Consider the following 72089-nt stretch of genomic DNA (forward strand, 5'->3'; position numbering starts at 1 on the left):
CTGTAGAGGCTGCTGCTTGCATCGTTTTATCCAAAAATGAATCTTACCTTATGTCTACCTTTGGTGGAAAGGTTTCCTTGTTTAACATGATAACATTCGAGGTAAGTTAATGCACCTATCCAAATTCAAACTCTGTATTTGATATAGGATCAACAAGTTATGCTTGATAAGATAATGCTTTTGCAATATATTGAGATTCCGCATGACTAAATGAGATTGCTTACTGTGTCTCAAGTCATGAGAATGTTCATGCCCCTACTCCCAGCAACTACCTTTTTGGCGTTCCATCCTCAAGATAATATTATTGCCGTTGGGATGGAGGATTCTACGATTCACATAGACAATGTTAGAGTTAGGGTGAAGTTTCTTACTTGATTTGTCATCCTCAAGATAATCTAGTCAATAGCTTTCTTGATTATCTAAAGCTTATTGCATGATATATAATGTTGAAGCATAATTAATGTTGAATGTTGGTGGCAGGTTATAACCAAACTCAAGGGTCACCAAAATCAAATCACGAGACTTGTATTTTCCTAAACTTTAAAGGCACTGATGTTTTCATGGGTTCATGCACAGATGAGAGTCTAACTAATATAAAATTCAATATTTTAATGTTTATCGCTATTAGTTATTTCTTTTATTTATTTTGGATGCTGTAAGTTTTTGTCAAGAGTAAGAAAACTAGCACATTTGAACATCAAGGGCTCGGTTTATGGACTGTTTGCTTATCTGGGGAGTAAAATACTTTCTTTGCAACCCTGTTAGATAGCATGAAAGCTGTAATTTGAGATTGATCTTAATCTATTGAGGGTAAAACTGGATGCATACTACGAGCTTTATTTTTTCGGTTAAATATTCATATGTAGTTGAATTGCCATGTATATATAGTCTTCTTGTATGTTTCCTTCTCAGTAATAGGTGTTGATAAGTGCCCAAGTATAAGTTGTTGTTGTCTGAATAGGTGAAGTTGAATTATGAAATCGGGTTGAGGAAACTTCTAATGCAAAGATCTTTCAATGAAAGTGTTTTTTTTGAATTATTCTTTTACATAAATCTGGTTATCTTGGTTGGTGTCATAGATTAAATGTCAGTATTGGGTTTGCTCTTGTCAGTTGAAATTTTTTAAATGGCTTCTAGATCACGATGTTATTTAACAGAATATTGTGCCAAGTGAACCAAGTGTTTTGAGTTCAAACCCCTTAGCTGTAATGTTAAATCAAAATAAGTTGTGGGGGACGAAACTAAACTTAAGTTATATCAGTTTTACTAGTGAAATTAAGAAAAGGAAAGTATTATATATCCAGGAAAGCTAGTCACTTACAAATGAAAAGTGAATCTATTTTACCGCAAGTTTTAATTCATCCCCCAGTTAATTCTAAATGCTATTTAATTTCAGTCAAGGTCCCAAAAATTAAGTTGAAGATTAATCTTTATTGCTATCTCTACCTTTTTTCACTTCTGTTTTTTATATTCAATTAATTTGATGCAGCTATGTATGTGGAACATTGATACATGGGAGAAGCTGAAATCAAGGTTCATACAAGCGCCAGTTGGCCGTCAATCCCCTTTGGTTGGAGAAACTAAAGTCCAGTTCTATAATTTTCAAACACATCTATTGGTGGTTCATGATAGTCAAATTTCCATTTATGACAGCAAGCTCAAATGTTCAGATTCAGTAAGTTTTGCTCCCATCTGATCTAGTTGTAGTGTGTCATCAGTTCACACTCTCTCTTTTAATAAACTTTCCTTATGATAATTCTATTAAAGTGCGTGGAAACATAGCATCTCAATTATATAGGTTAGTGAGCATAAAAGATTATGTAGCTTATTATCATCATTGTACTTATTTCCACCTTAATCAGCTAGAGTAAAACTTACTAGAATGCATTTCTATGGGTAGTATGCTAGAAACCTTGTCCTAGTGCATGGCTTATTGCACTTTGATGGAAGTTTTATTGCTAGTGCTGCAACATGTATGGCAAATCTTACTATGCTCTTATGCTATGATTTTATAACTTGTGGTGGTCTCCAAAAGATACACTACCTGCTCCCATTTCAAGTGCAATATATTCATGGGATTGTTTACTGGTGTATGCTGGTTTTTGTGATGGTTCTGTTGGAGTCTTTGATGCGGACAATTTAAGGCTGCGATATAGAATAACACCTTCTGCCTATACCCCTTCCTTCACTGGGTAAGTGCATTATTCTAAATAAAAACCAGTTCAAAGGTTTCAAAACATTTTCATTTATTTCCTTGTATCAAAATCTCAAAGCAATAGAATCCATCCCTCATTGACTATATATTCTGCAGCAGCAACACTACCACCTATACTTTTGTTATAATGGCTCATCCACCTGAACCTAATCAAATTGCTCACGGCATGAGTAATGGAGCAGTGCACGTAGTTGAGCTTCTTGATATCCAATTGAAGAAATTGACATTAAGTGGAAGAGATATCATGTTAATTTGACAAGAAAAATTGAAAAAGAACTTTAACAAAGTAGAAATTCTTAAATTAATTAAGGATGAATATGCACATATTTCAATTCATATCCTTCAAAAATTTATCAATGTTAAAAAACTCATTAAGTGTGAGTTCATACAAAGAAATATTCTCATGTGGAGAAGGTGAGAAGTAAGTTGGAGCACTTGTAAAATTAAAAGTTTTAAAATTGAAGGAACTTTTTAATTTAAAGTGCATTTGGAAAAAATCAATTCTTCAAAATCTTCATTCTTTAAATGTAAAATATTATCACCATTTGATTATTCTATTGTGTGTCACTATCATCATCTTTTGAAAATCTAACCACTTTGGAGTATTGTGCTACAATGTAGTGCGAAATTTAATGACAATCACAAAAACCAAAGTTTGGTGTGACTAAAAAATTTGTCAATAAGACGATGTGAAATAATAATAGAAGTATTAGAAAATGAAAGAGATATAGAGAAAGACAAAATTGTCTTTGAGAAATTGGAGTTGTCCTTGTTTGATTTAAAAAGTCTCACATGCTTTTATTATGGAAATTACACCTTAAAATTTCCATTCTTCGAATTACTATATGTAAGTGAATGAATAATTCTATATGTACCCAAAATTAATACCCAAAATGATACCCACTGATGTGGCAGCCAACGTGGCATATGCCATTTCATCTGCCCATGTTGACAACTTACCACATCAGCGGAAAAAAGAATAACAAAAAAATTAATGGAATTTCTTATTTTTATAAAATAAACCACTTTCTCCGTGTTCAGGGCACAAAAGCAGCCAACCACCATGAAAGTAGCAGCCAACCACCATCAACCCAAACTCATGTTTAACCGTAATCCACTATCATTCGTCGGGACCACCGTTGGTCATCGCTTGTTGGAACCATCGTTGATTGTTGTTCTTCGGAAACTGCTTCTCCAAAAGTTGGATTTGTTGCAAAGTGTGACTTCACCGGAGCCTTTATCAGAGCAACTAAGGTTGGGTTTTTTGTTATTCTTTTTTATAATTAGAAAAAAGTTATCTCTGATTGATTAATTAATTGAAAAGAGAAACTTGTCTAGCAGTGGGTATTGTGAAGAGAGAGTGGCTATCTGAAACAGAGAAAATTGTGAATTTCAAACCATTAAGTGGCCGTTTGGAGTAAGACTTGGATTGGATTAATTTTTCATTACAGGATTAGACTATTTGTTTTTTTTTCAGTTCAGGAATAGGTTGGATCGAACTAAATTAGATTATTAGATTTATTATACAATTTTCCCTTTACAGTTAATTACCTTTAGAATTTTCTTTTCTTAAGAAATTATCTTTAAGAAATTCTCTGTGTTTAACCCTTAATTGAAAAGAGAAAGTTGAAGAAGGCAGCACTTTGTTGGGTGTAAAATCAGCCGATGTAATGTTGTGACTTTAGACTTTCATTTTTCAAGGCAGTGTAGGTATCCAATTTAGGTTTTTTAAGTTAATTGGATGTGGGATTCTTCAAACCAAAACCAAACCTTTCAAGGCAGTGCATGTGTCCAATTTAGGCGGTGTGGGTTTCATTTTTGTCATCAAATTATTATTTTTTTGTTGTTCTTTATATTCTTAGGTGGTTGATTGTTGATTATTATTGATGTTATTATACTATGGTAAAATTGTTGAATGCCCTGAACACGGAGAAAATATTAAAGGTTATTTTAGCTAAAGAGAATTTGGCCATGGATGTTGATTCAGAAGATGAATACTTTGGTCTTGATATAAAGGCATAGGGTTTCCCTCTCTCATTTTTTTAAAGTTTTCTGTATATATTCTTTATCTAAAAATGAAACTTTTACTTATAAGTAAAATAGATTTGATGTTAATTATTATTTTTATTTTTAAACTTTGTGTGTGTTACTGTGGATAATAAATTTTTAGTTGGTTGTAAGTTTACATGATTTCTACAAGCATGACAAACACCAGTTGGTTTGTCATATTGATTTTGTTAATGTCAATTGCATAGGTATCGACACAGTTAAAGAAATAGTCCTTGGAAAATAGAAATCAACCTAGGGCATTTGAAATCTGATAATTGCTTCTTCCCTCAGTCCTATGGTGGTGCATTATGACCTCTCATGTCTGAAATTGAAGAATGTAATATGCCTTTTGTAACTTGTCTTCATCCAGTATACTTCGCTTAAATTCATATATGTGTGCTTCAAGTTGCACTATATTTAACTAAAATTGATAATTTGTGCTAATGGTTTCAGGAATTGAAGAATGTATATCCAGGAATTGCCCCCACCATATATATCCAGGAATTGGCACGGGTTGTATATCCCGGAGTGGCTTCCTATAGATCAAATTTCAAATGCCTTTGGTTGCACAAAATATCAAATTTTGTGGTTAAGAAATCTGTATAAGAATTTATGAATCTTACCCCTTAATATTCAATTCATTATTTTGCCCTCTTAGTCAAGAACTTTACCATTATTCAATTCATTATGAGAATTGGCATAGAATTGAATATGTGTATCCAGGATTTGTGATTAAGGAATTCTTAAGCTACCTAGTGCATTTGAAATTTGATATTTTGTAACCAGTCCAAGAGCCCTGGTAATGCAAAAATGCAGGTTCATGGATACTCAGTCTGCCCAGTCTTACTCCATTAATTCAGGTCCCTACAGGGGTAAAATTAAATTTGTCGATGCCCATTCTAACCAAAGTTCAAACTGCCCAGATTTTTTCCAGAATTGTGCTATGACAGTTACCCAACTTCTGCAAATCTCAGTCTTCACTATACAGCTTCAGTCAGCAGATTTCTAGAATTTCTAACACTGCCCAAATACATTCCAAGAAGATTTTGCTGGAAGAAAAAGGCCCAGATTCTACAGTTCTAGTGCCGAGATGCTGTCTCCAAAACCAGCTTTAGCCATACTCCTATACAGCTTGAAAATTCTTTATATAATATTATGATCTATGTTACTTCCTCTAGAAACAGAAGCAAAATGCAACTTGGAGGCATCGGGCTGACTTGGCTGCAGTAACTTTGGTTGGACATCTAGAGATGATAATATGTTTCAAATGTAATATAGAAACATAATGCAAGAAATGTACTTTTTATTGATTTCATGTAATGAGAACCAGTTTATGGATTATATTCAATACAAGCTTTCTTCATTGCTACATATTATAAACTTGTTCACATTACACAGTCCATCAAAACACATCCAGACAAACCATAACCTGCAACTCCCTTTCAGATTCTTCAAATTCTTCAGCTAAAGAGACTTTTGCCCTTCTACTCCCTTTTTATTTGCCTTTTGTTCCATCACAGCTTTAGACTCCTCTTGTTTGCTATCTACTGCTTCTGTTTGTGGTGGACCAGGGGGTTAAGAAACTCTCACTTGCTTGTTTCTTAGGCTGTCATGTGTTTGGTTAGGATAATTTATTCCTTTGATTTTTCTTCACATAAATATGAGTCTAACACAATGCAATAACAAAATGCAAAAGAGATAACTGCTTAGATTAACAAAAATAAACTAAAAACTTATAATTACTGAAAATAAAATTACAAATCAAATTTATATAATGTTACTCTAAATATCAATCATATGTTAAAATCTGTCACATCATCAACTATAAAATCAACAAACTGACTATAAAACATCCCCACTTTTATTATAATATCTGCAAAAGTTTCACAGTTAGTGTTATCTCTATCATAAAGTTATCTTCCATCAATAACATGTTTATATAAAACTAAAAAACTGAGACTTAATTACACATGCACTTGGTAGATCACACCTCAAAAGAACTCTCCTGCAAAATTAAATAAAAGTAATTTGTTATTTATCATGAAACATATGAAAAAAAAAAACAAAACAAAATACTCAATTAGATTAAAATACTAAACTTTTACCTTAATCCTTTTTAATTAATTTTTTGTATACGCAATTTCTTCTCTTTTACTTTGCGGATAATTTGATCAACTTTTGATTGTTTTCTTTTGAATGGAGGACGACCCTTGCTACGAACAGCCTGTGGAGTAAGAATTTTATTGTCGCCCTCATTGGAAGTTCCATCACCAACTTTAGGATTTGTCATACTATTTGACATGTTTAAACTTTTACAATTCCTATCAACATTTTCACTTGAGATTAACTTGTTCTTCATATCAGTTATAATTGCTATCACCATATTACAATCGTTATCATTATTTGATGTCAAATCTGCAACAACACTGAAGTAATTAAACAATTTATCAAACCTTTGCCCTTCAAGATTAGAGTTCCAACTATTATAACTTATTTTGACCTTGGTATGACACCTGTTTATGTTTTTCCTCCATCGCCTTAAAATGAACTTATCTGGTACATGAGAAATTTGCTTCTCAATTAGCACAACAATTGCATGTCGACATAATATTCCTCTAAACTCAAACATTCGACAATTGCAATGAATATCATAAGTTGATTCATCAAAGCGAACTACAAAAGTAACACGACGATGAGTCTCTCCAACCACAACATCTTCTTGTACTATAAATTCCATATAAGAATCAACCTTTTTAAAAGAAGACAACCCACAATAGATCTTAGCAGCAAGTTCTTGTTGAAATTCTTTGAATTTTGCAATGGTATATGCATCTTGAAATTGTTTCTCCATTGGATAAGTGCTTATGCAAGGGATCCATGATTTGAAAGATTTAAAATCAGCCTCCCTTTCTTTTTCCACTTTATCACGCAATGCATTTTCATATTGTTCCACAAACTGTTTTAAAGTGGTTTTTGAATTGACATAACCATCAAAGAATGAATGCATACTTTCACTGCGCTGCGTGGTAGACATACCTGCCCAAAAAGTATCCTTTAGAAAAGCGGGCACCCAACGTCGTCTTTCATTATATAATCCAAGTAGCCATGCATTGTTGAGAAGGTTGTATTTATCAATGAACTTATTCCAGCGTTCTTCAAACTCATCACTTGTTAACGAATCATACACAATATTTTGCAAAGAAAACTTAATATGTTCATATTCACAATAACCTCTCAATTTTTCAGGCAACTTCTTCATTATATGCCACAAACACCATCTATGTCGTGTATTGGGGAACACAATCTCAATTGCATTTTGCATTGCCTTGTCTTGATCAGTAATTATTGCCTTAGGAGCACAATTGGACATACACGCAAGCCAAGATTTAAAAAGCCATACAAATGTCTCTGTGTCCTCATTAGAGATTAACCCACAACCAAATAATATTGAATGACCATGATGATCCACTCCAACGAAAGCACCAAACGGCATATCATATTTGTTGGTCAAATATGTGGTGTCAAATGTCACAACATCACCGAATTCTTTAAAAGCGGCCCTACTTCTCGCATCCACCCATAAAACATTTTTAAGACGACCCTCTTCATCTAAATCCATTGTGTTGAAGAAATTTGAATTCTCACTTTGCATTTTAAGAAAATATTTCTGAATTGCAGAAGCATCTCCAACACCAAGTCGTAGCCTCCTTACCTTTTCAATATAATTCCTACAATCTTTCTGTAAGAATGGCAAATTTTCAGCACCGCCTGCTTCAACTATTAAGGTATTGAAATTTTTATTTGGTCTAATGCCAGCCCTATCATTCACTTCAAGTTTCCTTTTCACAGATGGATGTATTATTCGATTGCTCTTAAAGTATCTAGTCTTGGCAGGACTACTGAGTTCATGGTTATGATCTAATATAACTGAAGATATTGTCCATTTACCATCGAAACGTATGCTTGCACGAATTCGCGCCTTGCAATCTGTTTTTGTCATTGGATGCATTTTAAAAGCATTCCTACAATTACTTCTAGCCTTCCCATGACAAGAACAAGCCAACGCCACATATTTTACATCTCCATCATCTCCTTTTGTTGTAGATCGTATAATAGCTTCAAAACCCTTCTTATTTTCATAGCTTTTATAGTCTTGAACAAGATTCTCTAACAAATCATAAACCATTCCAGGCTTAGGCTCCCATTCCTCTTCTAAACTTCTTGTATAATCAGTTTCTTCAAAATGATTATCCTAATTCATTGATATTTAATTAGTTAGAATTAGAATAAAATAATCCTATGAAAAATGTAAAAACAAAACCTAAAAAATAAAATAAAATCATATTGATGAATAAAAAAATGATTATAAAGAAATAGAAGTACCCCAATAACATTGAAATGAGAAGAAGTGTTCTTGGAATTTGTTTGACTGCACTCCTCCATTTTTGAAATTCTGATGCAATATCAATACCAAGTTTAAATTACTGAATAAAGAGTAACTAATTTTAGCAATTATTGAACCATACTAACATTCTGAACTGCTAACATTCTGAACTAACATTCTGAACTAAAAAAAAAAAGTCATAATGCCTACTAACATTCTGAACTAATAAGTAGATTTAAAAGGTTGGTATACGATTTTGACATCGATTTAACCATTTCGAATTATTGAACCATAGCATCTTTGAATCCTAAACTAAACATAAAATTGGTTTCTTCGGAAAATGATTATAATTTCAAAAGATCGTACTTAAAAAATAAATATGATCATTATTAACTCACCAATCACAAATCACATAAAAACATAACTATATTATATTAAAATTGAAATATTAACAATCATATATATCACTAAAAAAAATTCTGACTAATCAATATACAATTAAAAGGCCTTCAGGAAGCTTAACCGAAAATGAAAAACTTACCTTGACCCAACTTTGAAGAACCAAATTGAAGCTTTATATGGTAAGAGATTGGGCACAAAATTTTAAAAAATCCCCAAAAAAAAATATATTTATCAATATCAATTAAGGGTTATACAGAGATAATTTCTTGAAGATATATAATTTCCTGAAGGTAATTTCTCAAGAAAAGAAAATTCTAAAGGTAATTAACTGTAAAGGGAAAATTGTATATTAAATTTAACAATCCAATTCTATTCGATACAGTATATTCTTGAACTGAAAAAAAAAAAAAAAAGAACAAGTCTAATCCTATACTAAAAAATTAATCCAATCCAATGTCTTACTCCATAGGGCCACTTAATGATTTGGCATTCACAATTTTCTCTATTTCCGATAGCTACTCTATGTCTTCATAATACCCACTGCTAGACAATTTTCTCTTTTCAATTAATTAATCAATCAGAGATATCTTTTTCTAATTATAAAAAAGAATAACAAAAAACCCAACCTTAGTTGCTCTGATGAAGGCTCCGGTGAAGTCACACTTTGCAACAAATCCAACTTTGAAGAAGAAGTTAAATCCTCTGACATCTCCAGCAAATGAAGTCCGATGATGGTTTCAAAGAGCTGACAATCGATGGCGGTTCCAAAAAGTGATGGATGATGCTGGTTATGGTTAAACACGAGTTTGGGTTGATGGTGGTTGGCTGTTGTTTACGTGATTGCTGTTTGAGAAAGTGGGTTTGTTTTAGAAAGATATGGCACAATCAATTACATTTTTTGAAGAAATTTTATCCTCTGATGTGGCAAATTGCCAATGTGGCAGATGAGATGTCATATGCCATGTTGGCTGCCACATCAGTGGGTATTATTTTGTGTACCAAGCTTGGGTACATGTAGCTTTGCTCGTAAGTGAATACTCCAAGATGAAGACTTTCTCTGGAGAAAACTTTAAAATGTCAAAGTTACAAAAGGTGAACTAGAAAGATTATACAACAATTACAAAATAGTATATATCCATTTATTTAACAATATATATATATATTTGTAGAATTTTTCTTCTCATTTATTGAATATATACTAGTCAATCATCAATATTCTTTATTATTGATTTTTTTTCTTTAATTAAAATACTCTAAGTGCATATACAGTTTATGTGTGTTTTAGAAGTATTGAGGTGGTTGTTGAGGAAATTCTTAGTCTTCTTTTTATTGAATATTATGATCATTTTAGAGTTTGAAAGTAGCATTAATTCTTTGTAGTTTTTGTTTTTCAATTAAATTTATGTATTTTTTTAATACGATTACAGATTGTTCAAAGTTATGGGAAAGATTTCCACCAATACTACTATAGCAAACTACAAAACTATAAGGTAAGCACTTGTATAATTTTCACTGTAAAATCATATGGTAACAAGCTACCAACACAGGAGCCAACCCTACTTCAATGTCTCCCATAGACACGTCATACGAATTCAAAGCTTAGCCCTATAAGGCCCAATCTGATATTGTAACATATCGAGCCTAGTTCATGGGCCTTTTAGGCCAAGTTATGAGCTTTAATATTAAGTTTATGGATCTACTTGACCCCACCATTACTATTAAAAAAAAGAGCAATACTATGTATACTCATTTTTTGTACACAATTAATATATACATTGATGTGTCATCATATAATTAGGTGATTTTAAAACATGTGTCATCATATGATAAAAAAATATTCAATCACATGATAACAGATCATCTGTGTACACAAATTGTGTATCAAAAATGGATACACATAGTTTTATTGTAAAAAAATATATGGCAAAAGGGCTCGAAGCAAAAGCCCCTTTGTGGCAAAAGCCTTTAAGCTTTTTTTTTTTTTTAATTTTTTAATTCATTTATTTTTCTCTATATAAACCAATCCAACTCTTCATCAATTTCAATTTCTCTCAGTCTCAATTTTTTTATTATATTCTCAATCTCATTTTCTTTTATCAACTCTCTTTCAAAAATTATCTAAATTCACAAATAATAATTCTTTATATTTATAATTTCATTTTTATTTCAATTTTATCGTTACAAAATATTACAAATAGATCCAATGTCAAAAGGATTCAGAGATTTAGATATTAAAAATGAGTAGATAAATGGTATAGTATATATATTTTATTAATGTTTGTAATTTATACAGTATATAAATTAATTTATTTGTACTATATTATAAATTTATAATTTGTTATCATATAACCACAATATTTATTTGCTAGAAATGAAAGATTATAAATAAAATATTTGAGATATTATTCTCTATTTTAATAATTGAAAAGTAATTCGTATTTAAAAATTTTAAAAACTTTGTTTAAATAGGAGGATCCATTTAAGGCCGATCCGATCCGAAAGTTCATTACTGTATGAGTCTACCCCTGCCCATAAGCCCAATGGACCAAGCCAGGGCCGACCTAGCCCGGCCTATTGCCATATCTCCCATGTTCGAATTCTCAAATATGGAAATTTCTTTTCATTTACTAATTTCGCAGTTGTATAATTTTCATTTTCTCTGTCATTTTTCAAAAAAATAATAATTAAAAACAATTTCTCAAATGGATACCGCTTCCCTAAATGCAACAACCACTGAAGGCTGAAGCCCTGCTTTTCATCCCGCCATCACATCCAATGGCCCGAATTCTCTAATATGGCAATTTCCTTTCATTTAATATTCATTCTTTCGACACTAACAGAAGTTCAATGTCACTGTGGAAGATTCTTCAGACTTTTGTCATCTTCAGAACTCTATCAATACCCTATGTTGATCTATGATCATGCTTGTTATTAAATTTTGTCGTTGTAGATGTAAAAGGTGATCAAGGAGCGAGTGGAATGAAGGATTTGGACATAAACCAAGTGTTGTCAGGAGGAGGAGAAGAGGACTGGAACATGACGGCGAGAATGGAAGAAAGCATCAATGGATGTCCTCTATCCTGTGAGTGACTTATGTTGATGACTCTATCCTGACTCTAGTAAGTCTGCTCTAGTATCCAGCTTCATGCTTCAGTTTACTGTCATTTTCAAACAACCCATAAAGACTGCACGGGTCCTCTCCCTTCTGTTCTCTGTAACCCTTACAAAACCGTTGACAGTTTGTCTGCTTAAATGCCAGAAATTCAGCTTATTTTTGTCGTCTCAAATATATAGCAAAGATCCAATTTTTGTTATAATTTGATTTTACATTTGATTTCTTATCTGGTTCATGTAATTAAGCGAAGGTAACTTTGCGACTATTTCACGTATGGATTTAAATGTCTAGTAATTCTATTCCCCTTTGGATATGGGTTTCTGTAGTGCTTCTGTTTTGTTCAATAGTTGAATTTGCAGTGCTTCTGTTTTCGTCAACAGTTGACAGGGGAAGTTCTGATTTAATTGGTAAGAAGGTACTCTTTTGTTTTGATTTGATTGTTAAGGTCCTTAAAATGCTGCACATTGAATGGGAGCTTTACATGTTCTCAAGTAAGCCATGAAATAACTCTGCCAACAGACCTTATATGCCCAATTGATCAATCATGGAGTTCATTAGTTGATATCTCCTTGGACACCATCTTTCCATTTTTCTCGTTTCTACTGTTCAACTAAATCGCAAAATTATTTATCAAACACAATCTTAGTCATAATCTCATATTAATTTTATGTGATTTTATTTTGTACTGTCTGTTTTTGTTTAATTTCAGCACTGTAGTTTTGTTTTACAATTACTTTTCAGATATCAACACAACGATCATTTTCTATAGCTTCTGCTGTTATTTCATTGTTTTATTCTCTATGATTAGAAATTGGATTCTGTAAAAAATTCCAGTTGGCCTAACTACACAACCTTCAAAATGAAGACTCTTTACAGTTTGTGTCTTTGCCAATGCTGTTGTTGAAAGATTGGTTTTTTATGGTGGTCTTATTAAGTCTCAGCTCAAACATCTAGTTTAGGAAATGTGGTTCACTTGAAGAGAACGTGCTTAATTGTAGTACTGTTGTAAATGTTCTGGGTTCTGAGCAAGCTTGTAACTTTAGTTGTTTTGCTTACTGAAAGCTCAATTCTTTTTATCTTATTGTGATTTCATAAGTTTGTGCTCACCATTGAACACATGTACTTCACTTTTGGAAGAAATCTACTTGATTGAAGTATTTATAAGCTAATTGAAGTACCTGTGTTGTAATTATTTTGGCTTGCAAGAAAATTTGTAACTTTACTAATGCTCAGTTTTTGATATATTGAGTCATTGGTTTGCCTCTAGATATTTAAACTCAGCATTTAGTTGAGCAAATGTACGTCACTTTAACAAGTCTAATTAATTGAAGTACTCATAAGTTAGTATCAATTTGCTTTTTCATATTAGTTTTAATTTATTTTTCAATGCTAAGATCGATAATGCTATATGTTTTCTGTTTCTAAGTGTGAATAGAGTTGTATGTAGTAGTTGTTTGCCTTGTGTTTAACTGTTAAAGGTTTATCTTTGTAGAGTTGGCATGGTGTTGCCAACTGTAGAGGTGAGATATAAGAATTTGAGATTGGAAGCTGACTGTGAGATTGTTCACAGAAAGCCCCTCCCAACTCTATGGAATTCTCTTATAGATTCACTTTTGCTCATTTTCTGTTGAGCCATAAATTGAATTCATATAGGTGCTATTTTGGCTGTAAATGATGTTTTAAATTTTATTACTGAGAGCTTTAAATATATGGTCGTTGCTTTAGATTTGTCATTGTCGAAAATTCTTTCAGATGCAGCTTACTTGATGTTTTGAATGATTATTTTATTGGTTAGTTGATATTGAAACCATGTTTCATAAGTCCTCCCAGAGCTTACAGGTTCAAAGTCAAATCAAGTTCAGATAACCATCATTAATGATATTAGTGGCATCATTGAGCCTGGAAGGTAATATGGGAATATTTATTGTTAGTAAAATTAACTCCATTTATGAATTGACATAATCTGTTTTGGGTCAACCATAATGAATGTCCATTATATATGTAGTTGAATTGTCATTGTGGAATTCCAATGGTTTATTGTAAATTGATATTACCTTTCACTTATAAAGAATACATTGACCTTTCTAATTTTATCTTCTGCTTCTTGACTTCCAGTATTAGTCATACGAATAAATCTATAACTAAATATCTAACTTGCTTAAACGGAACAGAATCATAAAAGAAAAGCTCGAGACATCACAAGTACACGTCTTTGATAGGTTTCCTGTACTGTTGACTTCGAGTATTAGTTATATGAATAAATCTATAATTAAATATCTAACTTGCTTAAACTAAATAGAATCATAAAAGAAAAGCTTGAGAGATCACAATTTTGTAGTATTTGTTTATACCTCTTCTACAGTACTGTTGTATTCTGCTGCACAAAACCAAAGTTTCTCTCCTTTATCTTACAGAGAGTATTTAGCTTATATTTTTCGATTACCCTGTAGCTTTTTCCAAAAGGATCAAGTCTATTTGTAGTCATATGTTTATTTACTTCTAGCTTGATGCAAGATAAAACATTTTCAGTTATCTTAGTTTGATTTCCTAATTTATTCAGTTTTGCTTCTATTTTTTTCAGCTAATTTACTTCTCTATGGTGTGTTATCATAGTTTGATTTCCTGATGTACCCAGTTTTGCTTCTGCTTTCTGCAAATGTAACAGGGGAAAAGTTTTCTTCAGTGGTTACTGGTTGGATGAGTTTGTTCCCAGAAAATGTCTGCTTATATATGCCAAGAAAATCTGCATTTTGCACAAATGACTAGGGGAAACATTTGATTTTTCTACCTGATATCTTTGTGTTGGAAACCGAGGAAGTAGGCTTCTCTAAATTCAATTCAATAAAGTTTTGGTCATAGCTACCTCAACAATTCCCATGAGTAGTTGATAGGTACAGAGTTGTTTTTCTTTTCTGCCTGTGCAGATTTGATGATGGAAGTCAATAAAAGAGAGGCGTCAGCAATTGTTCCGGAAGTAGACATAGATACTTTCATGAAGGTATCTTCATTATATTTAATGTCATGTTTATACTAGATGTTTTGTGCTATATGATGTTGCTACATGGGTCAAATATTCATGGCAATGGTAGTTATTACGTGCAATTTCTACCAAAGGGAAAAAAACAACCCTTCAAACAGATCATGCTTTAACTGTCTTCAGACTTCCCAGGTCCTTGGACTCGATATTTTCGCTGACATAATGGTGAGAGTTGAGATGAGAAGAGGCATCTCTGGAGGTCAAAATAGGACACTGAGAACTGGTAATTTTTTATAAATGCATCTGCTCCACTTTGTAGTATTGTTTAATGGTATAGATGATTCAAAGGATTAGATGCCTTATTCCCACAAAAACTTATTTATGGGTGAAATATGAAATGGTTTAGATAGTTCAACTGCATATCAGATTGTTGCTTGTCTGCAGCAGCTGGTGCATATCTGTTACATATCTGTTACGAATCCAGCCACATTTTCACCAAAATCAGCCAACAACCAACAGATAAACAAAATAGAAAACATTTTATTCTTATTAGTTGTATTTAATGGATAAACCAAACAATTCAAAGAGTTGGGGTCTCCCATTTCTGGCCATTTGAGATGTTAAAGACCGCCCATAATCAACCCTAAAGCTGCCCACAACCCTAGTGTTGAGCCTGGAAAGTAATATAAAAGATTTATTGTTGGTAAAATTAACTCCATTTATGACTTGACATAATCCATTTTATGTCAACCATACTGATTTTCCATTATATATGTAGCTGAATTGTCATTGTGGAATTGTAATGGTTTGTTCCCGTCTCTCCAAAGAACAATCTTGTCTTCTCAAAGAAAGTTTCAGGCAAAACCATGCATTAAACATCCTCTTAACTTCACCCTTTCTCTCCTTTTCTTTCTTTCTTTAACTGATAAAACACCCTGTTGACAATAAATGTTCTGCTTTTAATGTCTTGATTTCCTAATTTACTTAGTTTTGCTTCTGTTATCTTCAACTATGTTACGTCTCTATTTGTGTGCTATCTTAGTTTGATTTCCTAATGTACTCAGTTTTGTCTATGCTTTCTTCAAAGGTAACCAGGGAAAAGTGTCCTGCAATGGTTACTTGTTGGATGAGTTTGTCAGGCAGAAATCGTCAGCTTATATAAGCCAAGCAGATCTGCATCTTGCTGTAATGACTGAGGGAAACACTTGAATTTTCTGCCTGATGTCTTGGTGTTGGAAACTAAGGAAGTAGGCTTCCTTCAATTTAATTCAATGAAGTTTTAATCATAGCCACCTTATGAATACCCATGAGTAGTGGATAGGTACAGAGCTATTCTTTTTTCTGCCTGTGCAGATATGATGATGGAAGTCAGTAAAAGAGAGGAGGCTGGAATTGTTCCAGATCCAGATGTAGATACTTGCATGAAAGTATATTCAGCATATTATTCTTGTTTATCTAATTTTATCTCATTTATCGATTCGTTATGTTTCAACAACTATTTTTTGATCAGTCAGTGCACCAATATCCAAAGTTTATCATCAAGTATTCTACAAAATGACAGTATACTGAATTCTTAGGATTACCTTTGTAAATTTTTTGTAGCAAAGAAAATGATTACATACTCAGGATATAAATTCCTAAACAATATGTTTAAATTCACTTTTTAAATCAGTTAAATGCGGTGGCTGCAGAAAGCTTCTCACTTTCTGGTGGCTGAGGTTCTGATATTTAACTGATTGTTATGGTCTAGGTTCTTCCATCAGCTAACTCTACTTTTCGCTGTGCAACTTACCTCTATATCCATGTTTCGGTTTTTGGCACCAGTCTGCCAGACTCTGGCTCCTGCTATGACAGCTGGTGTTTTTGCTGTACAGTAGTCCTAGTTTTCTTTGGTTTCATTATCACACATGGATAGGCTATTTGGACATTTTCCAATTTGATCCAGAATTATCATCAAACAGGATAAACTTTTGTTGTGTTATTGGTTGCAACCTCCATGTCAAGGTGGTTGAAGTGGGGTTTCTGGATTTCCCCTCTTTCATATGGAGAGATAGGCCTTTTAGTAAAAGAATTTCTTGCTCCTTGGTGGCAAAAGGTGAGCTCTTATAGAAACACTTTTTGGTTTCTCTAATCAAGAAAACTATGCAACAATCTTGTCAGCTAATGAAATTATTTTTTATATATATAGTCAGACGGTAGTTTTATCTATGATAGTGTTTGTGCTATCCACAAACACTACCATAAGGTACTTGAAAGCCGTGGATTAAACTTTGATGAATATTATTTCTGGCTAGCACTGAGCACCTTGTTTGGCTTTGCTTTACTTTTCAACATTGGTTTTATCTTGACCTTAAGTTTCTTGAAGCATAACTTCATCTTGTTATCATATATTAACTTAAGAAGAGTCAATGCCACTCAAGTTTGTTCACCCAATCTAATTCAAATGCAGCTTTCTGAAGAAAAGTTGGCCAAGATTCAAGGAAGTTAAGATTTCAGTGATAGTAAACTTGTGGAATAGAAGTCTAGGAATTCTCCTACAAAAGGTGATTTTAATTTCTTACTTTCAGTTTCAGATTTTTAACCATTCTTGTTCTGATTGTCTTTATTTCACTTTAATTTTTTACATTATTTTCTTTCTTGTCTTATCTTAATTAAAAGGCGGGATGGTCTTACCTTTTGATTATCAATAATATTTCAGTATATGAACTATTATGTTTGACATTCCTGCGGTAGCCATTCTGCATTCAAGAACAATTATTTCCATTGCATGATATTCAAAGGCATCATATCTCATTCACTCATTTTGAGAAGAAGAAACTCCAAACTGCTTTCTCATATTTCTGTTGGATTAAGGCCTGGTGTGCTTTCAGCATTGATGGGTGTTAGTGAAGCTGGAAAATCCACTCTTCTGGATTTTGGCCAAAGGATGTTGTGTTGATAACAAACTTGTGCTTCTTGCTTTAATCTCTTATGAATCAATCAGTAAGGGTTTGTTAGTACTGAAAGCTCTGAGCTCATTCTTCTGGAAAACCTAACTGAGGTAATCCAATTGTCATGAATTGAGTAATCTGTGTTTGTTTGATTGATTTTCAAAGGCTTAGATTTGGACTGACCGGGATTACCAACCTGGACACTCAGAAAATGTTTATAAACTAATGAAAGCTCTGTTTTTCACTCAATGAATCCTCAACATTTTCATCACACAAATAAAGTTGAGTAATTCATTAATAAAATAGTTATGTGTTAGGCCTCCAATTATGCACATATACAGAAGGAAAGCAAAATAATTAAACGCAAGAAGATCTCAGGCACATAATCAGGAGAAAACAACAAACAATGAGCAGGCAATTCAGAAGACAGCAAAGAGACAAAATCAAGGAAGATAATGGAAGCTGAAATCAAGGCATTAGGGCAGATAACAGCAGCTGGAATCAAGGCCAAAAAACAAGACCAAGATCGAGAGAACAAAGCCAAAACAGACTAGAAAAAGAGAAGATGGGATGAAGAAGAGGCAAGCAAGAATTCAATAATTCTTTAACGGGGATTTACAGCCAAAAGAGGGAGGGCGTTGGCACCTCTACTTTCAATATATTTCTTATAGTTTTTATTACTATTTTTCGTAAGAGAATAAACACATTTCTATGTTCACAGTTAAAATTCAATTGTTAAGAGAGGAATATTGTGAGATGAAAAAGATCACTGGTCTATCAAATTGCTCTTGGCATTGTTGTCATGCCTTTCTGTTTATGTACTCAAATGAGCCTTTTCTTCTATTTATTTTGAGTTATTCTATTGTAAAGATGTTTAATTTATACTTGCACTTCTCTTCCTACAGGCATTATGATTCTGTGCAGTAGAAATTATATTCAAGTTCATATTTTAGGGAAATTAATAGGGTGAATTTATGTGTTGATCGATTGAGTTTTGATTAAGTATAAAATTTAAAAATATTTTAGATATTTTATATTTTGAGATATATAATAAAAAAATAATTTTATATGCATAAGAGAGAAAAAAAATAGATAATTATAATTAATATCCCAAATCCCAATTTTCAGTTGATTGCATATTTTTGTCTGCAGCAATAATTCATGTAATACAGGAAACGGATGTTTGGTTCGGGACTTTAAAAATTATTTTAATAATTTATTTTTTATTATTTATATTACTTTATTTAATTTATTAATAATAAAACATTATAATAATCTTTTATTATTAATTATAATATGATAAATAATATAAATAATAATCTAATTATTATATTAAAATATTATCAAAATAAATCTTAATTTTATTATAATTATATTATTATTTATTAATTTTTAAAATAAAAATAAATTTATTTTTAATTAATATAATAAATTATTTAAAAAATATATATATCCAAAGTATTTGAGTGTTTAAGTAGTGACTGATCTCTTTTGTAATGTAATGGAAACCAGCTCATACTGGCCTGACCTAAATTGCTCAGAGTCATACTGACCTCTTTTATAATATTTGTGTGTACGTAGCAGTAGGGCAGGAGACCAGCTCACTTGCTTTTGCAAGAGCACTATATTTTAATTTCCCACCACAAAAAATAAATGAAGTCATGGTCAATACAATCCTCTTTTTCTTACTTCGGTAAATATTACTTGACCTGCAAAGTTACAATAAATTCATCATTTTACAGTAAGTTACAATTTTCTTCTCTTTCAAAAAAGATTTGGATTATAAAAAAAAAAACACAATTTATTATGATTGAGAATGAGTTTTATATATTTTATATAAAATAACATCATTCCATACATTATAAAATAAAATTATTTTATTTTTTATCTAAAAAATAAAAAAATGACAACTTATAATATTGGTTTAATATAATAAATATATAAAATAACGGTAAAATATAGTTCTCTTCTCTCTAAAAAGGGATTTCGATTTTAAAAGAAAAAACATAATTTATTATGATTGGGAATGAGTTTTATATATTTTATATAAAATAACATTATTCTATACATTGTAAAATGAAATTATTTTATTTTTTCTCAAAAAAATTAAGAAAATATGACAACTTATAATATTGGTTTAGTATGATAAATATATAAAATAACAGTAAGCTACAGTTTCTTCTCTCTCAAAAGGGATTTCGATTTTAAAAAAAACACAATTTATTATGATTGGGAATGAGTTTTATATATTTTATATAAAATAACATATTCTATACATTATAAAATGAAATTATTTTATTTTTTATCAAAAGAATTAAAAAAATATGACAACTTATAATATTGGTTTAGTATGATAAGTATATAAAATACAAGTTTTATACATTTTAGGGTTTAAAGATATAATTAAAGATGTTTAAAAAGATAAAATATGATAAGCATGCGTAATATGCGAATTTACTTACTAAAGATGATAAAGGAATATTTTTACTATTATAATCTATTTACGTATTAAAAGATTATCAAAACACTTTTGATTTTATTATTATTTTATTCTAATTTATTAATTTTTAGGAATAAAAATGCTTCTATTTTCAATTAATATATCAAATAATATGAATGATATTTTAAAATAATTGAATATTTAAGTAAAATTATATTTTAGGATAATTAAACATAATAATAATTGATAGGTAATCTACTTTTTGTAATATTTTATTTTTAATAATAAAAAATAATCAAAACCAAACCCACCCTAAATAAACAAAAAGAGAATGGTAATGTAGTTTTGGTGAATATATTATTTTGTAATCCTTTTGCACTTTCTTGTGAAATGAGTTGTTCTGAAAAAATGTTGTTATGTCAAAATATACATATATATTTACATATGGGTATTGCCGGAAGAGGATCCCATCATGGCTGATATTGATTGGTCATAGTAATTCAACTAGAAGAAAGCGAAGGGTTCCATGGCAGGATACCATTATCCACCAGTTTTCTCTTGATTGCACTTTTTTTCTGCAGCAATCATTCTTGTAACGTAGTCATAGTAATAATTGAGTTTCTCCAATTGTTAAGAGGCCAAAAAACTAAGTCCCACCCAATGAATTGTAAAACCTAAAGTCGTAATTTTTAATTTTTAAAAATTTAAATACTTATTTACAAGATAATTTTTATTAAAAAACTTAATTAAAATTAAAGGTAAAGTTATCATTTACTAAAAAAATTAAAGTTTTAACACATTTTTCTCCTCAAATTTAAAATCCTCATAATTTTTTTTACCTAAAATTTGAAAAATGATAATTTTTCTTTTAAGGTTTTTTTCTTTTCTTTCAAACAATCTTTAAAGATGTCTTTGTTTTTGTTGGATTACTTTTCATTTTTCATAACAAATAAATAAAGTGAGTAGTCATTTCGAGTGTTAAATCAATTAAATTTAGTGAAACTTTCATTTTATTTCATGTTGTAAATGAATTGAGATGATAATTCATCATTTACGGTATACTTAAAAGTAATTGATTCACATTCATTGTAAATATAATTTTTTTGATTTTTTTTAGTATTTGTTTAGATTTCATCATGATGCCTCATAAGCCTTCTCATGAGGCCTCAATCCGATCTATCAATTTGTGATTGTGTTCAAAATTTCTATTGTAGCAAAAAAGCTTATGAGCTACAAATGTGATTAGAATTAGATTCTAAGTTGAACTCTGATTAAATATTGATTGATTCAAATTTAATATGAATCTATAATTATTAGTTCTAAATTGAATTCATTTGTATTTATTAAAAATGTTTGAATAAATAATATTATTAATGAGATAAATAGTATCAATAATTTATAAATAATATTGTTAATATGATTAACAATATTACTATACAGGGATTTGAATTAAATTTAAATTAAATTGTTAAATTGAAATTGTAATCCAAATTTAATTCAAATTAAATTAAACACTTAATTAAATAGAACTAATTTAGTTTAAATCCTATCACAAATGAAATACCGAGCCTTGAGTTGAGATAGGACCTTCTTGACTTAAGATATTTCTGTGATGTACCATTTGATATAATCCGTTTTACTAACAATTAATAATAAAAAGATTAAAAAAAGAGTAAGACTAGAATAATAATAATTTGAAAAAAGAAGGTACAATCGATACCTTCTCTTCTTTCTGAATCTTTAAGTTCAAGACACCACTCGAAAATTCTAATTAATTAATGAATAAATATATTTGATAAGGTAATCAGAAAAAGAGACGCATACCATGTTTTTTCGGTAGGAGTTTTTCAGTTCTTGTTCTGAAAATAATTTATCTGAAATTGTAATTTGTTGTTGATGAGATATGAAAGTAAGAAATTAATTTTATTAAGTATTAATGTGAAAAATACAATCAATGTCATGTGGCAACTTCCTGATAGATACATAGGAGTTAATAAGGTATGAAATAAAAAAAATCAGAAAAAAGAAATTACAATTAAGATGTACTATATAAAGATAAAGATAGATGATAGTAGCCCCAAATGATGGTTCGGGTGTTAAAAAGGTAAGTTTTTAAAGTGAAAATTTTAGATTCAAGTCTTTCGATGATATAATTAAGATAAGATTTTTACCTTATCTAATTAAATAATTATAAAATTAATTATTATATTTAAAATTTAATCAACTTAGTATAATTAATTTGATCTTAGAAAAACAATTCAAATAATAATCTCTCTCCAAAATCTAAAAGTTTATTGGACCTCCTCTCTTTGAAAAAAAAAAGTTTAAAGAATTGATTCATTCAAATTCCTCTTAATGTATTTTTTCATTTACCCAGTCAACAGTAAAAAACATTTTCTCATATTTTCAGTCGAAATATTTCATTTTAATTATTTATAAATGCCTTTGTTTTTATCCAATTAATTATCTCTTAATAATGTTGTATATAAAAACGAATAGTATAATTTAATTCATACAACTAATTAATTAGACATGATAATGGGCCATTTATACTATATTTTTTAGACATGGTAAACTTTAGCCTAAATTATACTATATATTGATTATGTATTCAAAGTAATTAGTAATGATAAACCTAATATATTTTACTTATCAGGGACAAATAAATGACATTCATATAAGTTTTAAAGTTTATTTCACTTTTGTGAGATTTTAGTAACCTATTATATGGACATCAATAATAAATAAATTTATTGGAAAATTAAAAAATATTGTGAAATATAACTTTAAATTAATTTTAAATTAAATTATTAAATTTAAATTTTATTTTAAATTCAACTCAAAATTAAACTAATCAATGAGTCAAATTCAATTAGTAAATGTTTTTTTATTTATGATGTTTTTGTATCATGTTGTCCATTTTATTAATGAAAATGGGATGAGACTAAAATGATAACAATTTGAAAAAAGTAAGTATAAAAATAAAACTTGAAATAATTGGACCAAACAAAAGTCTCTCTTCGAAAAATGTCTTGTCAGTGTTTATTTTTACTAATAACTTTCACTATCATTCGCAAACAATTCACTCTTTATATGGAACTCATGCACAAACAAGTAAAAAAATCACGTGTTTTTAATTAAAATTTTTCTAATGACTTTCTTATAAATTAAAAGTTTCAATAAAATATTGAATAAGATTAATCTTATTAATGTCGTTTCACAAATAATAGAGAAAAACATAGAATTGTAAATTTTAAAAATTGCTATTTTAAAAATAATTTAATAAACAGTTTGTAGAATTGTAATTTAGTACTGATCAAGTATGAAAGTAAGAAAAAGCAAGGCTAAAAAAATGAGTTAATTAAATATTAATTTGAATAGTAAAGTCAGTGTTATGCAATAGCTTCTTAGAAGATGTAAATGAGTTTTTAGGATATGAAATCGGAAAAAACAGAGAAGAATAATCTGTAGTGGAGACCCATCATTCGAAATGCATATTTATATAGTGATTTGATATCCAAAAAACTTATTCTCATCCAAGATTAGTTACATTGTCAAAGCTTGGTCCATTAATTTTAAAAAATTGGCCAAACGACTATTTCCCACCCAAGGTATGTTGTAATGACAAGTTTATACCCTTTAACTATGAAAACACCAAATACCCACCCATGACCGGTTAAATTTAATAAAACCCTAACGGTGATAAATTTAATCTCATTTTCCCCCCTAAAAGTTTAAAAACTAACATTTTCCCCCTAAGCTAAGTTTGAAAAGATCGCATTTCCCCCCCTAGGTTTTATTTCCAAACCCTTTCACTTTCTCTGGCGCCATCGCCGGCCGTCTTCCCTTCCCGACGGTTTTTCTTCCACCGACGGCCCCCCTCAACTCCACCCCAACCCATCCGGTACAGAGATGCGTCATCTGAGAAGAAAAATCGTCTTCCCAGACGATGAAGACGAGATCGATCGATCACGTTTTCATCGTCTGGGAAGACGAAGAACTTCGTCTTCCCCGACGAAGTTCTTTGTTTTCCACGGCTTCTCCGACGCCGATCGGACATCCAAATGGGAGGAAAGAGATCGCCGAAAGGAGAGGATGCTTCGAGAGGGAGAGGTCGTCGGCAATGGAGCCGGAGATGTCGCCGGAGATTTCAAAACGAAACCCTAGGGTGAAACTGTGATTTTTTAAAACTTAGGCTGGGGGAAAATTTTAGTTTTTAAAGTTTAGGGGGGCAAAAGTAGATTCTATTTTAGTTTATTTTTAATATTATAGAGAAAATGACAATTTTACCCTTATCACCATTAGAGTTTTATTAAATTTAACCAGCCATGGGTGGGTGTTTGATGTTTCCATAGTTAAATGGTGAAAATTTGTTATTACAGCATACCTTGGGTGGGAAATAGTCGTTTGGCCTAAAAAATTTAAGTAACACTCATCAACTGTTATTGTTAGTGAAATCTGTCTGTGATAAAAGTTACTCAATAATATTAAAAAAATAAAATTTATTAGCCTTCCAAATATAGTTTTAAAACTGATATTTTCTCTTAATTAGGTTTTTTTTGGGTTTTTTATAGCCGTCTATTAACTTACGCACTCACATCTATATTCTCTATTTCTGTTAACCATTCTTCTCTATTTGACGCTATAATTAACATCTTTCAGCATTTAACTATATTATTTTTATGAGTAATACTATATATATATATATATATATATATATATATATATATATATATATATATATATATATATATATATATATATATATATATATATATATATATATATATATATATATATATATTTTATACAAATTTTAGGTATATAAATAATGTGTACTTATAAAATTAGATGTTATTTTATTTTTAATTCAAAATTATCAAATCACATGATGATACATAATTCATATAACTAAATTATATATTAAAAATATATATGTATAATTTTATTCTATTTTTATTTCCATAGTAACTCTCACAAATTTATTTTCTCCAATGCCTTGCATTTGCGATGAACACATCATAGTTTACAGATACGTATAGTAATTCTATAAATTGGTTAGTTGAGTGTTTGACGGTTGGCTAACCTTTTCATCATCAAAATTATTGAAAAATTTTATATTTTTACCTCATTTATCATCTTTGATTAAATGAATAGATGAGTTTTATGTTTAGATTAGGTAAGTTTATACGTTAATTGGATGAGTTTTAATTAAGTGAGAATAAACCTAAAAATATTTTAAATATTTTGTATTTTTAAATATATATAAAATAAAAAATTAATTATATATAAAAAATAAACTATTTTAATTAATATTTTATATAAAATAACTTTATTTTATATATTATAAAAATGATATTATTTTATTTTTATAAAAAAATTAAAAAATATGACAATTTATAATATTGGTTCAATATCATAAGTATATAAAATACACATTTATACAATTTAAGGTTTAAAGATATGATTAAATATATTTAAAATAATAAAATATGATAAACACATATGTTATGTGAATTTATTGACTAAGGATAATATAAGAATTCTTTGATTACTATAGTTTATTTAGGTATTAAAAGATTACCAAAACAATCTTAATTTTATTATCATTCTATCTTTATTTATTAATTTTTAAAGATAAAAATACTCTTATTTTTAATTAATATATCAAATAATATAAAAAATATTTTAAAAGAATTAAATATTTAAATAAAATAATATTTTAAAATAATTAAATATAATAATAATTTATAAATAATCTATTTGTTTATAATATTTCATTTTTAATAATAAAAAATTATTAAAACCAAACACACCATAAATATACATATATATTTTTATATGGGTATTGCCAGAAGAGGATCCCATAATGGCTGACAGACATAGATTGGTCACTTAATCATGGTAACATGGTGAGAGTAATAATTGAGTTTCTATAATTGGTAAACACTTAATAAAGTTTAGCTAATGTTAACTTTATGCTTCATTTTCCACCGCAACAAATGAGGTCATAACATACAATCTTCTCTTTCTTATTTAGAAATTATCATTAGAATAAATAATATTATCAATGAGATAAATAGTATCAATAATTTATAAATAATATTACCGATAAAATTAACAATATTGTCATATAAGAGTTTAAACTAAACTCAAACTGAATTATATCAAATAAAATTTTCATTTTGAATCAACTTAAATATTTAATTAAAATGAACTATAAGATTTTTTAATGTTGTTTTAATAATAATATAGAAAATGATGTTTATTTAATAATTATTTGAAATAATTTTCAAACTAGGTTGTATCATGCACCAAGTTTGTGAGTTGGATTGATTTGAACTCTCTTTAATTTAAATTAAAAGTATAACTTTATGTACAAATAATGATATATGAGTATATAATTAAATAATTTTAAATTAATTATAATTACTCATATTATTCTTTTATTTCTATTTAAATATTTTATTTTATTATTAAGTTATAAAATTTAATTTAGTTAATTAGATTATTTATGTGTTTTAAAAGTCTTCGTATGTAAATTTTTAGAGTATTTACCAATAAAACAAAATGTTATATTATGTATTTTATTAATAATAAGTTAGGATAATTTAATAAAGAAATTAAAATGATAAAAATATTTTAAAAAGTGAAAATAATAGACAATTTTAAGTTAAATTAGGTTGAATCGAGTCAATTCAAATATTAAAGGGTTAGGTCAAAGTTAAAAAATTTTAATATAGTTTTTATTTGAATAGGGTTAGAGTTGAAGGTTTCTGATATAAAATTCGAATCACTCTAATATGAATACGATCTAATAACACGAAATATTAGGCCTATTGATCTCGAAGGGACAGGTGGTCCATGATTTTGTGGGGCCCACACAGGCCCAAAAATCCTTTGACACAAAATCTCCCCTGTTTTATCTTTCTCCGGTCATGTTATGTAAATGTTACCTCAGTCACCTCTTTAAATGCTAACTTTGGGTTCTTCCTTGTTTCTATTGTTTATTTAAATTAGTGGACCAGTTAAATTTATTATATTATTCAATTTTTCTTTCGGAAATTGTAAAAATTTAATTGGGCCATTGTCAAAAAATTATTAGAAAATAAAAATAGATATTCAAGTTTTTTTTATGTAAACTTGTATATAATAAATACCTATAATTTTATTATAAGAAATTTAATCACCTGGGCTGGAAATCTTGATTCTCCTCTGCATTTCTTATCTTCCCAAGCAGTTGGGTCAATGTTTGACCCTCCAAAACTTACAGCCTTAAAATTATAAATAAATTTTTTAATAATTTAAGATAAGTTAACTATAAAATGTGTTCGAAAATTCCCAAAAATAATTTTTAATTGGTGTGTTAATTGTAATTAAAAAACTAATTATTACATTACTAGGGAAATTAATAAATATTTAAGTTATAAGGTTTAAATTAATTTGAAAAAAAAAAAAGAGGTAAAATGTAATTTTTCAAATCAAACTCATGCCTGCCTCTCAAGCTTGAGCAGAGATCATAGTAGTTTAATGAGCTTGAATACATTAGCAAACAAACCTGGAAAACTCCATGAAGCTGGTGGGCAGTATAGTTATAGAGAAAAAGAGGCAATCCAGGAGTTATTGCCCTTACAGAGTCCTTATATTTCTGTGGAAGCCCTAAATATATATAATTTGAAAAAAAGATATCACTTAAAAACTATAAAAATTAAACAAGAGAAAATAATATTTTTTAATTTACCAAAAAGTTGGCGACGAAGATCTTCTTGCATTGTTTCATTGTTGCATACAAAGATGTAGCCTCCAAGTGTCTCATTTCTTGGCAACATTTCACCCGGAGGAAGAGTTTTGTACCATTTATGGTCAGCAGCAGGCTGATGATATTGCAGCTTCACTGATAGATTCCTCAATGGAATATTATTGAAACAAAGCTTTTTGTGGCGGTCATTGTTGTTTTCGATATCCTCATGATCATGATCATCCTTTCCTTGGATCATTCTCAATTGGATGATGTCAGATGAAAGGCTTGCCGCAACGTTCCACCATGTTGGGTGCTCGTCCGTGCAGGCTAAATCCAGCGGTTGCCATATCGAGCTCCCGAAGATGTTATTCATCATGTTCTTTATAAATGTTATAATTTTAAAAAATAGTATTAATTTATAACAATTAGTTGTATTTAGGATTGACCCAAAAATGCACTGGGTGTTAGACTGTCCCTTAATCTAAGTTAATTTTCAATCAGTGAATGATAAAAATTTCATAGTTTTAAAATTAAAATGTGTTTTTTAATGTTGTATTTTATTATTAACACTTAAGAGGTTGAGTTTAAGGTTTCAAGTAAAAAATTGTAATTTTTTATTTGTTTCTAATATATATCTATATTTTATATTAAAGTCTTCATCATGTAATAAATTTGAACGTGCTTAACACATCATACATAATGTCATTCCATTCTTACTTTAAAATCATAACATATTCTAAATTAACTAATATCTTTTCCCTAAATAATCTATATTTTAATTCCATGAGCAAAATTTTTCGATTCAAAAGTACCCATTTGTCTTAGGTTGATTTTCTATTTTAGAATATTACTAAAATGGACTTTTAAGAATATTTTATGTAAATATCATCTACAAATTCTGGTAATCCTTACTTCAACCTTCTTATCTTTGATTGACTTAAAAAAAAAACAAACTAAAACTAAGCGACAAACTCAACCATAAATTGCTTGCCCATCACATGCATAAATTAAAAATAAATAAATTTAAAAATAGTTAAATAATAATTGCAAGTGGCATTCCCTAAAAATAATACCATTATCATAACCCGCAAATCACATGTCAGCTTAATAAATAAAAAATCCCACTATCAAACACGCTCTCCAATTAATCATTTTCACCATCCTAATCTTGACTGACAATAAAATTTTTTTAACTTACTTTAATTTTGATTAATTAGTAATAATTATTACAATTAAATTAAAAAACGCTGATATACGTAAATATGTAATTGAATCTAGAAAAGAGACAGAGTAATAGACAACGACGCACCTCATTGAATCACCAAACCTCCTTCGTTGGGAGTCGTAACGAAGGAGAGTTTATGATGTCTTTGTATTTTTAACAAAAGCAATAATTAGATATAATCGATGTATAAAATACTCTATAAATACGTAATATACGGTTCTGCCAGACAAGACTTTTTCCTACTTTTTTTTCTTTTGGAGCCACTCTTCAACTACCTATTCTCGTGTCTCCTTTTTATTTTTAATTAAAATAATTAATAATCTAACTTATAAGAAAATTTTGTTGATATTTATTTTTAGATTTGGGTGAGGCTAGGCTATAGGGCATGAGATGGAGAAGAATAGAGTGGGGCCACTGCCACAACTGCAGAACAACTGCAACATTTGCAGGAGTCCGACGTGTCAGCCACTGCCTCACACTTGTCGCTTTAACTTACACTCATTGACTCCACGCTTCTTTGTCTGGCATGATTTTCACGCCGCATTTTAAACCACTCTTCACCCCCTTCGTAAAAAAATCAACCACTATTTTTAAAATCGTACAGATAATCAAATTAATTATTTAATAGTTAATTTATTATTATATATTTTAACTTTAAAATACATAATAATCCGAAAAAATTTAAATCCAAGAATTTTAACTTAAAAAAATAACTACAATCCTACCACATTCGATAAATAAAAAAAATCTAATGGTAGATAAACAACAATTTATATTGAATTATTAATGCATAAAGATAGAGCTATCACATGAGCAGTTTGAAATACGATATTTTAGTATGGCACGAGTAAGCACGACTCGTTATTATACCATATTGTTCCAAGCTTGTCAGTTGGTCCGATTGTGTCGTGGGCCTAACCTTTAGGTCTACAAGGTGGTATGATACTGTATATAATATTATTAAAAGTATTAATAAATAAAATAATAATTATAATATAAATTTTATTTTTTTGAATTAGCGAGGGTCGACCTTATTAAAGGTCTGACCCTATATACATAAGATCATGTTGCGGAGCTTGTGTATTTTTTGAGCTGGCTCGACCCATTGACATTTCTATATAAAGATATATTTTTGTTGTTTTCGAAATCTTAAAAGACTCTTTATTGGCACATATCACATAACATTATTATTGTTTCTTATAGTGGATAGGGTAGCGGGCAAGCTATTTGAGTTACTTTTAAAAAACAAATAACGTTATATTCAAATTGACTTAAATATATAATGATCAATTTAAAATTGCACTATTTAAATTGATAAAAAAAATGCCACTAAAGATTAAAAGTGAAATAATTAATGTCATAAACAGAATAAATAGTTTTAATAATAGACAAATAATATTATTGATATAATGAAAATTATTATTGAATGAAGATTTGAACTAAACTCAAATTAAACTATTAAACTAAAACTTTAGTTTAAATTCGATTTGAATCAAATTAAACACTAAACTTGAGTTGAATTAGCTTGGTCTAAACTTAATTGTAAAAACAATATGAAACTCTGGGTTGAGATGGGAATTTTTGGCCTTTTTGTGATGTACTAATAATTGATTGGAATCGACTTAAAATGATTAAAAAAAACAAGACTAAAATAATTTGAAAAAAAGAAGGTACAAAATTATAATATTTGAAGTAATTGGACTAAATGTAATAATTTCAAATCGGAAGGATGAAAAAAACTATCTCTTAATGGTAAGGTCTAGCATGTCACATAATGTGCTATACACCAAGGCGGGTTGTGTTGGCACACTAAGTCTGAAGGCCAACATATCTCACACCACGATGGGTTATAAAATTTCATAGCTTTTGTGGGTTGACCCACAAAAGATATAAATTTTTTATTTTTTAATTTTTGTGTTTCGCATTGTGAGAGCCTATCAACCTTCCTGTGAGGTCTGGACCCGGTCTGAAAATTCAAGGACTGCCAAAATTTGTTGCAACAATCTATTGTACTAAAGGTGCTCATAGACTATACCGGCAATTAGGGTTTAAGAAAAAAATAACAATACACACCAATCTATATGATATGTTGGGGAAGAGATGAGTAATACATCAAAAAGTAGAGAGAAGATGAATTCAATATGAGATTTAAAGATATTTTCGATTTGAAAATATAAAAAATATGTGTTTAATCGATTTCACGATTTTTCTTCTAAAATAAACGTGTTTCAAAATTTTGAAATGACCTGAAACGTTTCCTACAAGTTTTGGTGAGTTTTGAAAACGAAAACGTTTCCGAAACGTGGAAACACCTCCTATTGTAAGTTTCCGTGCTACTTAGGACAGCTGCAATGAAGTAACATCATCACACATTTAAGATTGTGATGAAGCATATACTTGCTAGATTAATATTAATAAAGCATACACATTAACATAAAATTTGAAAAAACATGTTTTGAGTAAGAACTGAAACTATTCGAAACCTACAGAGTCGGTTCCATATATTTGCTAGATTACTAGTCATGAAACATACACATTAAATTTGAAAAAACAGGTTTTGAGTTGGAATCTAAACTACTTGAAACCTACAAGGTCGATTTCTATTAGAAACTACCTTTGCAAGTTTCAAGTTTTGGGTTCTATTTTTAGGAACCAGTCGATTCTAATTCTGATTTCAGTTTTTAAAATTTTTAAAAGGTACCTAGACTGTTCATGCCTAATTTTAGGTAGGAAAGTATTATCTATATCGATTAGGGATAAAAAGGTGTTTTAAGATCAAACATTAATTGGGAAAATGTAATTCTCTCTATATGTTGCTAGTCGGAATTAGAATTTTACATTGAGGCAGCATACATAAAATTCATCATAATAATATCAAGCTCATATTGAAAGGATTAGTTTTTTCTTTAAATCAATGATAACATACTCAATTCAGTTTTTAGTATAAGATATTATGACCATTCAAATGATGAAGAGTCTTCAAAAGAGATGAATCCATCAATAATTTGATAATTACGCAATTTTGTCCTTTTATTAATTGATATCTCATCAAAATTGAGGTACATAAGTAATATCTACCTTAAGATATCATTTTAATTACATTATTTGGTTTCAGAAACAACCATAAGATATAATATTAAATTAAACAATAACTCAGTCATATTGTATCTATATATTTAAGTGGTCATTATTATTCATTAAATGATAACAAAATATCTTCTCTTATTTAAGAATAATAAAATGTATATTGATCTAGTATAACCTTATTATATTTCTTGATGCAACTAATAACTACCGTTTTGATTACCCAAAAATATAGACTAAATGAAATAGCATCAATTTGTGTCTATTAGTACAAAAATTACTCTATTTTTCTCAAGTGAAATGATTATATGTGTCACCATCCGTTAATGAATTTTTTCATTGACATTGGGGTTTATAGAAGGCCAAACGACTATTTCCCACTCAAGGTATGCTGTAATGACAAGTTTCTACCTTTTAACTATGGAAACACCAAATACTTACCCATAGTCGGTTAAATTTAACAGAACCCTAACGTCTGAAAATTTTATCTCATTTTGCCCCCCTAAACTTTAAAAACTAAAATTTTCCCTCAACCTAAGTTTTAAAAAATGGCAGTTTCACCTTAGGGTTTGGTTTTGAAATCTCCGACGACCTCTCCGGCTCCATTGCCGACGGTCTCTCCCTCCCGAAGCATCCTCTCCTTCCGGCGATCTCTTTCCTCCCATTTGGAGGGCCGATCGGCATCGGAGACGCCTTGGGGGGAAGACGACCGTCTTCCCAGGCGAAGACGACGACTTCGTCTTCATCTGGGTTTCGTCTTCCCCGACGAAGTTCTTCATCTCCCAAGGCGTTTCTGACGCCGATCGGCCCTCCAAATGGGAGAAAAGAGATAGCCGAAAGAAGAAGATGTCTCGGGAGGGAGAGGCCGTCGGCAATGGAGCCAGAAATGTCGTCGGAGATTTCAAAACCAAACCCTAGGGTGAAACTGCCATTTTTTAAAACTTAGGCTGGAGAAAAATTTTAGTTTTCAAAGTTTAGAGGGATAAAAATAAATTATATTTTAGTTTATTTTTTAATATTATAGAGAAAATGATGATTTTACCCTTACCACCGTTATTTTTAACTAGTCATGGATGGGTATTTGGTGTCTCCATAGTTAAAAGATGAAAACTTGTCATTACAACATACCTTGGATGGAAAATAGTCATTTGGTTGTTTATAAAATCCTCTAGAGGGGTTAGTTTGGTGAACTTGTTGTCAATAAATACCCATATATTCTATGAGACTTTCAATAAATAATCTTTAACGCCTGAGATTTATTTGTTTTTTTAATAAAGTCATAAAACACATTGATAGTTATATTATATTATTTATGCCATTTGTCAAATTAATACAAGACTACCGATGTTTCATTTTATTAATTGATAAATGTAATAAAAAGAGTCAGAACTAATAATTAAAAAAGAACCTACACTAACAAAATATTTAATATATATATATATATATATATATATATATATATATATATATATATATATATATATATATATATATATATATATGAGAATAATATTATATACATAAAAAAATTACACAAATTGACATAACAGTTATTTAATTGTAATAATATGGTAGTATTAATATGTGGCAAATGAAAAAACATTACCACATTACTATCACATCAGTCTATATAATTTTTCTTTGCATTATATATGAGTAATGTTATATACACAAAATTTATGTATAAAAAAATTACACAAATTGATATGACAGTTATTTAATGGTGATGACATAGTAGTATTGACATGTGGCAGATGAAATGGCATTACCACATCACTATTATATCAGTTTGTATAATTTTTCTATACATAAATTATATGTGTGTGTGTGTAATAGTCTGATCCACTATCAAGATATTGTCCACTCTAGACACACATTCCAACATGGTTTTGTTTCTAGGCTTTACAACCCAAATCACGTATTGACGGTTTAAGAAGCTCATACGCTATTTAATTAGACAAATCCTTTCACCCCTAATCGATATGAGATACACAAATAGACTCAATATCTCTCTCGTGCTTTATCAATGTGAGATTTGTCTAAGAATATCACATACACCCCCTTTTACAGAACTCAACTGTAGGGTTTATGGCACTGTTAACCAATAGCATAATGAATTAAAATTTTTTAAAAATTATCAAAGATCCTAAAACTCATACAAGATACCTTTTTCAATGCATAGATTTATGAACATGTTAAACACACATAAAGTGTTTAGAAATTATACCTGCGGTGTTGGTTCCTCCAATACTTTATGTGCCTATATAAAGATCATTATCCAACCCTCTTGAGGCGGTGTCTTGGTATCTACGTAGAGCACAAATGGGAGGCAATCCAGAAGGAAGGCTACTAGGGCTTTTGTTGACTAGATCTTGGAAATTAGAGCATGACAAAGTGAGAAGAAGATCACAACAATGGAAGCTTGCGTAAACAAGGTTTTAGGGGTGAAGATGTATGTGTTGGCTTGTTGTGAAAATTTTGAATCAAACTAAACACCTTTATTTATAAGGTGTGTATGAATTCTAAGTTAGTTCGAATTCTAACTACTTAGGTGATAAAGTATTCAAGAGTTTTTATTAAATTAAGATTCTTAATTTATTAAAAGTTTTAATATAAAAAAAAGACTTTGAAAAATCTTTATTTAACTAAAACACCTTACTTACGAGTTAACTCAGCCAGTTGACTCGCACCCATCATTTGGCCTTGCTTGGTTGGACTCCTAAGTGGATCCAGTCAAAACCATGCAGTGCATTTGCACGGTGCCACGTGACATTGTACACACCAAATAATTCTAGTCAAAACATTTCTATACGTTTCTCTCTTTTCATGATTCCAGGATTATTATCAAATAATTATTGTCTCTTGGTTCGTATCAATCTTTTAATATATGTGACCCATAAGCTCTCTATCGAATTAACAGTGCCTAAATTGGGTTCAAATTCATATACAAACCAAGATTGACCTCTAACAAAGCGTCATGGATGACAAAGTGTTAGCAAATATCTCTATAAGCTTTTACAACATCATAATTATGTGGAATTCAATCATTTCCTCAACTAATATCTCTTGAAGTTGAGGTATAAATGTGTGTTATCTCAATAGTTTCTTGATATAAGTTGATACACATTAATGACTTATACGAATTAGGCTACAACCTCATTTTATTATAGTCATAAATTCAAACAGTCATGAATATCTTTCAGCATTTACATATGAGATATTTTCTCTTATACTCAGGAGTGATGAATCCTTTATTGATTAACTATAGCCTCCATATATCTCACGATATGTTCAATCACTATCTTTATGATATCCCTATTATGGTGATACGTTAGATAGTGTCAAACCATACCGATCTTTTCATGAAATGCTCTGATAACCTCAAGTCAAAGGATCACATGCACCTGTGATGTTTAAAGAATTTGTTCTATAAATACTAAAACAACCATCCTTATAGATATTCTTTAGTAGGGTTAGTTCAATGAACACATCTATAATATGCACCCATGTGTTATACCAAGCCATTAGCTAATAACTTTGACATGTGAGAACTATTGTTATCTTTCGATAGGTCACTCAACACTATGACAATTCCATCACCATTATATGTGCCCTTGGTAATTGTAATGTCGGAATTAGGAATATTTTTAGAATGACCACTTCATCTGTGTATAGAGTTTTCACGATCAGTCATCTAATCCCCTTATCACAATTTTACCATTTTAAGAGTATATTATTTACACAATCATATAATAGATAAGTATATAAATTGAATAACTATAAATCATTTTATTAATTAATAAAATAAATTACAACTACAAATGTTAAATCAATTGGCTCTAGGGCATCTACCCTAATTAAGGTTTACCCTATCATTGTTCAAAAGCACATGCTAAGTCGCTCTAATACCATTTGTAATATCCCTAATCCAATTGTCTGACTCACTATCAAAATATTGTCCACTTTAGATAGACCTAACATTTTTTCTATGTTTTATCGATATGAGATTTATCTAAGGTAATCACATACATCTCCCTTACGAGACTCAGTATCTTTGTTGAAGTTTGTCTCACTATCATTCAAGAGTACATGTGAACTGCTCTGATTCATTTGTAACATCCTTGGTCGAATAGTTTGACCCACATCAATACATATATATATACACACACACACACAAAGAAAATTTATGTACAGAAAAATTATACAGACTAATATGACAATAATGTGACAATGTCTTTTTATCTATCACATGTCAGCACTACTATATCATCACAATTAAATAATTGTCGTAGTAGTTATTTATGAAATAATAACCTCCATGGAAAAGAAATATAAATGGACAGAATTTATATCAGTGTACATTTAGTAAATAACAAATATATTAGCTCTAACATATGATTTTTTTTTTAAATTAATATACATATTATATTAAGATACAATTGTTCAATTATGGGTATTAGTATACAATACAAAGTGTTAATAAAGATGATCAGCCTCCAATTTTGGAGAAGGATTGTCTTATTCTTTCCCAAATTATCAACTACAGTTAGGAGTAGAACAAGGATATCAACATCTACACTGTCGCCCACACAGTACATAGAGTCAATGAAATGCTAACAAAAAGCCCTAACTTCTTAAAAAATACAATAGAATGATGTCCACCACTCCTTACATTAACAAAGAAATCTTTATCACCAGCTGAATTTCCCTTCATCGCCTTCAGATTGTTAGAGCAGCCTTCATTTTTTGCACAACCACTTACAGTCAAGCCATCCATCAATTTCTCATGAGAAAGAAGAATTAAGAGATCAAACGCCATCACACAGACAACTGCAGTTGCTAATTCCTTCCATAGCTTCATGAATTTGATAAACTTTTTGAAGAATGAGCCTGGTTTCTCATGCCTGATGAATTGCGTGTCTACCTTCTCTATTGATGAATTGTTTGCGATCAGTGGGTTGAGATGGACTTTAACTGTCTGCGAAGGCACTATTTGGTGGAAGAATGTGTCTGCCACTTGGCGGGTTGAAACAAACATTCCATGGTTCACTTTAATTTCCTCAACCAACTCGAAGCTAGGTAAGGTTGCAAATCCATCCGCAATGTCTTCATGGTCTAGATTGTTTCTATTGTGTACATCGTCGATAAACCCAAGTGAAAAATCATTTATTACCGAGCCATTGAATCCCAAACAGCTATTACGCCAAGTTTCACCTGAATGTATGGGCCTTTTCAACTTAGAGAACAAGAAAAAAATTATGCCAACATAGAAAGAAGGAATGTAATATGCGTTAACATATACACACGCTCACAGCAAAGACAAACCTTCAGATTCATAAACTTCCCTTCTTTCGAAACTTGAAATCTTTTCTATGGGAACAATCTTCTGCTCTTCCGTTAAACTCTAACAAAGGATTAAAAAAACCCGATGAGAAATTTTAAATAATTCAAAAATAACTGTCATTTCTTTATTCACATATTCATAATTTGTTAACTAATTAAAGTAACGTACCTTCTCCAAATCTTTGTTTGGCATTCCTACCTATCTTATATTCTCCCGTTTAATTTCTTCATCCAAGTCTCCGATTTCTATTGATCTTGTACTCAGATCTTCCCACGACTTATCGTTATATTTGACACAACCCATGTCATTACTTGGATTATATTGATTATTTTCTCCAGCTATAAAACTAAAATCATCAGCATGGGCGTGAAGGTTGGTTTGATTCATGAATTGCTGTGATACGTGAGAAACCGAAAGAATTTCCTGCACTATATTTCCCTCATTTGTTCCTCCCATTGACGGTTTTGAGTGTGAGTGCTGCATTTTGTAGTCCGTGAAGCCAACTTGAGAGAAATCTTCCACTTCCAAAGGAGGCAATGAGAGCCGATGCTGCAGCTTTGCACACTCTATTGCTATATCAATCTGTAAATAAATCAATTACATTTATTATTGTGGGACATGATTTTCCAATGAGCACGTTTTGAAAATCTTAGCCACTAAACAAAAGCTAATGTCTATTCACCCACTTTTGATTTTAGGGTTTGTGAAGTGAATCATTAAACGTCCACATTAGGTTTACAGGTTACGAATGTCTGAATACCCATAGTCGATAATTGAGAAGAGCTGTAAATTATATTTCAACTCTAGAAAATTGTTTCACCAAAAAAAAATTACCTTGGAAGGATCGTAAGAAGTGGTTCCATAATTTGAAAATGGAGTTGTGTAGCCAGGTGCCTTTTCTGATAAGAATTGTGTCCCAGTGAGATCAATTGATGATCCATCGGCATTGCTGGGTAAAGATGTTCCATATGACATTGGATAACCTGAGCCCTCAAATTCATCCCATCGTCTCTCTGAATATAAATCACTGTCCCCGGATGAATGTTCATTCATCACTTGATTAGTAGTCGTAGTAGTATAATGCTCCCCAACCTTCGGGGCAATGGTACTCTTCTTGAACACACGACAAAGAGCATATGCATCCTGGGGAAGGATTAAATAAAGTGAAAAACAAAAAAAAAATGAATTCATTAGTTTACTGTTGATCGAAAATTGATTTATTTAAATGTGTTCCGGTAAGTCAGAGTACTAAAAGAATTTAAGAAAATGAAAGAAAAGCGAAAAAAGTTGACCTGCAAGCCTGAATCAGTTTCGCATTCTCGCTCATCAAGACGATATTCATGCATGACCCAATGAGTCCGAATGCCATGTGGAGCTCTCCCTCGATAGTAAACTAGGGTTTTCTTCATGCCCACGGCTCGAGTCTCAGAGTTCACTTTTCTATCTTTTCCCGTGGCCTTCCAATATCCAGCTTTGGTTGCACGATTTGTCCTTGATCCATTGGGATACTTGCGATCACGAGGACTGAAGAAATACCACTCCAGGTCTTTGCTGGGCAATAATGACTTCCCTACATCATTATTTCAATCCACTTCTTTATATTTATAAATTCAAAAAAAAAATCATGAAAATACATGACAAATCATAACGACTGAAGGTAAAAAAGGTTTTAAGGCATGAAAACCTTGAAACCTCTTTTACAAGCAAACTATACAGTGATTCAAAAGTAATTATATTATAAGAAAAAAATAATTTATTGTAAATTATAATTAATACTGACAAATGATATAAAATATATAGGAGACATGCGAAGGGTAAAAAGTCATCTCTCGCAACCAAGTAATACTTTAATTGGCATATACTTTTTAACTAGGTCTTTGATGCAGCTTGTTTTTCACATTACCTCATGAGAAAGCAACCGCAGGAAAATTTGTATTAAAAAGAAGTAAAATCTTCTTGGGACTTGTTCATATAGTTCTAACTGTGATATTTCATGCTAAAGTTTAGGCCAAAAGACTAACTGCCACCCAAAGTATAGTAAAATTTCAAATTCTCAATTTCAATTTTTAAAAACTCAAACACCTATATATAAGTTAAAATCTATTAAAATTTTCAATTAGAATTAAAGATAAAATTATCATTTAATAATATTATTTAAAAAAATAAAAGTTTATTTAATTTTATCCCTTGATTTAAAAAATTAACAATTTTTTCCTAAAATTAAGTTTTGAAAAGTGATATTTTGCCTCCTACCTAGGGTTTCAAATTTTGCTAGTGAATTTCTGACAAACAACAAAAATTGGCTGATGAAATTTGAAACCTTAGATATGGAAAAAATGTCACTTTTTAAAACTTAATTTTAAGAAAAAGTTGTTAGTTTTTTAAATCAAGAGGATAAAATGATATAAATTTTTATTTTTAAATATTTTTATTAAATAATGATTTTATTTTTAATCCTAATTAAAAATTTTAACTCATAGATAAGTGATTGAGTTTTTAAAAATTGAAAGATAAGAGTTTGAGATTTCACTCTACCTTATGTGGGAATAAGTCTTTTGGCCTAAAGTTTAAATATTTGACTAATATTATAGCTTGATACGTGCTTGTAACTAGGTTCTATAAATATATTTGAATTTAACAATCAAACGAAAAGAATTAAAGCCGTACATGGTTTTTCAACGTTTTAAAAAGAAAAATGTTGCGGGTTCTTAATTTAATGCGTAAGTGCTCGACCGAAGTTACAAGTATTGGGATTATTAATTAGATGTTTCATTTAAAGTGGCCGTTTAATTAGAGATAATATTCTTTATGCTTCTCTTTAAGTGTAATTCATTTGTAATTATTTGTGAGTAATATATCCGGGATTATGAACTGACAATTGTTTAATTTTCTTTCAAAAACGAACTCAAAATAATGAAGTCAATTGGGAAAAAGGAAAATACCTGGTAAGTCCCAAGGCTCACATTTGTAGAGATCAACTTCAGCGATGATCTCTAATTCAATTCTACGACCATTGATTTTTCTCTTGAGATAATAAGCAACGAGTTCTTCGTCTGTTGGATGGAAACGAAAGCCAGGAGGCAATGAAACAGGAGACATGTATGAATCTGTTTAATGAACTTCTTCTGATGTTGATATATAAAAGATTCAGGTGACCAGTTTCGTACCCAAAAACAAAGACAACAGCTTTTATGAACAAGGTTTAATCTTTACAATCAACTGCACAAATTAAACCATGAAATAGTTAGTCACGATCAAACATAAGAGAAAGAGACGCAGAGAGAGAGAGAGAGAGAGAGATAACCTTAATCAGGAGAAAGTTGAAAGGGAGAGAGAATTGAAGAGAGAGAGAGCTTGGGGATATGCGAAGATATAAATGCTGAGGGGTTTTGATCAGAAAAAACAAAGTGGAAAAAGCAAACCAATTGGGCAGGCAGCTGCCACCCCCTAACCTCCTTCGCCTTTTTGTCTTTTGATTCTTCCTTTCTCATCAATGATTCTCAGTACCTTCAATTTCAAGCTTAACACTCAGGTCTAGCTCTTTCTTTGATGAACAATATTACTTGATTAGGGAAATGATTTTTGTGTCTTTCTCTCTCCAATTATCCCATGCTTCGGACCTGTCCTTTCCTACAATATGATATCCACGTGGTTAAATTTGATTCGATGCATTTCCTGCCTTCTCATGTAAGAACAAGAATCTACATTAATGATCAACTGTAGAAAGCGAATTTCGGCGGAGTTCGTAACTAAAAATCTCTCTACTTTCAACACGCTTTTTTCCTTTCCTTGCTTATGCTCTCTATCCATTTTCATCTCTGATTGTTTTGGTACCTTCAACGAGGGGTGGATTTGATCCTACTTTAGAGTTGGTTTAACTTCGGATTGAAGATAAAATATATAATTTGAGTTTAATAAAGTTAATGGATAAATAAATAAATATTGTTAGGGAAATAAATAGTAAAGTTATTGGATAAAAAAATAAATCATCTTTGAACCAATTTACTAAACTAAATTCTAATTTGAAATTACTCTTTCTAGTTAAGTCGTTGATTTGATTTGAATCGACTTAGATCAAAGCTTATTATTATTATCAATAAAATTGTACGTACAAACAAAAAGTATCATTATATGATTAAATATTATTTTATCATTAATTTTTAATTACCTAATCATATGATAACACGTGATTATTTTTGTACAAATTTATGCACAAAAGTGCTCATAACACTACTCTATTATTATTATTATTATTATTAATCTTTGTAAATTGGTTTTGAATTAATCTTAAATGTGAGATGGATATATAATTAACATTGTGTTAAAATTGATTTTATATATATATATATATATATATATATATATATATATATATATGTATGTATTTATTAGTTATAAAACTTGGTTTTAAAAACTGAATTGAACTAACTGGTCTGATGGATTCGACTCACCCATAAGAAAAAACAATTATGGTTTGCTAAAAAACCATTTTTGGAGTAAAAATAGATTGAATCCAATTGGACTATATTAAATTAGGTTTTTCGAATGGTTGGATTGAGTAAAACTTAAGTTTGACCTAATCAATGAAAAAAAAATCAATTTTTTAAAATTCACTATCAAGCATTGAACACAATACTTCATTTATCAAATTTTAGCAAGTGTTGCACTAATCAAAATTTATTTTTATATTAAAATAATTTAAATTATATATTTAATAATTAATTATATAAAATTAATTTAAATATTATTTTTAAATAATTAATTACTCAAACTACCAATCAAATGGTGTTTAGATCCTAGTTAGTAAATTCACATATTAAATATGTTCAAAAAAAATTTTAAACCCAAAATATATTAACTGTATATTTTACACCATTCCTGTATTAAATACGAATTATATGCAGTATTTTATGTTTGTCCTCTTTTTGAATTTTTGGCTAAACTTAAAGTAAAAATTTTGCCCTTTTATTTTTAATTATTTACGAAAATGTCATTGTCATTTAAGAAAAGTCCAACAACATTTATTTCTTAATTCTCAACCCTAATTTTGTATTTTTCTCTCTTGTGGCATGTACAAAGATTCACTTTGATCTAAGGTATGAAATTCAAACCGATTAATTTGTTTACTTTTACCAACTGACTAGTACGTTATTTATTATACAAAGAATTTTGATTATGTATTATGTTATATTAGGTTTAATAGTTAATTAAATATTTTACATTTAAATTACTATATTGATTTTAAATAAGAGAATCATGAAAAAGTAATAAAATTATTATGATATTGTCATATTTTTTAAAATGTATTATTGACAATGTAATATATAAAACCGTATATACATGTTTTATATTTTTAAAAATTTTTTAAATATTTAGTGATTTAGTGAAATTTAGTGAAAATTCAAATACTTAGAGGGAGAAATGTGATAAATTTTTAGTTTTTTTTTAAATATTTTAGAAAATAACAATTTTACTCTTGATAGTAATAGTAAAATTTAAAAATATATAGATATTCAATATAACCCTTCCCCCCCAACCAACACACACACACACACACACACACACACACACATATCCATTTATTATACCTTGACATGGCAAAGAAAACACTCACAACAACCAATTTGAATGAAAAAGAATTCTAGATCTAAAAAAAAGAGAAAGAAGAGAGGAAAATGTTTGAATATTCCTCAATATTATTAAATAAACTCTTCACCCTTTACAAATGAGAAATGTAACACTCCATTTTGAAAGTATTGTCCTCCGAAAGAAAGAACTACTAACTCAAGCTATTTGAGCATGCATTCACTTAGATAACACCATACATTCAACACACATGAGAAATTATTGAATTGCCCTTTTTATTGAAAATCAATCAAAAGCATACAAAAAAAACCACAATAACAAACATCCCATAATAAATTGATCTGTGTAGCATAATAAACATAAAATCAATACATCATCCAACAAGGTAACTAGAAATACATAAATAAATAATAACTAGGAAATGAGACACTAATGCCCTCATGACAACTCTATGCTTGTTAACTATCACTTATCTCACAACTATCATGATAAGCTATACCTACAAAGGGGGAGTTAATTAAAAGTCATTTAGTAAGTAGGAGACTCTACTAACTTTTACTAAATCCCTAAAATACTCTTAGCTCATACCTATTAAATTTATCTCGAAACTCCCATTATCATGATGTGGGTAATAGTATGCTCGTCTCATCACTTAAGAACCTATAGGTTCCATAACACAACTCTTAGGACTATCTGGGTCTTGCTCACTCACCAAAGAATCATTCTAGATTTTAAGCAAAGATGACTACATCATCCACTATAACAAATATACAATTTAGTGATGAAATATTTATGGACGATTTTAATTTCATCACAGAATACTACTTTTAGGGATGAAATTTTAATTTTGTTATAGAATATCAACTTTAGTGACGAAACTTTAATTTCGTTCTAAAATTATTATTTAAGGACACAAAATTATAATTTCGTCCCCTAAAACTTAGGATTCATTTTTAGACTAGAATAATAATTTTAGAGACGAAATTAACAAAAATGTTACTTTTATGGACAAAATTTTATTTTCTTCTTAGAATGATTATTTTAGAAGGTTCCCCCAAAACTTAGAATTCATTTTTAGGAACGAAATTGATGTTCGTCCCAAAATATTACTTTTAAATTTCGTCTCCTAAAAGTTAAGATTCATTTTTCGAGACAATTTTAATTTCATCCCAAAATAATAATTTTATGCACTGTCATGGGCTCATACACATCACTTTGAATGATCCCTAACAATTCATTTGTCCTTTCACTATGTCTAGTGAATGGTGTTTTGGCTATCTTACCAAATAAGTACGATTCACATTCATCATATGACTCGAAGTCAAATGATTGCAAGACTCTTTATTCATGAAGTCTTGATATACGTTTGATCTTATGTGGCCTAACCTACAATGTCACAGATTGTGGTATTCAGATTATTCGATTTCAATCATTTATTATTTTATACATTAAAAATTTCATTATTTAGTTTTAGAATGTATAAACCATTATGCAATTCAACTGTTTCATAATATTTAAGTTGATGGTTATAATACTACCAGTAATAAAATATGAATACCCTTTTTTTGTCTAAAATAGACACAAAAACTAAGTTTCTAGAAATAAAAGGAACATAATAACAATATTTTAATTCCAAAACTAGTTTAGTGGGCAACCTAAGATAATAAACACCTACGGTTAATGCAACAACATATGTTTCATTTCCAACACATATATCAACCTCTCATTTGGTGAGCAATCTATTCTGTTACAGTCCTTGCATATCAGAGCAAATATGAGAACCACATTCTGTGTCTACAACCAAGGATGAACAAAAAGAATAGTTTATCTTAATGACAAAAATACCTGAAGTAGAGGTTTTAGCTACCTTCTTCTTCTTGTTCTTTAGAAAGGTTTTACAATATCTCTTCTAGTGATCTATCTTACCACAATAGAAGTAGACAATCTTTCCCATCTCTGCACCACTTGTAGGCTAAGTAGTAGTATAGGTTACTTCTTTGCATCGAGCTTGGGCTTAGCCTTAGCCTTGCTTTTGCCCTTAGCCTTGACTTTTGTTGTTTGTGTTTTAGCCATAAGTAAATTAGTTGAAGCTACCTTTCATACTTTTTATTCAACCTATCTGAGCAAATACAACAACTCTTTAAAGGTTTTTTCCTTTTTGTTTAAGTTAAATTTATAATGAAATTAGCTTATGATTTAGGGACGGATTTCAACACTAGGTCAATGGTAAGCTCATTGTCTATAATGAAGCCCAAACTTGCCAACCACTCGAGTAACCAATCATTTTGACCATAAGAGGGTCAACTTGTCCTCCCTCAGAAAGTTTACAATCAAACAGTACACTTGACACCTCATATTGTTAAACCCTCGTATGAGTGGCAAATAACTCTTGAAGGTATGTAAAAATAGATTGTGCATCTATTTCCTTACGTTGTTTCTGAAGCTCATTGACATAGAAGTCAACATGAGCACTAAACTTTCATAGAGTTATCAAGATACTTGTTAAAAGTATCATTTTGCTCCTGGGTGGCATCAAGACCAAGATTTAGGAGGCAACGACCCTTCAAGGATATATAACCTCTTCTTTTGATGCAGAATAATCTAAAGCTTTTTGTACTAATTAGCGAAGTTACTTCCAGTGAACCTATTTTCCTTTTTCAAAAATTGATCGATATGTTAGGTTTGATATGGTAATTATGTGATCTACAATTTACAAATAAATAACTAGTAATTTTACTTAATTAATATTCATTTTAATTATAGATTTAATAATTAAAATGCTCCTACTATTTTCCTCAAGTCAACAACCCTCACTAGTGAACTCGGAAAGTTTTGGTAAACTTCCTAATTTACCGAGATCTTATCGCATCAATTCTCCCCTTCGTTTTAACAAATAAGTTCAAATTAATCAAATAGATAAATTTCAAATTAATCACCAAAGACCTACAATCTCAAGCCATACGTTACCCTAACAAATCATGCAACCTTAAATGTAATTCTCAGTATCAGTATGGTGGATACTAAATATCTCCTTGCATCGACAAATATATTCCCTACTAATGCCTTTAACATACTTCACCTTCTCTTTGGTGAACAAGCAAAGTATATTAGTTAAGTCGGATCTAACATGATTATCACCTAATTTTTCACATAGTAAAAGTGTACCATTCGTTTTGGTAAATAAGATTCTAACGAATAGGGGCTTAATTAGAGTGTCATATTGGAAGACGTCAATTAAATCTTAGACTTAATATTTAACCTAAAAGTTTTATTATTTAGTCTCATCAGATTTTAAGCGGCATGTTAGGGGATATTTACAAAATAAAACCTACACATATATTCTATTACGTAAAATAAAAACGTGTCATCACACAACCAAAACTAATGTTAAACCCCTCAAGCCAAGAGTAGTTTGACTAGCCAACTTAGGTGAATCTTTATCTCCAATATTCAATTATTACATGACTTTATTTCCTAGTTAAAGAAAAACTAAAAGAACAATAGGGATAAAGACAGGGTACGTAAACCATACTTTAGAGATTACAACCCAAAAATGAAATAAAGAAATTAAATAATCCACAAAGGTTTTTTGACTGTGTATTAGGCACCATGCATACATACATCCATTCATATAGATATCAATTAAAAATTAAATTTAATTATTGTTATCTCAAGTGTTAAATTACATTTGGTCCCTAAAGTTTTGCAAAATTATAATTCAACTCCAATGCTCAAGAAAATTCCAATTCACTGCAAATTCAACAAAATAGGATGAAATCAAAATTTTCAACTTTGTCAAGTGTGCAAATGTGAAGTCCAACCATGCATTTGGAATTCAACAAAGTTCTAGAATATTACATGACTGAAGTCACGATATGGGTATAACTAGAATGTAACCAGGGTGGCAGACACGTCACATAGAGAGGTTGGTCTAGTCGTACATCTTGTGCACACATGGCATAATGCCATGAAAAAGTCATGGTTGGACCAAATTATGGTCCAACCGTGACATTTGGTCCAACCGTGACATATGTTGGTGCCATGCACTACTTATGGTGCTTAAGCCATTCCACACTTGGAATAAGTTGTGTAGAGGGGTTTCCAAACCTAGTCTTCTGGAAAAATCTAGAAAACTCTCGCTCTTGGTAAGCCAATCACCTGGGTGAGAAAATATGAAACGTAAATCATACTCATATTGACAACAACCCTCAGATCATGCAATCAACAGAATTTGAAGGCAATTTTATCCAATAACATGAAACCTACCACTTTCAACCAAAATGTAACCTATAAATATCAACAAAACTCAAACAAAAATTCAGAAATCATCACCTAACAATTTAACATAATTTATGTTTACTTGATACTCAACAAATCATGCAATAATACTATTGCAAATCATCTTTACCAATTTTATTCTTGATTAATCCAATTACATGCATTCAACATATACAATTAATCAAAACAATCCAACAATTATATATTTCATGAAAGTATACTAAATGGTGGTTGGTTTTGGTACCATTGTAGGGTTTTCAGGGCATTAGTAATTGACAACAGAGTAGAATTCAAAATTTTTAATAACATACAATCCCAAAAACCTTAACTAGGATACTAGTTTTAGGCATATAATCATGAACATACAAAATACACATAAGGTGTTTTAGATTTTATACTTGTGTTGGTGGCTCATCCAAATCTTTATGTGACTTGAGACTAAACATTATCCAACCTTTGAGAGGCAGTGCCTTGGTATCCACATAGAGTAAGAAGATGTAAGAGGCAATCCAGGGATAAGGCTGCTAGTGCTTTTCTGGATTATCAATGTTTACAAGAAGAAGAACAACAACAAAAACCTATGGCTAGGGTTTCTTTTGAGTAGGTGTTGCATATCAGTTGTAATTCTAATGCACACTTTTATATGTGTAGGTGTTTGAGTGCAAGAAGAATTTCATCAAAAATCGACACCATCAACACACATGCACGACTGGCACATAAACATGCACAATCAGCATGTTTCAAACCATGCATGAGAGGCACATAAGTTGTGTCACCTGACATGATTTTATGCCTTGCATAGCTTGACAATGTTTTGTCTAATCGTGCCATGTAATATATATACATATTACATAGCACCACCTAGCACCATGCACACCAAGTTTGACTTGGTTAAAATGAGGTCGATGGGTTCTCTCATTCCCTAAACACTGATATTATCACTAAATAATCCTCGCCTCTAGGTTTAAATCAACTCTTATATGCATGTGACCCATAAGCTCTCTATCAAACTAATAGTGACTGAATTCAGACATAGACCAAGATTGGCCTCTAGCAAAGCATCATGGTCATCTAGATGATAAAGTATCAATGGACACCTCTTAAGTTTTTACAACATTATAATTACACGCAATTCAATCATTTTGTCAACTAATAACTCTCGAGCTAAACTTAAAAAGTATCTATTGGAGTGGTTTCTTAGTATGAACTAATACACACCAATGACAACATGAATTAGATAATACAATCACATCCCACTGTGGCCACAAATTTAAGTTGTCATAGATGTTATTTAGTATTCTCATACAAGATATCTTCCTCTATGCTCAAGACTAACAAATTCAATAATAGCTTCCATGTATATCATGATATGACCGATTACTACCTTTATAGTTACTCTAATTATAGCAATACGTTAGATAACGTCAAACCATACCAATCTTTACATGCACCCATGGTGTTTAGAGGATTTATTCCATAGCAACTAGAGTAACTATCTATATAGATATCCTCTGATCGAGTCAGTCTGATGAACACTTCTACAACATGCACCTATGTGTTATACCAAGCTGTCTATAACAACTTTGACCTGTGAGAACTATAATATTTTTATGGGGTCACTCAACACTATGATAATCCAATCATCATTACATGTGCCTTTATTTATTGTAACATTGGGATTACAGACGTTTCTAGAATGACCACAAAAGTGTACACAGGGAATGATCAGTCTTCTGATCCTCTCATCATAGTTTTACCATTCTAAAGTATGTTATTTGTATGATCAGATAAATAGACAACATATGAATTGAATAATAGTAAATTCTTTACTAATTATTGATATAAAATTATATTCACAAATGCCAAATTTGATTTGCTCTAGGGCACCTACCCTAACACCTTCAAGTATTTTCTGAATTCAAGACTTAAGTATTCACCTCTACGATCACTTTGGAAGACCTTAATTTGTTTCCCAAGTGGTTAGTCTACTTTGTTTTTAAAATCTTTGAATTTATCAAAACATTCAGACTTATGTTTCATAAAAAACACAGTCATATCTACTGAAGTCATTAGTAAATATGATGATGTAGGCTTCGTCATATTTGCTATGCATTATCATAGGCCCACACATATCACTATGCATGATCCCTAACAGTTCGATTGTCTTTTCATTGTGTCTAGTGAAGGGTGTTTTGGCCATCTTATCCAATAAGCATAATTCACATTCATCATATGATTGGAAGTTAAATGATTGCAAGACTCTTTGTTCAAGAAGTCTTTATATACATTTCAGTCCAATATGGTCAAACCTACAATGACACAAATATATGATATTTGGATCATTCAATTTTAATCATTTGTTATTTTACACAGTGAGAATTTCATTATCCAATTTTAGAATATATAAACCATTATGCAATTCAGTTGTTCCATAAAGAATATTATTTAAGCTGATGATTATAACCACCAATAATAAAAAATAAATATCCCTTTTTTGTCCAAAACAGACACAACAACTAGGTTTCTAGAAATAGAAGAATTAATTCTAAATTAGCCTAGTGGCAACCTAAAATAATAAATCCTTACGACTAATGCAATAACACATGCTTCATTTCCAATGAAAGAAAACTGGGAAGATAAACGATGCAAAAGGACATGCATGTAGAGAAAAACATGAATCAAATCATGATGAAAGAAAGATGTGAGATAGTTAGGGATTATACCTATTCCTTTGCTTTTTTTTTTTGCTTTAGGATGATGGATGATGTCTCTCACTTGAAAGAACCTCTAAAGAAGTCCACCACCAAGCTTTTTGAAGAAAGAGAAGAGAAGATTTTTTTTTTTTTAAAATGAGAAAGGTCTTAGTTCAAATGAACTAACTTCCATCAAAATGCACTACAGAGCAATTTTTGTACTAACGGTTGATACACAATTTTGAAATTCTCTTTTAGCCCATTAAATTCGCAATTTAAAGTATAACCCAACTAGTATATTGACTATATACTTTAGCCACCCTAATTATATTTCACTAATATCTTAACTTTTAAAATGTTATTCTTGCACCTATAGAACACTTTATATGAATTTTATTATCCTTCAAAGGGTGTTAGCCAAACCTATATAATTAATCCTCATTCTTAAAAGCTTGGTTTATTAGTGTGACCCTTTAGGTTCACCGTGGTATAATCATGGGTCCTCATTCAGACAATTCAAAAGTACATTTAGAAACTCAAAAACTATAGGAAAAATCCAACAATGTGTCAAAGCCCTTAAACCACGATGAAGAAATACTCCATCTAATCTAATATCCCTAATTGTATGTTATGTGTAAGTAATATCCTTTCGTTGTCCAATCCATATCAATTTAGGACTCATGGATTGTCAAAACCCTAATTTCAATTCTATATAAATTGTTGATTGATATATTTAGAACCCATCATCACAAACATCCTTTGTATAACTTATATTATACTCTAGCTAGAGATTTTAGTTTCTAATATTTATCGATGTTCGCTCTGAAACTCAAATTTGGGTTGAATCAATAAATATCCATAACCTAATATTTTTCGAGTTAACATATCCCATCTTGATCATCATTAACACATGACCAATATGTTTTCTTGTTCAAAGTGGGATTAACCTCGTATTCATAAACCATATGAATCATGCACATTCGTATTAGATCTAACCATGACATCTCATGTCTAAGGATTACTTCGTATATTAGTGCGATCATACGATAAGTCATTGACTATGATTTAATGACCATGTGACTTATTGTTATTGGTTATGTTCGAAAAATGGTTCTCTAATTATTAATCCATAATAATACCCTAATGACATGACCATCATTTGTCACCTGTATTGATGTTATCTCATGGCATTCAACAAAGGTATTTAGTATACCTACTATACAACATAACTATCCAACTTATATCACATCCGTAGGGAACATTTCAATGATTCAATTTATATTTTAAGTGAGTCATTCAGACCGTTCACACATATACTTTATATTATTGCAAATAAAGGAAACAACTTATGCATATGAACAAAAAGACAATTTCTTTTATTAATAAGTTGTTCATATAAGATAAAATGTCCTAAAACTGACAACACGAATGGTTCCTAGGGTATACACTAACAAAACTTCCACTTGTACTAAAGTCATTCATTATTGTATTGCATACCTATCTTCTCAAAATGATGATCCAACTGCTTTAATGTTATCACCTTAGTCAATGGGTCAACAACATTCTCTACTGATAATGTCTTTTGTATTATTATCTCCCCAATTTCAATGAATTCTCTTAAAATGTGATACTTTCATTGAATATATTTAAATTTATGGTACGCCCTTGGTTCTTTTGCTTATGTAATAGCACCGGTGTTGTCACAGAATATGGTTATCAAATAAGCCATGTTTGAAACCACACCAAGTTTTTAATACTAACTTGTGCATTCATACAATCTCTTTTATAACTTCTAAAACAACAATATATTTAACCTCTATAGTGGAGTCAACTATGGTTGATTGTTTGAAACTCTTTCAACTAACTATACCCTTATTACAAATAAAAATAAACTCTAACGTAAACTTTATATCATTAATATTTGACTGAAAATTAAAGTTTGAGTATCCCTAAATATTTAACTCTGAATACCTATAACTTAGGATGAGATCCTTAATTCTTTTTAAGTACCTAAGGATTGATTTCATAGTTGACCAATGTTTCTCCCTTAGATTAGTTTGTTATCTGCTTGTAACATTTACAACAAATGTTATATCAGGTCTTATAATAGCATTGTGTACATAAGTCTACCTACAACCAAAGTATAAGACACATTACACATCTATTGTCACTCTTAATTAGTCTTTGAACCTATATATTTAGAAGGATAAAGACCGAAAGTAAAAGGCAAAAGTCTTTTTTTCGAGTTTTCTATGTTGAACCTTTTTTACACTTTTTCTATGTACAATTATTTAGATAATGCAATTATCCTTTTCATTTTATCTCTATAGATACGAATTCCAAGGATAGATGTAGCCTCTCCCAAATTTTTCATTGAGAAAGTTTTGGATAACTAGATCTTGACCTCATTCATCATGTCAATATCATTATCCATCATAATTATGTTATCTATATACAATAAGAGAAATGTAATCACATGATCCTTAACCTAATTATAGACACAAGGTTCATTTGGATTCTTTACAAAACCAAACAATTTGATTTTTTCATCAAATCAAATTTTCTAGCTCTTTGAAGCTTGTTTCAATCCATAAATAGATTGATGAAACTTGCATACCTTATGTATTTCGACAACATATACAAAACTCATAAGTTGTTATATATATATATATATATATATATATATATATATATATATATATATATATATATATATATATATATATATATTTTCTCAATGAATCCATTAAGGAATGTCATTTTGACATTCATTTGCTAAATTTCGTAATCATGCTATGCTGCAATAAATAGCATTATCTCAATAGATTTAATTATAGCTACAGGTGAAAAAGTTTCCTTATAATCCAACCCTTGTTTCTAAGTGTAACCTTTTGCTACTAACCGAGCTTTATAAGTCTCAACTAGTCCATCATTGTCAATCTTTCTCTTGAAGACCCATTTGAAGCCAATAAGAGCAATTCCTTCTAGTGGATTGAGTATTGTCCATACTTGATTAACGTGCATGGATTCTATTTTAGAATTCATTGCTTTTAGCCATCTGCCTAAATCAATATCCAGTATAGCATCATCATAACTTCTAGGATCATCACTATGATTTATTTATTCTAGTAAGAAGATTCAAAATCTTTCATATTAAGAAATTTATATCTATTCGGAGATCTCGATGCTCTAGAAGATTCTCCAATTGGAATCAATAAATCAAATGTAAAGGTTTGTTGAAAGAACTTTCCTGACTTAGTTCATTTGATCTGAGGCTTATCAAACTCTTCTTTGAGCTCTATTCTTTTTGTTGAAGAACTTGGTCATGTACCTTAGCTGACAACATTTGTAGCAACTGCTTACCTTGTTAATCACTCTCATTTATGATGTCTACTACATTTCTAACATGTTAAAATCTCTGGCCCTCTTTGTTTTTTATTACTCTTTCAACCTTTCTTCTTGCCTTTGTGCTAGAATAGTCTCTTCTTTTTCTGTTCTAAAGAAGGACCTTTTTAGATTAGTTTTCTATTCTAAAGAAAGATCTCTTTAGATTAGGGAATTAGTATTGCCCGATTACTATACTATTGGTGATGTTAGGATTGGTAATGGTAAAGGTGTTGTTTGGGTAAAGGTCTGGCCATACATCTTCTTCATAAAACCCTATAGCCTTAATACTCTGCTTAGGGCCTCACTATAAGTCTGCCATGTCATCATATCTTAGGTTATGGCTAGATCAACCCATAGACAATCTTCTCCATCCACTATTTTTTTGTGCTGGCTATTTCAAAGGCATACCTTGACAACTGATTAAATTTGGTGAAGTATTCTTTCACAAATCTAAACCTTGTGTCAAAGTGAGAAACTCTTGTGCTAGTATACATGTCATATTTATACCCCTGTACTTAGCCTCAAATCTTCCCATGAACTCAAACTGGGACATCTTTGAAATCTTAGTAGTCTCTTGGACCAAGTTCCACTATGTTCTCATATTGGACTTGAAGAAGTAGGTGGCATTTATGACTTTTTCTTAGTTGGTCATGTTAAACAACCTTATAACATTCTTTATGGACTCTAACCACTCAGTTGTAATTGGATGCTTAGCACTATCAAATTTCTATGGCTAGTGCATATCATGTAGGTTAAAGATAGGATGCAACTAAGTCTTGGCTAATGTTACTGTCAGTGCTAAAGTTGGTACTGAAGTCACCTCTATTGATTCTTAAGTCTCTATTGATGTTACAAGTGCTAACTCATTAATATGAGTTAGAACACCTCTCTACTCCCTCAACATCTCTTTGAATATGTCCCTTACAACTTAGGCACTTAGACCAGGTTAGGGGACTAAAGGTATTGCCCTTTCACTTTGGCTCTTTTATAGGTTATCCGTTTGAGTGTTTCTGGTGTTAACTCTTGTTCTCCTTATTTTACTTGAAAAGACTACAACTATGAGTGTAATCGACGTGGTGTGAGGGGCTTACATTTCTGCTTGATTTTACTACACATATACTTTAAAACAACTTTGAGGTACCAAAATCATATTCTAATACTAACTTATATATCTTCTTTATAAGTACTGCCTTTCAAAGGAAAACATCACTAAATTGCCTATTTTGAGCATGCATTTAATTTAAAACAAGTAACAAATTCGTTAAATAGCTAAATAAAACCATATTTATTAAAATTATAAAATTACTAAAATACCCTTATGAAATTAAATTGGAAGAGTTCAAAAGACGTCAAATCATGAAATGTAAGCTAAAAATCATAATCTGTGTAGTCTAGTACATAAATGAAATATGAATAAAATAAAAACTAAAAAAGATAAAAATGCCCTTATTACTCTATGCTCACGGATTACTGTTCGTCTCATAGCCATCATGATCACCTATATCGCATGCATCACGAGCCTTTACTTACTTAGCTTGTTCTCGCTTACACCTAACAGAATGTCTCATGCCTTACTATAACTGAACTTTTATGCACGTGGGGTACTAATGTGTACCTAGGCTTTCTATACTATTACTTGGGATGACCTTTAAACTTTTAGCTCAATTATCTCTTTTTTTCCTCTATTCTACTTTGTACACATAGGTGTATGTCTATGGACACATAAGGGTGTGTGTTTTTACGTTACTCACACACAACCACTTTGTTGTGGCATCTCTTCGTGTGTTACTATTAATCGATACATGGGTGTATAACCTACCTCACACGACATGTACTATTCAAGTAATTATTTCACTTTCCTTTTCTATTCCCTTCTCGACCACATTACTTTTTAAGGGTATTATGATTATTTCACCAGATACACAGTTATACTAATACGACACATGGGAAGTCTGTATGTCCTAGTTTACCCTTAACTGGTCAGAAATGTTTGATCGCTATCAAAGTATCGAGGAACTCAACTAAAAGTTTGGGTGTCATGCATATGATCGTGTGAAGAACCCATAAATTTGATCTTACCTCGCTTTCCTACTGATTTCTGCCTACTTTTTCGACTAACTTCTCGAGTATATGAGTAACAAAACTACTTCGTAATTACTTCCTAATTTATTCTTCTAATGTTATAATTCCTTTCATAACATGAATAACAACACTTAAGATGTATGTATATGTAAAATTTTAGTTCATACTTCAATGCTTTTATTTAATTCTCATGGCCTACCTACATACAAATCATCAAATACCTTTCTAACATCATCATAATCTTTTTATCAACCATGCTACCTATACATATATTCACACATATGTATTTGCTAAGAACCCTAATAACAAATACAAGAAGTTTATCCACTTTAAATAAGGTCCTTTATCAATATTCATCACGAAGACAAACATAATCATTATCTATCATGTGATATACACCTCCAACAGGGAAATCTCCATTAATTCTCATAATGAAATATCCATTAGAGGAAAAACATATGACTTACTTGAAATTCATAGAAAACAATACACAAATAAACCTTTTTCCCTTTAGGAGTTCTGATGATCGGATTACCAAAAAACATTGCTAAAGTTGCCAAATAAAAGTCAGATGATCAAGCTCTCTTGCTTACTCAATTTTTAGGGTTTTTGTGCACTTTGGGATTGTGAAATTGTAATCCCAAAAACATAGTGACATGTCATATATAAATTGAAAATGCATTACATATATACGGGTGTGTGCTCGAGGCACATAAATGTGTATCACTTAAATTTGAATTTCAAGCAAATTCATCTTATCTTATTAATGTGGCATGACACACAGATATGCCGTCATTATACACGGATGTGTTACATCTATAACCCATATTTTGACTTTTAGAACATGCAAACTCAAATAAAAAGGTTATCTTACCTTTAAGACATACCTGTAGGTGTTACACCTTGTTTATCTTAGGTTGTTGACATAGGATGTCGTTCTTATATTTGTTCTGATATATAGGTATTTTAAGGATTTAGGGTGCCATTAACTGGTAGTCTAATGGAATTAAAAATTCTAAAAAAATATCAAAGATCCTAAAACCCATCCAGGATACCTATTTTAATGCATAGATTCACAAATATATTAAACACTCATAGGGTGTTTAGAAATTATACTTGTGTTATTGGCTCCTCTAAGACTTCATGTGGCTATGTAATGATCACTATCTAACCCTTTTGAGGTAGCACCTTGGTATGCATATAGAGCACAAATGAGGGTCGATTTATAAAAAAGGCTACTAAGGTTTCTATCGACTGGATCTTGGAAATTAGAGTACAACAATGGAGTTTACATCGACAAGATTCTAGGTATAAAGATATATGTTTAGGATTGTTATGATATAAAAAATTTGACTCAAACGAAACATCTTTATCTATAAGGTATGCATGAATCCTAAGTTAGTTAGGACTCTAACTACTTAGGTGATAAGGTATCCAAAAGTTCTTATTAAATTAAGACTTTTAATTATTGAAAGTTTTAATACATAAGAATCTTAATTAAATTAGGATTCTAACTCAACTTAAACTTTTTATTAAACAAGAACTTTGAATTTATTGAAAGTTTTAACGCATAGGAATCTTGCTTAAATTAAGATTCCAACTTAATTTAAACTTTATATCAAACAAGGACTTTGAAGAATCCTTGTTTAACTAAAACACCTTACCCACGAGTTATCTTAACTAGTTAACTCGTATCCCATCATTTGGCGTTGCTCGATTAGACTCCTAAGTAGGTCCAATTGAAACCATGCAGTGCAGTTGCATGATGCCACATGGCACTGTGCATACCAAATGATTATAATCAAAACACATCCATATGTTTCTTTCTTTCCATAATCTTAGGATTGTTGTCAAACGATCTTTACCTCTTGGTTCATATTAACCCTTTAATATGTGTAACTCATAAGCTCTCTATTAAGTTGGTGGTGTTTGAATTTGGATTGAATTCAGATATAGGCCAAAATTGACCTTTAGTAAAGTGTCATGGCTACTCAGATGATAAAATGTCAATGAATATCTTTATAAGCTTTTATAACATTGTAGTTATATGTAATTTAATCCTTTTGTCAACTGATATCTCTCGAGGCTGAGACATAGAAATATGTCTATCTTAGTAGTTCCTCGATATGAGCGGATACACATTCATGACTTATACAAATTAGATTATAACCTTATCCTACTATGGCTACAGATTCAAGCAGTCATAATTGTCTTTCATCATTAGCATATGAGATATATTTTCTTATGCTCAAGAATGATAAATCCTTTATTGATCAACCATGGCCTCCTTATATATCATGATACTGTCATCTAAAAACATATCTAGGTGAGAGTATCAGAGAACAGTTTCCTATGACATCAACTGTAACTCTTACTCTATTCACCAACTATAAAGTGATTTCACCTTTGGATAATACAAAACTATTTTATAGATCATGTAATGATACACTTATGTGAGATGTAGTTGCTGAATCTAATATCTAGGATTGATAATTTGAATTAACATTTAACTCAAATTCTATCACAAATGATAGAAATATACCTGTTTTCTTTTCCTTCAAGTTTTAAAGGTCAAGAGAACAATTCATTTTCTAATGTCTATCCTTTTGTATTCATTTTCTAAGGTAAAGAGCACTGCCCATCACCCTTAGAATTCTCTGTATTGGTTCCAACTTTCTTGAAATTCTTTTAATTTGGTCAAAGTTTTGGACCTTTCTAAGGTTGTTTCTGATTCTTCCTTGTTCCATTAGTGAAAGAAATGTTAACTTCCTCGTGACCTTTTCTTAGCTTATAAAACTCCTAAATCTCATGCAAAAGCTCTAGAAACGTGTAATCAATTCTATTTAAATTATAGTTTGTTATAAGCGACTTATAGCTATTTGGGAGAGGATCCAAAGGGTTAGCAAAACTGGTAAAGCATTAGAACTTTCAAGGTGAAGGCTTAAGTTTGCACATCTATCACACTTATGAAACCTTTGTAGGATCGAATGGCCTAAGAGGGGGGTGAATTAGGCAATTTTAAAACTATCTTTACCAAATTTGAGAATTAAAACAATTTATTCAAATCAAATAATGTTACCTATTTTTAATCCAATGTATGAAAATAACTAAAATATTTCAAATAATCAATACAATCAAAATAACATAACATAAAATATAAGTTTAAGGGAAGAGAAAATCAAACACGCGATGTATGGTGGTTCGGCCCAACTCAGCTTACGTCCACTCCTCCAAGCTTTCTCCCTTGGAGTATTCCACTAATCCTTGGTTGACTAAAACCTCAACCAAGCTTTTCTTCACAACCAAAATAGCTTCCAAGGTGCTATTAACCTTTACAAATGTTGAAACTCAATTTCTCTCACAAGAAATTTTCTAATCTCTCCAAGAGTGAACCTCACTCTTTTATAACACGAATTTTAGTATGAAATTAGAATATGATCTCTCTCAAGAGTGTATATGAAAGTTAAAGCTTAGTACAACCCAATGCAAATGAAAATACAAAATGTATGAGCAAGGGTTTTGATTAGAGAGAAGAATTTGCAAGTAAATAGCTCAAGATTAATTTGCTCTCAAATATGTGAAAGTTCTTGGTGGCAAAAAAAAAATTCTTTTCGAACAAAATTGATTGGGTTTATATAGGGGAAAATGAGGAAAGTTACCATTGTGCACAAAGATAGTCGTTTTAATTTTCCAGAAAATGCACAATTCAGTCGACCGGATGGAATTCGGTCAACTGGATGTGACGTGGCACTTCCGTGGAGCTTACGTGGCACTAGCTGTTAAAAAAATTCAAACCAAAATTCGGTCGATCGAATTTAATTCAATTGACCGAATTTCTGAAGCCAAAATACATGGCTTCTGGATAATTCGGAAGCTGATTCGATCGGTGAAATTCGGTCGACCAAATTTTATTACATTTTACCCCCAGAATTTTCAAAAATAATATTTGACCCCTAAAACTTTCAAAAGTGACAATTTAACCCATTTTTGAAAATTCTTTCAAAACCAACTTTAAGATATGAAAATGTAGTTCACAAAACTTCATCATTTTAAAAAAATTAGTAAACTTTGGTGAAAGAATTGGCTTAAACCAATAAGTTTGAAAAACAACATTTTAACCCAAAATGTGAAAGATATGAAAATGAGTTTTCAAGTGAGCTATCCTATGCAAATAAATATTCTAATCAAAACGAATGCTCTAAATTACAAATATATCTACCTAACACTTGAGTTTTTCTTCAAATCTTCAATAATTCTTCAATTGACTCTTCTCTTTTATTTCCATCTTGAAATTCCTTCAAGTGCATTAGATAAATCCTTGCAATCTAAGCGCACACTCAAGTAAAATCATTAGTCAATATGTTTAGGGACATATTAGTTTGTTATCATTAAAATAAGAGCATAATGACTTATTGAGTCAACAATCTCCCCCTTTTTGATGATGACAAACACATATGTACTTCAAGGAATTTAGTAAAATATATCAATGAATGTATTTCCTTGAAGTTAAGAAACACTTGATTTTAAAAAAAATTTGCAAGAGTTCGCCTTAAAAAAATCAAGTTTCCTACCCCTGAATATATGCAAATAATAATATGTTCAACATTAATCTCATCAATCACATATATCCTCATCAAAATATCCACAACATATATCTTTATCAAGATATCCATAATATCAACGAAATGAAAGTATCAACCATCAATCAAACTTTTCTCCCCCTTTGTCATTATAAAAAAGAATAAGGCAATGGATAAAATGAGATGAGCAAAGAGATAAAATAAGGGAAAGGTAAATGAGCACCAAAATGGTCCAAAAAGAATCATCAAGACAATGTCAAAATATATCGATACTCATCCAGAACCATAGCAATGTATAAAGACAATGTCTAAACCAGCAAAATAAGAGTATATAATGAAAGTCCATACATAACAAAAAGATAATGAAACATATAAATAAACTAAGAAGGTGGAGGAAAACGACGAAGAAGCTTAGCGATGCCTCCTCGAAGCTCATCAATGCCTCCTCGAAGATCGACAATACTGGCACGAACATCAGTAAAATCAGACAGAACCTCAGCACAAAAATCAATAAAATTCGAGCGAACCTTAGCAAGCTCTGTAGATAAAAGAGATATACGATCAGTAGCTGAGGCGGTGGTCGGCTCAGCAGATGAACTCGCTCCAGTAGCCATCCGAGATCTCTTACCAGAAGTACGCGCCTGGAACTCAAAAAAGTCTCGGTCCTCATCTGCCTCATTGTCAGTGTTATCAGTATCAACTGGAGCAGCAGGAGCCTGGGGCTCAGCATCCATATCAGTGCCTGGATTGGCGGCAACCTCTTCTCCACCAGGTACTAGCTCAGAAATATGACGCCAGACATCATTGTGCTGTCGGAAGCCCATAGCACGGAGGTTTGAAGCAGTATAAGGATTAGCAGCTGGCTCGATATCTGGCTCGATATCTGGCTCTTCAAGGAAGGAAACGCCCACCTCCGAAAGAATCAATGTGATAATAGGGGCATAAGGGAGAAGATGGGTGCGATAAGATAGTGTGGAGACCATCAAATCAAAGATGACATGACAAAGGTCTATAGGAGACCCCTGGAAAAGATGTGAGAGCAGATAGAAGTCAACCGTGCTGACTTCATTGAAATGGCCAGATTTTGGTGCAAGAGTATAGCCAATAATGTTATGAAGTAGACGGGCTGATAGAGTGAGATGCCTATGGGGTGGACGAAAGACTATATCAAGGTCAGGATTGCCCGTCATAGCTCGAAGGGCATTAAGATATAATGGGTCAGTAAAATGCCACCCTCGGGGGGGAAGAAGAAGACCACGGACAACTGGAAGACCTAAGGTGACACGAAGGCTAGCAGGAGAGAGATGAATGTCATGGCCTCGGATGAAAGAGGTGGCTTCATTATGAAGCTGATCAAACACCATGTTCGCATAAAATTTACGAACAAGGGTAGGATAGACAAAACCACCCAAGGTGACAAAACGAGTCCATCTTAATCTATCAAAAAGAGGCCTAAGGTGGAACTGTGCTAGCAAGTTAAAATCGACTCTTTGAGTTTTACACAAACCACGACGACTATAGCGTTCAGCAAAAGTCGCAACAACTTGGGCGGAACAAAAATGAGTCTCATCAAAGGGAGCCTCGGAAGGCTCACCTTGAGCAATAGGTGCTAAAGAGCTAGTTCTAATATTTCTAGATGGCCTAGGGGAACGCCTAGCACTACTACGACGAGTGGTAACCATGACTGCAAAATACGATGATATATACAATAACTACAAAATCTAACGACTTATGCAAACAGATTACAAACTGAAAATTTTTAAAGGATAAAACAGAGAGCTAGAAAGGAAATACCACACAAAACACGATGAAATGTGACAAAAAGAAATGCTACGTCAAATGTACGTATAAGGGCAGAATCGTCATTTCGCACAAACGAACCCGAATTGGAAAACTAACTGCACACCTCAGTAGGAGAGGATGAGAGGATGACAGTGGTGTATTCGAAAGTAAAAAGGGTCGACCGAAAGGGGTATATGTGGAAACAAATCCGAAAATGGGTATGGAATTTGGGGGTTTTTGATGGAAAGCTAATGTGGACAAATTGATGCTTGGAACTTGGAAGAAGGATGCCGGGAGTGATGATTCTGTGATCAATTTGATGAAAACTCAGCAAAATTTGAGGATTTTGGATGAAATTTAAAAAAACCTAGGGTTAGGGTTTAATGAGATTTTGGGGAAATTTTTGGGTAAAATATGGTGTTTTGGAAGGGTATTTTGGTTTAAAACAAGTAGAAATGATGTAGGGAATTGATTTGATGCAACAATGTCAAGTTTAAAGTGGATTAAGCAAGAATGGAGCAAAAGAGGTTGAAGAAAAGTGCCCTTTTAACGCTGGAATTCGGCCAATTCGATCGACCGAATTCTAGAAAATTCGGTCGACCGAATTTTGCAGAAAATTCGATCGATCAGATTTTGCAATTCAGCAGTCGAATTTGCAAAATTCTGGTCAACTTGTTTTATGCATTTTGTTTTCTCAATTTGAACATATATGAGTCCAAATGATTCAACTATGCACTGTTTAATCAATCATGCATGAAATTCAATGCAATTCGATGCAAAAATATGATGAAAATTTAAATCAAGCATGTTAAAATCAATGCAATAATAATTGATACAAAAAGAAACATCAAATATGATCAAACATTAAAATGAAGCATAAAGCATATATTGACATTTTCAATTCAAGCAAAAACACCATAACCACAATGATATGTAAGTGCAAATGCTAATATGGTGATTCCATGATCCCAAGCTCACCTCTAAGTTTGCAAAAACGTTCTTCCCTAAGAGGTTTTGTAAAAATATCCGCAAGTTCATTTTCGGTGAATACAAAGTCAAGACAAATATCACCTTTTTGAACATGATCTCGAATAAAATGATATCTAATTTCTATATGTTTGGTTCGAGAGTGTTGAATGGGATTTTTGGATAAGCTAATAGCACTTGTGTTGTCACACAAGATTGGAGTTTTAGATAGGCTAACTCCATTATCCACAAGGCTTGAGCACAACAACTACCGGCGGCAATATATTCCGCTTCCGTGGTTGATAAAGCTACGGAGTTTTGTTTCCTTGAAAACCATGAAACTAATGCATGACCTAGAAAATGACAAGTACCACTAGTACTTTTTCTATCGACTTGGCTTCCGGCAAAGTCGGCATCCGAATAGCTCACTAGGTCAAAAGACGTTTTTCTAGGATACCATAACCCCAAAAATCTAGTACCATGTAAATATTTGAAGATTCTTTTAAGGGCTTTTAAATGAGATTCCTTGGGACATGATTGGAATCGAGCACACAAGCACACACTAAACATAATATCGGGTCTACTAGCGGTTAAATATAAAAGAGAGTCAATCATACCTCTATACATTTTAACATCAACATTTGGCCCACTCTCATCTTTAGTGAGCTTGATAGTTGAACTCATTGGTGTGCTTGAAGCTTTTAGTCCTTCCATGCCAAACTTCTTTAATAAGTCCTTGATGTATGAAGATTGGTTGATAAAAATACCCTCTTTGCTTTGCTTGATATTAAGTCTGACAAAATACTTGAGTTCTCCCATCATACTCATTTCAAATTCTTTGCTCATGAGGTTAGAAAATTGTTCACACAAAGAGACATTAGTAGATCCAAAGATGATATCATCAACATAAATTTGAACCAAAAGAATATCATTTTCTTTTCTCTTAATAAACAATGTAGTATCTACTTGTCCAATGCAAAAGTCTTTTTCAAGCAAGAATTTACTTAAACGTTCATACCATGCTCGGGGTGCTTGTTTTAAACCATAAAGAGCTTTTTGAAGTTTAAAAACATGGTTTGGGAAATCATGACTTTCAAACCCGGGAGGTTGTTCAACATAAACTTCCTCCATGATAAATCCATTTAAGAAAGCACTTTTGACATCCATTTGATATAAAATAAAATTTTTGGAGCATGCAAATGCCAAAAGCATCCTAATGGATTCTAGTCTAGCTACCGGTGCAAAAGTTTCTTCAAAATCTATTCCCTCCTCTTGGTTATAGCCTTGAGCCACTAATCTAGCTTTATTTCTAACAACCACTCCGGATTCATCCATTTTGTTTCTAAAAACCCATTTTGTGCCAATAACGGATTGATGATTCGGACGAGGGACTAGTTCCCAAACATTATTTCTTTCAAATTGATTTAGTTCCTCTTGCATGGCTAAAATCCAAAATTCATCATTTAATGCATCATGAAATGTTTTTGGTTCAAATTGTGAAAGAAATGCTAAATTATTACAAAGATTAAAGGCTGATCTAGTTTTAACACCTTGATTTTCCTCACCAATAATTAATTCTTTAGGATGAGCATTTGCATACCTCCAAGCCTTAGGAAGATCTTTATCTTTATCTTCTTCATGTTCTAGCTCTTGTTTTGCTTCATCCTTATCATCATTTGGTGAATCATGAATTTCTGTTTGGTCATCATTTTTAACTTGATCATCATCAATATCAACTTGCACACTAGTTAAAGGATTAGATTCATCAAAAATAACATGCATGGATTCCTCAACTACTAGTGTCCTTTTGTTAAACACTCTATATGCTTTGTTAGATGATGAATATCCAAGAAAAATGCCAATGTCCGATTTTGAATCAAATTTTCCTAAGTTTTCTTTTGTGTTCAAAATAAAGCATTTGCATCCAAAAACTTTAAAATAACCAATATTTGGTTTTTTGTTTTTCCAAAGTTCATATGGAGTTAAATCTAAAGATGGTCTTATTAAAACACGATTTAAAACATAACATGCGATGTTTACGGCTTCTGCCCAAAAATATTGAGGTAAAGCTTTTTCATTTAACATGGTTCTAGCCATCTCTTGAATTGTCCTATTCTTTCTTTCAACAACACCATTTTGTTGGGGAGTTCTAGGACAAGAGAATTGATGTTCAATACCATGCTCATCACAAAAGTTTTCGAATAAATGATTTTCAAATTCTCCCCTATGATCACTTCTAATGCAAGAAATATGCATTTCTTTTTCTTTTTGTATTTTCTTGATAAATTTTGAAAATGCATGGAGAGCTTCATCTTTTGATGCAAGAAAAAGTACCCAAGTGAATCTTGAAAAATCATCAACAATAACAAAAGCATAATGTTTTCCACTTAGGCTTGCGGTTCTTAAAGGACCAAAAAGATCAATATGAAGAAGTTGTAAAGGTCTAGATGTAGAAATATGAGTTTTACTTTTAAAAGAATTTTTTGTTTGTTTACCAAATTGACATGCATCACAAATTTTATCTTTAATAAAATCTATTTTTGGAAGACCTTTTACAAGCTCCTTCTTGGAGATTTTTGAAATCAAGTCCATGCTAGCATGACCTAATCTTCTATGCCACAACCAACTATTTTCATACAATGCGGAGAAACATAGATTTTCATGAGATGCATTTTCTACATTTATAGTGTAAACATTTCCATCTCTATTTCCTACACAACTTGTTTTTCCATCATTCATATTTTCTATAGTGCAACTATTTGGCTCAAAAATGACTTTAAATCCTTTATCACATAGTTGACTAATGCTAAGGAGATTATGTTTAAGACTATCTACCAAAAGAACATTTTCAATGATAATATGAGAATTGTTACCAATATCTCCAATGCCAATAATTTTACCCTTCGCATTGTCTCCAAAGGTGACATGACCTCCATCTTTCTTGCTTATTGTCGAGAAAAGTGAGATTTCTCCGGTCATGTGTCTTGAGCAAGCGCTATCGAGGAACCATTTGCTTTTCTTCCTTTTATTTTTAGGTTCCTAAACACAATGGAAGATTCAAGAATTTGACTTAGGTACCCAAATCATGTTGGGTCCTTGGTGGTTAGTTTTTGTTCCCTTAGGAACCCACACTTTCTTAGTGCCCATATGATGTTTCTTTTGAATTGGGCAAGATGATGAGATATGACCTTTATTTCCACAATAATTGCAAGTTATATTTGATTCACTTGAAGTTGAAGCTTTAACAAAATAATTTTTTAAGTATTTTGCTTTGATAAAAGGCTTATAACCAAGTCCTCTTTTGTTTAAGACTCCCCTTTGCACACCAAGCATTTTATCAAGAATGTCTTTTCCATTTTTAAATTTTAAAACTTCAATTTCATTTTCTATAATTTCTTTTTCCCTTTTGGCTATGCAAAGATCATTTTCAAACTTTTGTTTTTCTTTTTCAAAAATGGAATACTTGTTTTCTTCATTTTCTTTTCCTTTAAGCTTAAGGATTTTTTGGTTAAGATTTTCATTTTCTTTCTTTAAAGACTCATTTTCCTTTTCCAAATTAAAATTTTTCTTTTAAGGGTTGCATTTTTAGACATGCAAAGAGCAAGTTTTTCATTCATCTCTTCAAGTGTATCATATAACTCTTCATATGAGGGGTTTTCATCTATCTCATCATCTATGTCATCTAAATCATCAAAAGTATTAGATGAGTTAGAGTTAGTTACCTCATTATTTGTAGTTGCCATGAAACACATGTTGGCCACTTCATTATCCTCCTTTTCGGATTCACTTTCATCGCTATCGTCCCGCGTAGCTTTCATTGCTTTCTTTTTCGATCTACCAATTTTAAGGAGAGGGCAATCATATTTGATGTGTCCCAGCTTCTTGCATTCATAGCACACAATTTGTTCCCTCCTTTGTCTTTCTCCCCTTTCACCTTTAGAAACATCCCTTTTTATGAAGTTTTCATTTCTTCTTAGCTTTCTATTCCTTAGAAGCTTTCCAATCTTTCTACTCAAGAGTACAATGTCTTCATCTTCATCATTTGATATCTCCTCTTCCTCTTCTAGGAACTTTTCATTCTTTTTGATTGATGATTTGAAGGCAATACTCTTTTTCTTCTTTTCCACCTCTTCAATTTGTCGTTGCTTCATAGTAAGCTCATGAGTGAGAAGTGAACCTAAAAGTTCTTCAAGAGGTAGAGTCTTGACATCCTTTGCTTCTTCGATTGCCGTCACTTTTGGATCCCAAGAGGGAGGCAAACATCTAAAAAGTTTCTTGACATTTTCTTGGTTAGTATAAACTTTACCAAGATTTTTCAATTCATTCACAATAGTAATAAATCTATCAAACATGTCACTAATGGTTTCATTTTCATTCATCCTAAACAACTCGTATGAGTGTGTGAGCATGCTAATTTTAGTCTCTTTGACTTGTGAAGTCCCCTCATTTGACACCATCAATAATTCCCAAATTTCTTTAGCCGAGGTACAAGCTTGTACCTTGTTAAAGTTATATTCATTTAATGCACAATATAACACATTCATAGCTCTAGCATTAATGGCAATATTCTTCTTATCTTGAGGGGTCATTTCTTCCCTAGTTTTGGGCACTTGTTTTCCATCCACTTCTTTCATAGGAACAAAAGGTCTATCTTGTACTACATCCCACAATTCATAATCACTTTGAAGGAAAATCGACTTGCGATTTTTCTAATGGGCATATCCGGTGCCATCAAACAATGGCGGTCTATTAGGGGCAAGCCCTTCACTAACGGTATGGATTTTCCTAGGTTCATGGCCATTGCTCTAAATGGTTAAGTTTATGAGAATGAGCAACCAAGCTCTGATACCAATTGTAGGATCGAATGGCCTAAGAGGGGGGGTGAATTAGGCAATTTTAAAACTATCTTTACCAAATTTGAGAATTAAAACAATTTATTCAAATCAAATAATGTTACCTATTTTTAATCCAATGTATGAAAATAACTAAAATATTTCAAATAATCAATACAATCAAAATAACATAACATAAAATATAAGTTTAAGGGAAGAGAAAATCAAACACGCGATGTATAGTGGTTCGGCTCAACCCGGCCTACGTCCACTCCTCCAAGCTTTCTCCCTTGGAGTATTCCACTAATCTTGGTTGACTAAAACCTCAACCAAGCTTTTCTTCACAACCAAAATAGCTTCCAAGGTGCTATTAACCTTTACAAATATTGAAACTCAATTTCTCTCACAAGAAATTTTCTAATCTCTCCAAGAGTGAACCTCACTCTTTTATAACACGAATGTTAGTATGAAATTGAAATATGATCTCTCTCAAGAGTGTATATGAAAGTTAAAACTTAGTACAACCCAATGCAAATGAAAATACAAAGTGTATGAGCAAGGGTTTTGATTAGAGAGAAAAATTTGCAAGTAAATAGCTCAAGATTAATTTGCTCTCAAATATGTGAAAGTTCTTGGTGGCAAAAAAAAAATTCTTTTCGAACGAAATTGATTGGGTTTATATAGGGGAAAATGAGGAAAGTTACCGTTGTGCACAAAGATAGCCGTTTTAATTTTCCAGAAAATGCACAATTCGATCGACTGGATGGAATTCGGTCAACCGGATGTGACGTGGCACTTTCGTTGAGCTTACGTGGCACTAGCTGTTAAAAAAATTCAAACCAAAATTCGGTCGACCGAATTTCTAAAGCCAAAATACATGGCTTCTGGATAATTCGGAAGCTGATTCGGTCGGTGAAATTCGGTCGATCGAATTTTATTACATTTTACCCCCTAAATTTTCAAAAATCACAATTTGACCCCTAAAACTTTCAAAAGTGATAATTTAACCCATTTTTGAAAATTCTTTCAAAACCAACTTTAAGATATGAAAATGTAGTTCACAAAACTTCATCATTTTAAAAGAATTAGTAAACTTTGGTGAAAGAATTGGCTTAAACCAATAAGTTTGAAAAATAACATTTTAACCCAAAATGTGAAAGATATGAAAATGAGTTTTCAAATGAGCTATCCCATGCAAATAAATATTCTAATCAAAACGAATACTCTAAATTACAAATATATCTACCTAACACTTGAGTTTTTCTTCAAATCTTCAATAATTCTTCAATTAACTCTTCTCTTTCATTTCCATCTTGAAATTCCTTCAAGTGCATTAGATAAATCCTTGCAATCTAAGCTCACACTCAAGTAAAATCATTAGTCAATATGTTTAGGGACATATTAGTTTGTTATCATCAAAATAAGAGCATAATGACTCATTGAGTCAACAACCTTAACTTACTTGGTGTAGTGGTTTTGGGTTTAATCACTGTGTCTTGGGTTTTCCCTTTCAATAAATATAGATAGGGTTTTAAGTTAAAAAAAAAACTATTTGGGAGGGATTGGAAATCAAATTCACCTTAACTTTGTAGGGAATGACAACCCTACAGACATTCAACTATTCTAGAATATTAATTATCTTTATGATATGGTCATCTAGAGGCAAACGTTCCCTTAGTCTTATACTGAAGAATGTCACACACAAATCGTATTCGACAACGTGTGAATTTTTGCCATACGACTATTGTAAGACCATGAGTATATCATACGCATTTTACATGTTCTTATGCTTTGTTTGTAATTCTCTATTCATCGAAGCTAGCATGTAACTTTAAACTCTCAAAGTATTTTTGTACTATATTTTGAAAACTTCATTTTCATCATCTATGGCATCTGGAGCCAAGTCAAATGGAATGGGTGCTTCCAATTCATATACAACTTTTTCAAAACTGAAAACAATTCTTAATTTTCTTAGCCAATCTTTGAAGTTCGATCTAATTAAAACATTATTATTCAGAATACACAATAACACATTATTGGTCATTTTTCAATATATCACAATTAAATGGAGAATACTACAAAGAAAAATAGTTTTTATTAGTGTATAGTATAATTTTAAACCTTTTAATGCATAATCTTATTAGCTTTTACTATTTTATTTGAATCTTGCACTCCCTTTGACAGTATCTAAAAATTTCATTAGAGTAAATTTCTAGTGGGGAATTGAATTCTTATTAAATTTAATTAACCTCACAAAATAGAAATCTTGGTCAACTAAATTCAATAAGTAGGAAACCATTTCTATTTATATCCCTATATAAGACTTGATTTGTTTTCCATGCCCTTCGCTTTAGATACCTCACATAATAGAAATCTTGGTATCCTCGGCTAGTTAAATCTAAACCAACATGCTTTCCCACAATGACACTTTTAGCATGTCTTCACATAATAGAAATCTTGGACAAGATAAAAATAACCATCCAAGAATAAGATAAATTTAATTCCGCGACATAAATTCAATATTCCTTGCATAATAGAAATTTCAGGATATTAAAATTTATGTTATGGAATTTAGTTATTTTATGATGAGAGATATAGATTTAATAATTTTCTTTAAGGAGATTTTTGGTTTAACTTAAAGTTAATTAAGTTTAATTATTTAATATGCGTCCACACATCACATATATATAATTAAAGTAGGTGGGAAGCTAATAGGGTTTTCGAAAACACAATCTATTAGAAAACTATTCACCTTGATCTATGTCTTCGATCAAATCATCATCCAGATTGTCTTTAGGTCTTCGTCCAACCACTCCGATTACATCTGGAACTTAGGCACATGACCTGATAAAGTAAAAATAAATAGAAAGAGGGGTTATTTAATACAAACCGTTTAATAAAAAAATATTACAACCCAAATATTAAAACTTTGAAAAATCACAAATTACATCTATGATCAGCCCTAAATTATCCATTTATCAACTAAATTAATATTCTTTATATATTATAAACTCATTCATAACTAAATAACTATTAATCTACTAAATTTGATTTAATCAAGTATAAAAATATCATGCATTGATTCAAGCAAAAATGACATAATCTATAAATAAACTGCAAATATTCATAATATTTATTTTTAATTCAAAACCATGAATGGAAAAGGGAACATACAACATTTTGCATCCCTAATATATTTTATATGAATATATTTTTTATCATGCCAATCTTAAATCAAGCATTTAAATTCACCATGATTACATAAGGGTACAGACAACATTTTACATGCATTCACATATATTATATGAATATAATCAACTCTTGCCAACTTTTGATCACATTTTACACTTAATCACAATTGAATGCAAATTGATTTATATGCATAATTTATCATTTAATCACATTAAACTAAATCATGCATTAAACATTCATGGCATATATACATACCATACCATTCAACATGTCATGTAAAACCCTTTTTACTATGCATTACATTTTCATTTTATATGCAATTACATTAATTCCATACAATTAAATCTTCATCCAAAATTGCTTTAATAACCATTAAACTTTCATTTAGCATGTTTGAACAAAAATTTAAAAAACCAGAATTTTAAATGAACATTTCAACACATATATGCACACATGTTAACATTCATATGCATATACCATACATGCATGCCCTTAATTCAAGTATTTCATGTGCAATACACAAAATTAACATAAATTTACAATGTATATTATCATATAAATCTAGTTGAAGATGCATCTAAAAAATTCCAAGATTTAAACTTCAGTTCTCAAGCTAAAAGCACATGCATGTTACATTCAAGCACATGCACATGCATCCCATAAACACTTCATCTTATACATGCATTAATTCATATGTTCTTTATCTATAATCATTAGAATACATAGAAAGAAAAAATAAACTTAGCAAACAACCCAAGGCTGAGAGCTAAATTGTAAGATTATGCTTGAAAATTTTGATTTCAAA

The 72089-nt window shown here is 30.8% G+C and overlaps 2 protein-coding genes, 2 long non-coding RNA genes and 1 pseudogene across 7 annotated transcripts; 2 read left to right on the plus strand and 3 right to left on the minus strand.

The window, feature by feature from the left end:
- Window positions 1–3123: 3123 nt before the first annotated feature.
- LOC123206600 lies at window positions 3124–5635 on the plus strand. Its single transcript, XR_006500096.1, has 2 exons — window positions 3124–3469; window positions 4718–5635. It is a non-coding gene; the product is annotated as an uncharacterized LOC123206600 (long non-coding RNA).
- A 481-nt stretch (window positions 5636–6116) lies between these two features.
- LOC123206592 (protein FAR-RED IMPAIRED RESPONSE 1-like) lies at window positions 6117–10057 on the minus strand. 2 transcript variants are annotated; one of them, XM_044623769.1, is made up of 4 exons: window positions 9677–10057; window positions 8648–8717; window positions 6370–8516; window positions 6117–6269 (listed from the first exon to the last, which is right to left on the minus strand). In XM_044623769.1, the coding sequence occupies exons 1-3, from the start codon at window positions 9757–9759 to the stop codon at window positions 6381–6383; spliced, it is 2289 nt and encodes a 762-aa protein (XP_044479704.1). In that variant the 5' UTR covers window positions 9760–10057; the 3' UTR covers window positions 6117–6269; window positions 6370–6380. The 2 variants fall into 2 exon arrangements, with proteins under 2 accessions (XP_044479704.1, XP_044479705.1); XM_044623770.1 differs by lacking the exon at window positions 8648–8717.
- Window positions 10058–11743: 1686 nt separating this feature from the next.
- Window positions 11744–18971, plus strand: LOC123206601. Of its 3 annotated transcripts, none has more exons than XR_006500099.1 (7): window positions 11744–14071; window positions 14831–14982; window positions 15090–15163; window positions 15335–15425; window positions 16230–16389; window positions 16496–18182; window positions 18390–18971. It is a non-coding gene; the product is annotated as an uncharacterized LOC123206601 (long non-coding RNA). The 3 variants fall into 3 exon arrangements; XR_006500098.1 differs by having other exon boundaries at window positions 16496–17685; window positions 17841–18971; XR_006500097.1 differs by having other exon boundaries at window positions 16496–18971.
- Window positions 18972–21646: 2675 nt separating this feature from the next.
- Window positions 21647–28630, minus strand: LOC123206606 (B2 protein-like). Its single transcript, XM_044623781.1, has 4 exons — window positions 28254–28630; window positions 28071–28171; window positions 27703–27786; window positions 21647–21688 (listed from the first exon to the last, which is right to left on the minus strand). Exons 1-4 carry the CDS (start codon window positions 28627–28629, stop codon window positions 21647–21649), a joined length of 603 nt encoding a protein of 200 aa, XP_044479716.1. The 5' UTR covers window position 28630.
- An 8505-nt stretch (window positions 28631–37135) lies between these two features.
- LOC123206607 lies at window positions 37136–41091 on the minus strand (annotated as a pseudogene).
- Window positions 41092–72089: the final 30998 nt, after the last annotated feature.

This window comes from Mangifera indica, unplaced genomic scaffold (assembly GCF_011075055.1).
Source record: "Mangifera indica cultivar Alphonso unplaced genomic scaffold, CATAS_Mindica_2.1 Un_0042, whole genome shotgun sequence".
In the NCBI taxonomy this organism is placed as follows: domain Eukaryota; kingdom Viridiplantae; phylum Streptophyta; class Magnoliopsida; order Sapindales; family Anacardiaceae; genus Mangifera; species Mangifera indica.

Coding starts and splice junctions, on each gene's coding strand:
- LOC123206592 (XM_044623769.1), bottom strand. CDS start 9,759: ATGTCAGAGGATTTAACTTCTTCTTCAAAGTTGGATTTGTTGCAAAGT. Junction 8,718..9,676: donor CCTTCATCAGAGCAACTAAG/GTTGGGTTTTTT, acceptor ATATTGCATCAG/AATTTCAAAAATGGAGGAGT. Junction 8,517..8,647: donor CTCATTTCAATGTTATTGGG/GTACTTCTATTT, acceptor TCAATGAATTAG/GATAATCATTTTGAAGAAAC.
- LOC123206606 (XM_044623781.1), bottom strand. CDS start 28,629: ATGATGAATAACATCTTCGGGAGCTCGATATGGCAACCGCTGGATTTA. Junction 27,787..28,070: donor AGCTTCATGGAGTTTTCCAG/GTTTGTTTGCTA, acceptor TATAATTTTAAG/GCTGTAAGTTTTGGAGGGTC. Junction 21,689..27,702: donor AATCAAGATTTCCAGCCCAG/GTGATTAAATTT, acceptor ACAAATTGATAG/ATCGGATTGAGGCCTCATGA.